The sequence below is a fragment of the Bolinopsis microptera genome, chromosome 6 (assembly GCF_026151205.1).
Source record: "Bolinopsis microptera isolate Bmic1 chromosome 6, MBARI_Bmic_1.0, whole genome shotgun sequence".
NCBI classification, from domain to species: Eukaryota; Metazoa; Ctenophora; class Tentaculata; order Lobata; family Bolinopsidae; genus Bolinopsis; species Bolinopsis microptera.
The window spans coordinates 15,827,856-15,899,509 of record NC_087077.1 but is presented as its reverse complement, the minus strand read 5'-3'; the positions used below and the strand labels follow the sequence as shown (position 1 = coordinate 15,899,509).

Here is a 71,654-nt window from a genome sequence, read left to right as displayed (position 1 = left end):
ATTAAGCGTTAATTGCAATGTTAATGCTTTTAAACGCAATTTGGTACATCATAACGTCAGCTTTAACAATTAATACACAATATGTTGGACAGTAAAATCGAATCTATCTCTTTTGCACCATTGTTAAACTTGTACACAACTAACAGTAACCGTAAATAAACTGATTTAATAACCATAAAGCAAATTTACAAACCAGGAAAGCTGTTTGTAAAATCAAAGGGGATGATAGTTTAAGATTGAGACATGTTACAACCGAAATGGCTGAATTGTAATTGATTATCTATCATTTAAAAACACAGCTTCGCAAAAATAAGTTATTAAAAAACAATATAACAATACAATAGAATATACATACTATTATATGTCCATTATTATACATTATATATCCAGCAGCCAGCTACAGGCTACTTCAATTTCCAATAAGTTTGAGCACCTCCAGTTTATCCAATCGTCCGCTCTTCTGTCTTTCGATCTGAAGGATGATAGTTTGATCTTTACTTTGGATACATTATTAACTAGAAGTACACGTTTGTAGTTTAGTAAGGACAATACTTGGTGGGATACCTTCTTAACTTAAAATTAATATTGTTTTCGATACGTCACGTTAAAATGAATATTCATAAACCATGAAAGCATCAATACTTTAGTAAACTATTCATATCACACACCTGTTTAAAGTTTTTCATCCGAGCACTGATCTTCTTCACCGTCATGGAACATCTTGAAAAACTTGATGAGTCTGTCTGTTATTCTGATGCCCTGAAAGTACTCTGAAATGTTGGTTTTGTTGATAGTGTGAATCCCGATGGCAAATTCGATAAAATGCAGTTGTATATTATGACGCAAAATTCACATATTTACATTTAATTCAACACATTTAACACAAACAACTTGATGAGTACAACTAGATTGTAATCTTATTAACTACAATTCATAGACCAATAAATATACGTTAAATATACATTGAGCGTAACAAAAACACACAATAAAATTACCTAGCTTAGCCACGCTTTTGCGAAGAACTTCAAGTTTTTCTGCAGTAAAGATCCCTCCGAAGTACTCCTCGGAATAGAGCAGATCCCAATGACTGGTCACAGTCGTGTTAGTATGGCCGGTAGTGTTTTCCAGTAACTCTTTAACTTGTTGAAGTTCTGTCAGAGTTTGGTTTAGAGCTGCAGAGGTACTGTTCAGATCCTGAGTTGTGGCGTCTAGTTCTTGTAGGGTTACCTGTTTTTGTGCCTCCGTCCTGTTTAGCTGCTGTTCTTTACTCTTCAGATCAGATTTTATCTGCTCAAGCTCTGCTAAGGTTGTGTTCATCTGCTGTTTTTTTTTCTCAAGTTCTGCTAGGGTTGTGTTCATCTGCTGTTCTTTGTCCTCCAGATCAGATTTAGTCTCCTCAAGCTCTGCTAGGGTTGTGTTCATCTGCCGTTCTTTGTCCTCCAGATCAGATTTACATGCTTTTTCCTCTTTGGCTCGGATTGATTCTACACACCCACTTTCGATCTCAGTAACGTCGCCGTTCCTAGCCTTCAGCAGTATTTGTTCCCACTTTATACTTCTAACCACCCCATACGTCTCCTCTATTTCAGTGCACTTGTCTTTTGCCATCTCTTGGACTTCAGCGCTACTCAGTTCCTTGGAGAATAAGTTGAGCTTATAAAGCTCCCCTCCAAATATTGCGTCCTGGGTCAACGTTCCACCATAACTGTCCTGATCGTTTCCGATTACAAGATAACCGTTAGTACCGAGTTTACGTCCTGAGGGTGTTGATCTGCTTCCAATAAGCTGTCCATTGAGGTACACTCTATGTGTTCGGGATGATATGCTCCAGGTTCCACAGTAATGGTACCAAGTCCCTAATGGGACTGAGCTAATCTTTCTTTTCAAACTCCAACCGCTGCCGAATATAATGTTATAATTTCCATTACTTGATATCAGGATCTCATCGGAACTGCCACTGCTCACTGCGTAGGATAGCCAACTCGGGTTACTACTAGATCTAATACCTCTAACCCACGAGCAAACTGAGAAAGCATTCTGCAGAGGTCCCATGCTCGGCTTGTAGATGATATAGTCCGGAACACTGTAACCAAACTTCAGGGCGTTAAATCGGCGTTGGTCGGCGGTTGAGTCCTCGGTAGTAGAGACAAACTGGAGTAGGGATAGTATTCCAAGGAGAACTGGCTTCATCTTTAGACTAGTCTCAGCTAACATTGATAATATGGTAAAATGGTTACTTGTGAGATACCTAAACATCGAGTGCTTAAATATCATAATAAGTTATTAGTAGTCCTGCATTGTCAAAGTTTTTTATTAGTAGTTTCAGCTGTTGTGAGGAATTTCAAAAAGTTGAAGTTTAATTTTAGAGGCGACGACGGTTGATATTACTTGTTGCAGATAAAATGAAGAATATAGAGTATTTTTGACGAAAATAGAATTTTTCAGATAAAATTAAGTATACTCTCGATGAAGATATTTAAATGTTGCCAATAAATCTAGAAAATTGAATATTCGTAATGAAGATAAAAATGAGCATATAAAATGTAGAATAGAATAATCTTGACAAAGATAAAATCATTAATCACGTGATACCATAGGAATGGGAGGATTTACGAGGTTAAGGGGACATGCACCAAAAAAGTTGGACTTGGAGTTTTGCTAGTACTTTAGTTAGGTTTTTCAAAATTATCCCACAGTCAAACGACGATTTGGCGCCCCCCTAAGATGGCTGATTTTACAGATGGATTTCTCGGAATTCTGAGTTTTTAAGGTGTGAAATCCGGCCTCAACTTTTTGAAATATTCGTGTATAAAAATCCACAAAATTACCGATTTCAGGATTAAAATGCATACAACTTCGAAAGCATCTGTTATTTTGAAATAATTTGTACATGATCGTGATTCGTGATCAGCTTGATGGGACAAAACATTTAGTACCAAATTTATGATAACTGAAGAAAAAATTAAATTGAACACATTTAAAAAATTGTTTCTTCAAATATCATAAATTTGGTACTGAAAGAAATATTGTTTGGCGCTATCGGAAAACAAATTCGAGATGGCGGTGTAAGTAAAATGGCAACAGATATATATTATATTAAAATGGGACTTCTTTAAAAAAAATCATAAAATTTCAGAATCTCTCAGTGATGGAACTATAGAAATAATTCTGAAAATACTAAGTAAAGTAATTGGTGTTATTAGCTCAAGTAAGATTTAGAGAAATAACGCGAAGAATAATGAAAAGGTTGCAAAGTGCACACTTTATAACGCTCAACCTAGGTAGGGCCGGGGTAGGAATGTAGGGCAAGAAATGTTGTGACAACCTTATTGGCATGGGTTTGTAAACATGTTAACGTAAGACTTCTTGTGATGACCACGATTCCATCGTGACCAGTTATTTGGCTGTTTTTTGGTCAGTTACTATGAACATAAATTTAAACCCTCAGAATGCTATTTGTTTCTGTAATGTTCAATTTTCCAAAGGCTTTAAAGATTCCTGTCCAAGGAGTTAAAGTACAAAGCGTTGACACATAGCTATTGCAATTTCGCTTTTGGGTACTAATATTTGATAAATTCCAGCCTTATATGGTGGTTAACTCTTTGCTCCGTGAAGTATGGCATTTACTGTTCAACATGAAGGTGATTTATTTGGATATTTGTTGGGCATTACTTTATTATCGAGACAATACAGTTTTTTACTCGCAGTCTTATTTTATCAAGATTTCTCTTTGCCATAATAAAGTCAACATATTTACAATAAAATCACTGTTACAATAACGTTAAGCCAAGACTCTAAGATAATTGCAGGTTCAAACCTCAGAACCTAGAATTATCTTGGCATGCTTCGAATGAACCCTTGAAATTTACAACGAGAAATAGATTCATCAACAAATAGCATCATCCGAACTTTTTAAGATGAACACTAGTATAATCTGGTTTCCACTGTTACCATCCATAAAATGTGGCCGGTATCTAAGGCATAGATTTGCGAGCTATGTATGTTACCACAACTACATGGTAACCATATTATTTTGTATTTTACATTCTACATCCGGTACGGTTATGCACTATACGATATCTCTCTCTGAAAATGAAGATAGATTATATAAACAAACCTGAAGTACCCTACAAATAGAAGAAAGAAGATAAAAACCCTTTAAATCACGAGGAGAATAGTCCAACTTTTCCGTGGAAATGAACACAGAAGCTGTCATGATCCTGGAAACATCACAAACTTTAATAACTAGCTGTAGAACATTCAGAGCAAATAGTATTCTCTACTTCCCAAAACAGACGTCAGATCCTTAACTCTGAACTGTTTTTATATTTCGTCGCCAATATATGTATATATTGGTTACCTACTTATCACAGATCACTCATCTATAACAATTTTAGATGTAAGCCATTATAATAATGGTATAGACGTTACGTTTATTGATATCCGATTACTTTTAACTCTTTGCATTCTCCAGTACATAACCAGGTATTTGCTGAATTTGTTTCACTTCTAAACGAAAAGCTCTCACACCAACTGTTTCCTCCCAGGTGGACTTTACAACGCTCCTCTCCCAAGATTTCATGATAAAACTAAACTCCCACTTCAAGACAATCCGGGAGACTGGTAGTCTTCTCTCTGACCAGCAGTTCAAGTTTAAGGAGTACATTGATCAGAATGAGGTGGAGCCGTGTTGTCTGGAGGGGAGTTGTTGTCATGGCAACGAGGAGAAGAAGTTCTTGAAGAGTGCTGCTGTAGTTATTTTACAGGTTAGTTGTTGTTTTGGTAGTTTTTGTGTTGTTGTTCCTATGGTTGCGAGTGAACCGTTTTGACATGTTATACCTGAAACGTTGAACATACATGTATATTGTATAATCCTGGATGTGACTTCTGATTTACCTCAATATATATTACTTTGTATGGGTTACACTTAATTTCTTACTATGATTGATTGATTGAGGAGCACTGCCCAGAGGCATTACTCGGCACTAACGCCTTAAAATCTTTAATTACAATCAAATATAAATATATGCACACAATGTATAAAATATGAAAAATGTATAAAATATGATTACGCTATTAGCAAATTTGAATAGTACTACTATTAAGAATTTCTAAATAACTCTTATCTCTTGACATAAATTTAGAACAGCGACACAGGGTCTGAAGAATGCGCGGTGATATTTTTGTTTTGTAAATGACAGTGAAATTGCGCTATAGAAAACGGAGTTCTCTTGGTATTTAGTGTATGCTAGTCAAGCTCTAGTCACGTAGCACGAACGGCAGGGCGTACCGAATAGTAGAAATGAAACGAGTAACTAAAAAGGATCTAATTAAATATAAAGGAAAAGTAATACAAAGTAAACGTCAACAGATAAAAACTTCCAAGTGTTCGCTCCAATCAATTGACGTGACTAATCACAAATGGTAGTGCTCAGTAAGACTGGCTACCGTCAATTTGAATCCCTTAAAATGATTAAGGGGCAACTAAGAAGTGAGCTCTCCACATCCGGCTCTCCGGGTATACTCTCAAAACTTCGTCACGCCACACTGCGTGACGGCACAACGCATCTGCTTGTACCACGTGACACGCCGTCTCGCCAATGAGCACTCCACTAGCAGTCACCCTGTGTCCGCGAGGACCAACCACAGGTCTGGCTGTTAGTCAGGTGCAAAGTGAGCGGACGGCTCGTTACAGACAGTTAGTCTGACAGTAGTTCTGCCAGCCAACCGACTTACACTCAAAATGTGTAACTCCCAAATACGAACATATAAAAACGGGGGTTAATATATACCCGGAAACACATACTAAATTCTACGTCCCGTAAACGTTATACTAAAACTAAGATATCCTAAAAGATATCTCTAAATACCATATTACAACATCTCTACCCAAAAATTTTTTTTCGAATATTTTAAAACAATAAAATAATCGCCCTATTCAAAATTTAAATTTTAATGCTCCCACGCATCAAAAGTCCAAAACTTAAAAATAAGTCAAGTCTCAAAATAAAATACACGGCCCTAACCCTGTGCATTAAATTTAAGTCCTCAAAATCCTAAAGTTAAAACTGAAATTGACTTCCACAAATTTAAAACTTTCCAAAACCTTCAAATACTTCCCTCTTGCACCAAGTTGTAGAGTCTTTGGTGTTGAGTCTTCATCATTAGATAGAGATGTATCGGAATCTCTAAAACGTCCTTGACAAGCAAACAAAGAAGTCAAAATAAATTCGAAAGTTTCTACGTTTCCGCCACTAAAGCAGCCCTGAGCGAGTCGTGTTGCGAGTAAAGATCCTAATATCCCTATCAGTACTGTTCTGAAAGATACACGTGTTATACCTAAGTAAGGTACTAAATCACTGCTAAGTACTAAATGGAAAGTTCTAGCTAAGTGCGTAAGATATTACTGTACTGAGACTAGATTCCAAAGTAAGTGTACTCCCTGTCAGGGCTTCTTCCCGTCTTCTACTGGCTCAAATACCTCAAGAGATCCTTGACCACACTAACTTTCTCGTACCCCAAACGGTCGGGTTGTCTCCGCTCCTCAGGTCTCCTAGTGTTATATCTACGCTCCTCCCTCGGAGGGCCCACCGTGGCCTCCAGATATAGAAAACGGAGTTCTCTTGGTATTTAGTGTATGCTAGTCAAGCTCTAGTCACGTAGCACGAACGGCAGGGCGTACCGAATAGTAGAAATGAAACGAGTAACTAAAAAGGATCTAATTAAATATAAAGGAAAAGTAATACAAAGTGAACGTCAACAGATAAAAACTTCCAAGTGTTCGCTCCAATCAATTGACGTGACTAATCACAAATGGTAGTGCTCAGTAAGACTGGCTACCGTCAATTTGAATCCCTTAAAATGATTAAGGGGCAACTAAGAAGTGAGCTCTCCACATCCGGCTCTCCGGGTATACTCTCAAAACTTCGTCACGCCACACTGCGTGACGGCACAACGCATCTGCTTGTACCACGTGACACGCCGTCTCGCCAATGAGCACTCCACTAGCAGTCACCCTGTGTCCGCGAGGACCAACCACAGGTCTGGCTGTTAGTCAGGTGCAAAGTGAGCGGACGGCTCGTTACAGACAGTTAGTCTGACAGTAGTTCTGCCAGCCAACCGACTTACACTCAAAATGTGTAACTCCCAAATACGAACATATAAAAACATTGGTTAATATATACCCGGAAACACATACTAAATTCTACGTCCCGTAAACGTTATACTAAAACTAAGATATCCTAAAAGATATCTCTAAATACCATATTACAACAGCGCGGTAGCGATAGCATAGCATTGTAGAAAATGCTCGAAGATAGTCACTATTTAAGAGTGCCCCTTTTTAACGAAGTCACTGTACATCGGATCATGTATGTATAGTATAGGATAATGTGGCAACTGCAACTAAAGAAGACTTGTTATCACTTTATAATCTTGTGACAGAGTGTTTCGTAACCACCTTAGTCCTTAAACCTTTCAAAAATGAAACCTAAATTTACATATGAACCACAGACACAGTTCAGTGTACTCATCTCTCAGCTGAACTTTAACCGTATATCAGTTTGATTAAACAGCACATTTGTTTAAACGACTTGCTTCATCATGCATAGCAGATACTTATGACTTATCTCATTGATCCAGAGAGAATGAATATTTACAAGTATTACAAATAATTAGCTTTTTCTTTGATTTTAACATATCGTCGGCTGATTTGCGGCTATTAATACATTCAGAACATGATATACCAAATCAATGGCTCTGTGTCGCAAATAGATATCCAAAGCGATAAGAGATTATGCAAGTCAAGCTGTAATGTCAACTGTCAAATCCAGGAATTAAATTGGGTGGTAATAAATAAATAAATTATAGCTGATGTTTAAAGTAATACACAATAAATAAATTAATGTACCACACATAATATATTAAGTAATAAGACCTTATATACAGTGTTGGTAGAGACTGTGCTTTCTACATCACCCAATTTGATAATCTGTCTCACCCCTGAAACTCGACACTACTTGACTTCTACTTTCTAGAGATTGAAGTAGGCATAAACGTGATGTTCTGTCCACTGGTTACACTATTAAATGTGCAGTACAATTAGTCGATATACATGCTCATTCTTTCAATAACCGTGACGTATCCTAGTTTCCTCTATAATGTATCCTAGACCTGCGCAAAAAGGTCTCAACTTACTCACAGCACTTATGGCGAATGTACTTTTGTTGCTGTAATCATGTACTCTGTGTACTCTGTGTACCATTTGTCTGATCACCCACGTGTCTGTTGACATGATACTATTTGGGTTTCTGGAATCTGGCCTCATTGTGCTAGCAGATTACATTGGTCACGGGCTCAAGCTATTGTACTCAAAACATACAGTAGACTGTATGGAACGCGCAAAGACATTCTTGTGGTGCTGCGCGCGTCTCCGGATGTCCAGTGGCGCCGGCCGCGCCATCGATATCAGATAATTTCTTGACACTTCACCCTTGTGACTAAAGTGACTTGTATCATAAATATTCGAAGCTCACGATTATATAATAATGATACCTCAAAATGGAGACATTTTCTTAATTTCTGATTTCGCCCAAAACAGCCTGAAACTGATCTATCATACAAGTTATCAGTTCTTACATGCCAGGAGCCTGAATCTTGATGTAGCAGCTACACCCGGCTCCTACATTGTAGTTCAGGTAGGCCTACGAACGAATGAGAATGAGACTACTAGGCCGCTCATTTAGCCAGCCGCTCGCGCTAGTGTATCTTTTGTTAATAGTAGGATCTCAAATAGTATGAAACACTGCCATTGCAGTCAAACTTGGAACTTTAGATCGAACTATAATCAAATGCACGTTGATGCCGCTGTTTGGAACAGTAAAACCCTGATTTCTTTAAACCAAAAAAACTAAGATTTTAACATATTATACATGATGAAATATTAAATATAGTAAATTACCCGAGGTAAAATTTCTCTAATAAATGTAACTGTAAGAATACATTTTATTTCGAATTTCGATTCCTCACAAAGTCCCGTGACACATTATTAACAATCACTCTAACAATAGTAAATTATTTCCTGGAAAAGACACGAACACACCTCACCCCTCCAATAGAAGTGATAAGCAACATCTGGCCCGCCTTGTCTATTTTCCTAACTGTTACCATTTCCTGGTCACAAACCTTGCCTTTGACTGTAATGGAGCCGTCCTCATTTGCGGTGGCAGAAGCAACAACCGTCTTCTCGAACATTTCCTCTGAAAACTCGCTTCCGTCCAAGGGAATTATTTTCTCGGTACTTTTTACTGGACTGTCAACAGACACCTTCATGTTGTTGCCTTCAAATGATATCGTTTGGCAAACTTTTATTTGTGCTGCAAGGGCAACTTTTCTCTTCAAAAAACCTATCCCAAATTTCTGTAGCAACTCAGCAAAGTTGGTTTGGCTCGCATATTCCCATTCGCCAGCCATTTTCTGAAGATCTCCCATCTTGTTTTGGTGTAACCTAGTAACATGATTGAGTAAAGGTTATAAAAGGGACATTATAGACAGAAAGCCCAATTTTAATTCTTAGATTGAGATGAACATCAAAAATATAATTTTAATTATAAGTTTGATCCGGCGCAAGTATTAAGAAAATATCTCCAGCCAAATTTCCAAAGGGTCCAACCACGGCCTGAAACTATTAACAATGAAAGAAATCAAGTGTGAAAGCAGTTCTGTTATTCTCATAAGAAAACACGTTGTTAACAATTAACAATGGTACTCAAGATAGCAATTAAACGCTAATCAGCTAACTGTAAACAATATTGTTTTTGTTAATTACACTACCGTGATATGATTGCATGTCGCGCTCTTTTCCACTTAGCAGCAAATTGCTATTTGTATTATTTAACCCAATTTATCAATAACTCAGCGTGTTCTAATATAGGATAAATAAAGGGTATAAATACCAAGGCTCAATCAATGGGGTCTGTTATCGCCGTATTACCATCGCTATGATACATCGCTGTAATATATTATATAATACATCGCTATAATAGGCTGTAGTATAGATTCCAGGAATGAGATTAAGCAACTTAGCACTTCTTATCTTTCCTGAAGACCATGGTGGTATAACACTAACAGAGACAATCTTGGCATGAAATATATTTCTTTTACTCATTTTAAATATCATCTTGGTCCCTTTCGGAAAACTTGATTAGTCGTTAAGTGATACTGAGGAACATATAATAATCAACAGATGGTCAAATTGAGGAAGCACACGTACAAATAAAAACAACACTTTGTTATTATCTATAAGCATTTTGATGGATTGTTCTGCGCAGCTGCTGTAAGAATAATTAGTCTGTCAATTAAAAACAAAAGAGTAACTTCAAAATGCTGATTGCTGATGATGGTCCTGTTTGGGCGTGTCTTAGGGACCTGCAAAGCTTCTTTGTGATCTCGTTCTCTATTGGCCATCTGGTTAAACAGTTTGGAAACTCTAAGATTCATCACTTCACCAATCAGTTAGATCGTACTTTGAAGTTTAGTGAAGTCCTTGTAAGATCTCTTCCAACATGATAACTCTGCTGATGATCACTGTGGTTTTAGTACCATCCCTGCAAACCGAACTGAAAATACTGGATACTCACGATGGTGGTACTGGTCCAGCTCCTTGCTCTCTAACCTGTGTTGGGATCGGGAGACGGAACAGCGGCGGGATCCTCAGATGGATGGACTCCAGTTCAAACCCAGGATATGTGTTCATGATGATAGAAATTGAGAACTGCAATTTCGTGTCCGCTCCAGTTATCACAGTAACTACAGTTACTGCAGGAATGCAGCTGGTGGTGTGTCCCGCGGTCACTGTGTGGCATCTTAGCAAAACAGTGTTTTATGTGTACTCTGTTGGATATACATCAGCTTATAGGATGGAGCAGGATGAGTGTATTGTTCACTGGTCTGCTTTTGGTTACAATTGTTAAAACTTAACACAGTCTGAATCCTGAAGCCATCGTGAATTGTTTGAACTTTGAGATCTTTAGTTTTAAGAAACTTGCAATTCGTCTTTTTCTGATCTCGATCAACGCAATAAAAGTATAAAACCCCAACAACATAACATATTCAAACAATAAATTTAGCTATAATTATATAAAAATTTACATTTATTGTATACACTATACATTTTGTTTTGATACGGACACTAATTATTTGTGACAAAAGATAGATATGGTGATTTTTGACCAATCTAAACGCATATATCACTGTCACGACACGATTTTGGGTAATCAGTGACAGACGACCGATTACCCAAAACTTTTTATTTATTAAGAAACTGTTTACACCATTAAAATATTCAAAACCCCTAAAAGAAATCAAGTCATCCTAAAATGGTGATCAGTACAGATCAAGACAGCTAGAGTTAAAATTTGTTTCTCCAAGCAACTCTATCATCGGCTAATATCTTAAGCTTATTAAGATCATTCAAAGAGTTAAGTTTTAAACCTCTACGGGTCAAATCATTCACAATAATCTTGAACAAATTCTTACGATGCGCACCGACGCGCCCTTTACAGTTTGTTGTGACAGCAAACTTTAACGCTAATGCAGCGGGGGAGTCATCAGCACTACGCAAGATATGACCTAGGAGCTTCCACCTTGCTTTAGGGACACGATCTGATAGCTTTACTGAGTTACATCTTAGGTATAAGTTTGCATTGGATATTGTTCCATGAGGCCAATAAATGTTCAGTAATGATCTAAGGTGTTTTCTATGGCAAATGTCTAGTTTTTCTAGTGACTTTGCAGTAGGACACCAACTACTGCAATTGTACATGATGATTGATACAATTTGAGCTTCGTATACTGCTATCTTTCTGGTAACGGAGATATTCAATAAAACGGAGATATTTCATAAAACTTTTTATGAAAATAAAATATCCTTCATCATTTGGGAGTATTCAAAAAGTAAATCCTCGCAATACTTTTGAAACACCCTGTATTTAACATAGCCCCCTGCTCCCAGGCTACCACTCCACCGAGTATCTGGCTATCTCCACTTCTTACCGAGCTGATGGGGGACGTCCTCTCAAACTATGTGCTCTACCCTCTTATCCTGAAAGTAACAGATAGTTACTATCTTTATTCCTGTATCCTACCTTACATCGCCTCCATGGGTGAGTCTTCTTTTTTAGATTTTACTTGTAGTATTTTTCAGTGTTGAGTTCGATTATATCGGTTGTTAATTAACAACTACTAATGATATGACGTGAGTCTTTTTCACTTTTCAGGTTGCGATCTTTATTCGAAACATTTCTCAGTTCTCACATGAATTAGGTTTGGGCTGTAATTTTTAAATTTTCTTAAAACTATCAGCTGAATTATATCATTTGTAAATTAAGTCGATTATTTTGGGAGAGAATTATTGTGGGGAATGCATTACCGCTTAGCATATCAATGCAGTAATATCAACCTCGTTATCATTGTGATAACTGATAAATCTTACAGTAAACTCTAAATCTGGTTGGGTTCTGTGTCTGGATCTGCGAATAACCTGATAAGAACTAAAACTTTATAGCTCAGAAATCTTAATTACCAGATTATCTCTGGGGCCATTTTTTACTCACTCCAATCTCTTAATGAATCCCCAAATAATTCTAAACTGTTATTAAGTTACTTTCTAAAAATTCGAAACGTGAAGAGACTTCAGGCTTCTAACGTCATGAAACCACCCCACTGATTGAATCAGAACATCAGAACTGGAGTGGACCATGTTAAGGTACTAACAGGGACGAGATTATGTTGATGAATGATAAGTGAAGTCATTAGCTGAGATTTGATTTCTCGTGATCTGGTCGTTAGTTCGTTCTTGAACATTTTCTCGAGAACACCACGTACTTTTTAAGAATCCTCGGTCCAACTCCCTTGATATTTTCATAATCCATCTGTCTGTTATAAATTAGATCCTTTTGAATTTAATATTTTGAATTTATTTATAGTTGTTGTTTTTTTTTTGAGCTTTTGTATAAATCATTATGCTGTTGAAATGTACCCTTATTGCAAATATTTTGACAGAATCATAGCAAGGAACGAAACTTCCATACGGTATAAAGCTGATGCAGTGTAACAGGAAAGTACTCGGAATCCTCACACATGAGTTTCACAATATCCGTTATGCTGATCCTCCTATTGGAATGTTGAGGTTCAGACCGCCAGTAAGGCACTTTGAAGAGGACCCTGAAAATGAGGTTCTAGCAACAGACAGTACGGAGATTAAATGTGTCCAGGCAACGTCTGGCGAAGGAGCGGAAGATTGTCTGTTTTTGACCGTTCGGTCTGGAGATTTGACTGCTTCCAAGCCTGTTCTAGTATGGATACATGGAGGAGGACTTTCTTTTGGTCACGGAACATCGCCGGGTTACAGTTTTGATTCAGAGGTGACTCACAAGGTTGATGCTGTAACTGTTAACATTAACTACAGGTTAGGTTTCCTTGGTTTCAGTTCAGTGAAGGAGTTGTGGGACGAGGACGAGGGTGTCTACGCTAACAATGGTATCAGAGATATGATCGCAGCACTGGATTGGATACAAGATAACATATCAGCGTTCGGTGGAGACCCTGGCTCGGTAACCCTGATCGGTGAGAGTGGAGGTGCTACAGCTGTGCTGGCTCTAACTTGTTCCCCGCTAGCTAACAACAAGTATCATGCTGTCATTTCACAGAGTCCAGCCCCAGAGATGAGATTTACTCACGTAGATGGAGATGTTCACCAAAGGACCATCGTTGATCAACTCGACTGCACCCAGGAAGCGGCTGCTTTCCGTAAACAGTGTCTGTTAGAACTGCCTGCTGACAGGTTTTCAGGGAAATATCTTGACATTATGAGCGGATCGGGTTACTTTACATTCCCCTTACTGTTTGGTGAGAAAGCGGAGGTTGTAGGACTGGTTGTAATTGATCCAGTTGTGGTGACTGTGTCTCCTAGGAACTTAAGCTCAGCTGATTTTACTCCGTCCTCTCCGTTACCCATAATAGTTTCGAACTTAGCAGAAGAAAACTGGCAGAGTGATTGGGAGCTCAATCCACCGTTTACTTCCAAGGCTGATTTGAGGACAAAACTGAACCCGATGTTTAAAAACTTGTCAGACGAACCAAATGTGACGGACGAAGTGATAGCCCTGTACCCTAACCAAGACCCGGTTTCTATTTGGAGTCTTATGACTTGTGACATGAGGTCCACTTGTCCGACTAACAGTGTAGCTGAGGCCATGTCCGCTGCTCCCAACAGGGACATTTACAGACTGTACATCACCCACCGTTCTAGTCTAGGGGTTCCTGCCTTCCATGGTTATGATTCCATCGTGTTTTTCGGGTACAAAAGTGAAATGTTTGTTGCAAGAGAATTAGATATCAAATTTGAGAAACATTATATTGATATGGTCAAAAAGATGGCAAAGGAAAAGACATTTGAGGATGGGTGGATGACGTTTCCCGGGAAATCTATGATATACGAGAACTCTGATGAGATTTCTAAAATTAGCAGTAGTAAACCTCAGCAGATCGTGTGTGAGAAACTGAGTGAACTGAATTTGGTTAAATATGGCTGGCAAAATAAGTAGCTTTATTGACAGGGCAAAAATAAATATGAGGTTTTACAACTGACTATGAAAATTACTATACTGTACCGTGGTTCATGATATTTTCTTATAGCTTTATAAACGATTTCAAATGTATAATACAACTATACAATAGTACGTAATGTATTTATTTTGTATAAATAACGACGGATAAAGGCATGTCCATTTATTCCTCAATTTTTGGTCAAACGGGCATCGATGAGCATTACTGTTTTTAATCTTTAAAAACATCTAAAACTTGAGTTGTGATGAAAATAAACATCACCTATAACCTCACAAAGCATTAAAGGGGATTTTAAATAAGCCAATCCGTTCATAATATCAAGATATTTCCCTGAAAACTTGTCAGCCGATAGGTATAGCAGAGACTGTTTACCAGGGACAAAAGGGGGGTGATGCAACGACCATTAATGTCAGTATTTGGGATTTTTCCGAAACTGACATTGTCATTAATGGTCATTAATGGTCATTAATGGTCATTAATGGTCATTAATGGTCATTAATGGTCATTAATGGTCATTAATGGTCATTAATGGTCATTAATGGTCATATGCATAAGATATCTCAAATTTTGAAATATCTGGCAGTAGCCTTGACTAATTGAGGGGAGAAATCATGTTTCGTACTTTTTTGTACGTGTATGGTTCCCTATTTTTTCGGATTACTTTTTTTTCGGATCACTTTTTTGAAGTCCCAAAGGACCCCAGAAAGTGGGGCTTTTTTGGGCCCTAGAAATAACTTTTGAAGTTTTACGATTCTCCTTGCCGTGAAAATCATTCCGTTACACTGTTGTTAAATAGCTGAGTAAATTTTTAGAATTTGGTGTTACGATGAAATGTGTTTGTCTTAAATTGTGTATTCCACGTTATACTTTCAAAACTGAAGTTATCGGTTATCTTTATCAGAATAATTTTTAGATGTTCTTCACTCTGTGGGGAGAACACTCGAAGAAATTCAATACCAGCGAGAACTTCATAACTAGAGAAAGCTTAAAAGACTTAATAACCGCAGCTAACGGACTTGTCTTGTATTTTGTCGACTTGATTTGTAATCACCCCAAAGCACCAGTAGTACCGTGGTTTTTATCGTCTGATCATAATGAACAACTCTTCGCTCGAATTAGGGTTGGACGTCACTCCGGTAGACGCACACAAATCGACTCTACAAGAGTCCCTGAAGCCATGGGTCGTTACAACCGACTATTAGAGGTGGAGAATACGCTTGATGTTGAATATGGTACAAGTGTTCATAAAACCGCTCATACCCGGGGGAAGACACTCTTTCGTTCTGAGTGGAGCAAACATCCAGAGAAAAAGATTGCTGTTGATTTTGGAGGTTCGGTCAAGATGAGTAACCTTATCCAAAGCTTAAAAAGAGGATCCAAGATTGGAGAGGAACTCTTTGTTTCCTCTTCTAGTTATGGAAGTTCGTATCTTTCAGGTGATAATGGAAATGTTATTTCTGAAAGACGGCGGAGTCTCCAATTTCCACTCTCATATGGTAGTGAACAACAATCAGATGATGAATCAGACCATGAGAGTGAAGACAATTTTTCTGATTATGAGGACGAAGAGCTGGTTGATAGCTCCACTAAGGTCAGAAATCGGGGGAAAGAGATAGACTATCGGTCTGCCGTGACCAAATATTGTAACCAAGGCAAGACCAACTTTGGTGCGAAAAGCCGAAGGAAAAGATTTTTTGGTCTTGCCTTGGATACAAGTATTGGGTTGTATCGCCCAGTCTGTAAAGGTTTAGCAGAACCAGAGCTATGCAACGCTCAAGAGGTGCAACTTGCAAGTTGGTGGAACAATAACTGGTATACTCATAACAGGCAAGGATGAAAAAAGAAGGCGCACGGTTGTGCAGGGCAAAGTGCTTTCTATATCTGTTAAGACATCTAAAGCATCACAAAGAAAAGGAAATGCTCGATCGGGAGAGAGAAGACCTGCGGTGGCGATCTGTATTGAGCACGATATGTCTTCCCAGTGTTGGGTGAAGACCCAGGATGGTTCAATAATAAGTTTAGATTGGGAGAACATTCATCGGAATTAAATCTTGCTCGGTACCTTGATGCATGATGTTATCATTGGTATAATTCTCTTTCTTAAATAGGGCTTAAATAGCGATCTTCATTAATTGTTATGGTATAATTGGGTTAGTTGTAATATGTGGTAATATCAGTGTTTGAGAAAGTTGTAAAATTAACTTTTTATCCCCGTCCAAGACGTAAAGTACCGTCTACTTATTGTTAGTTAACTTTAGGTAGGTTCTAAGTGGTCCTTGTGTCCGTCCTTCTTGTTCCAGGAAGTGCGGAAAAAAACATGACCATTAATGTCAGTATTTGAAATTTTGGCAAAACTGACATTGTCATTAATGGTCATTAATGGTCATTAATGGTCATTAATGGTCATTAATGGTCATTAATGGTCATTAATGGTCGTTGCATCACCCCCGACAAAAGGAAATCGCGGCATGTACGGAATCGCGATTTTTCCCATTATTTGCGACAAATTTTATGTATAGTTTAATATACCGCGAAATTTAATTCGCGGTATCGCGATTTTTGGCCAAAATAACCGCGAAATCCTTTTGTCCCTGAGTCTGTTTACGGCCAGTAGTTGTTTCCTGCAATCAATCATTATTCCGAATTTTTCTCAGGCTCACCGATGAAGGACAGAAAGTTTTTCACACAAGCAAAAACGTACGAAGATTTCATCAAGAAGATCAACAAGGAGGCTGATTTAAGCAAACTACGCCAGCTAAGGTTATTTTAGAGGGGTCAACATTTTAGGGGTGCATGCCGCCGCCGGACGCCGCCGCACTGTTAGATTTGTACACACCGCAAGGTTTCAAGCCGGCCTGCACCCTTGCAACATAACTCAAAACACTTCATACATTACATAAATGTTTTTTATTGATGGTAAACAAATCTTCAGATACAAAGTCATAGCAGAGATTATGCAAGCTATGACGGTTGAGAACTTGAAACAAGAACAAGATTTTGATGGACTTTTATCCCAGATAAATAGTAAAAGTTACCGCCTATCCACCCGAAATCTAGCGAGATACATCAACCAGGTTAAAATACAAGACATACCTGTTTATCTAATATTATTCCGCCACGCTATTAAAAAAAACTATCGCTAGCTCAAACATTTGAGAAGTAAAATTTGTAACCTATTAAAGTTTAAAGTGTTCCAATGAATCTTTTTATTGCAGTGCAAAGTTGCGAAGGTAACGTGCGAGAAGCGAATATACGATATCACGTGCTTACAGAAGCGTACCCCGCACTATGCAGATATGAGGTTCCGGGAGGCTGAGACCAAGTTATTGGAACTGGACGAGATCATGTACAGTCCGTACGTCCTGCCCTTCTTCGTACAGGTACTTGGTGTGTGGTTTAGAATGGTATATTGTCGTAGTTGCAACAATCTGATTTATTTGCTGAAACTTGAATGTAATGACTCATGTACAATTTAGATCATATTTGTTGTTCGTGATATTAGCCACTTACATGATCTTGCTGAAAACAATAACCTCGTTCTTCAATATATTTCTATTTTGCTTTATATCATATATCTATCAGTTCCTAGAAAAGCAGAAGGACTACGGGCCTCTTAAACTCTGGTTGCTGATAGAACAGTGCAGAACTCTGGAAAAGCGGCCAGAGGAGTTGTATCCGCTGATAAAACAGGGCTATTTGGACCATCTCACTGTCACGTCCCCTCTGAGGGCTCATCAGGCAAGTAGATAAAGATCTATCAAGTATATCTTCGCACCCAATTCCTCTCATATTTTGTCACATCACAAATGTTTTGATTTTTTGACTTATCCTTTCGTATCCGCAGGTTTCCCGTCATCTGATCCGAATGGCAGAAGCGTACGTGGAGCATAAGAGCGGGTACTGGCAGTTTATATACGAGATACAGGAGGAGATCTACACTATGATCAGTGAGCAGCATTACAAGCCTTTCCTCATCAGGTGACAGAACACGTGATAGTAACAGCACATCACGTGATAGTCACATCACGTCACGTGATAGTCACAACACGTGATAGTCACATCACGTGATAGTCACAGCACATCACGTGATAGTTACAGCACATCACGTGATAGTCACAACACAACACGTGATATTCACAACACATCACGTGATAGTCACAGCACATCACGTGATAGTCACAACACATGATAGTCACATCACGTGATAGTCACAGCACATCACGTGATAGTCACAGCACATCACGTGATAGTCACATCACGTGATAGTCACAACACGTGATAGTCACAGCACATCACGTGATAGTCACAACACGTCACGTGATAGTCACAACACGTGATAGTCACAGCACATCACGTGATAGTCACAGCACATCACGTGATAGTCACAACACGTGATAGTCACAGCACATCACGTGATAGTCACAACACGTGATAGTCACATCACGTGATAGTCACATCACGTGATAGTCACATCACGTGATAGTCACATCACGTGATAGTCACAGCACATCACGTGAGCCTCACGGTTGCCGTTACGTTCTTAAAAACCTCAACATAACTGTTGCCGTCGAAGAAGAAATGCTTTAGAAAATTCAATAACAATTTAGTTTGTTTTATGTGAGAGTGTAGTACTCTATAGCTAATACAAATAACTAATGCCGATATTTGGGGAGCCGTAAAATGACCCAATAGTCAAAATACTACTGTAAACATGTTAAAATACCCATGAGATGCCAATTATCACGTGATATTTAAACCCTGACAAACTGACCCTACCATAAACATAATATTTGTAAAGACCATTTACCGAAAAATATTTTATTTACAAAACATCTGTATGTCAAAGTCAAAATGCTACGATAAATTATACTCTTAACCAAAACTTCACTGTATCCCGACAAAAATATTCTAACCACCTATAAAGAAGACCGAAACAATTAATTATATTGAAATTAAATAATCCCTTTACGTAAAAACGTTATAGTAATATAAATTTAAATGTCCAAGATGCTTCCAAACAATTGTTTACAAAAATTGTAAATCAATTGATATTTTCTTCTATGTATCCCTCAAGTTTTTAATAAAAATTCACGAAAGTGAAAGTCATTTATGCCTCCATGAACATCAAAATAAAATGTCCATTACCATATCGAAATCTGTTCGCAGTATTTGCCGTCATCTCCACCCTGTCAGCCGTCATCTTCACCGTTTCTTTTGTCTGAAAATAATTTGTTTGATTTTCGAATGACTTGATCGCATCTTGAAGCAAGATTGCAGTGGTGGTCGGTGGAATGGTTGCGACATGGAGGATTTGGCGATAAAAACATAATACTAAAATTGAAAATAGTTAATTAAATAATGATTACTTAATACTTTACATCGACCAGTCTGCAAAGTCAGCCCCCATCTCCACTGTGCTGGCTGTGTGTCTAAACCGAGTCAGCCACTAAATCCTGGAAATTTTTAAACGTTTTAAAAATTTTCATTGGTACACTAAACCGAGATATATCAATAGCATTCCAGATTTATAACTATTGATGCTAAATATTTAAACTAGTTGATCATGGCACTTATCTGATACCTCCCGCCGCAGCTCACAGTACATGCAGTATGTGTGCACAACGGAGGGGAGAAGGGGAGTCCTGCAGACAGACTCCGGGTCTGCCTCCTCGTCACGTGACCGAGCCGAGTCCGTCGGGTCAGACTCTCTTTCTGACGACTTCAGTAAGGTATGTACCAGCTGAGGTTTCAGTTTAGTGAGGAATTTAGGTATACATTTTTTAAAGTTTGAAATATATATTACTAAAGTAAGTATATTTTGATAGTCTCGGCACCGTCTAATATTTATAGAAATAATACCATTTACTCATTTAGTATTTACCAACAAAAAAAAATTTACCTGATTTCATCGATCTCGTTCGAAGCCTTTAAATCGTATTGTTATCAAAATTGATTTACGATGTCGGGTAAAAATATTGTACCTCGAATTTCGAGGGATACTCACTACTCAGTCCCGGAGAAAAATATAGTCTGATCCAATCAGTGATGTGTACAAATACTCAATAGCAAATACATTTATAAATATATTCCCTGCACTCTGCTGTTTGATATCTAAGATAAGGTTGTTATTTAAACGGATTGAGGGGATGGGAGACTGGAGACTGAAGAGGGAGGGAGGGAGGGAGGGCGTGACTGGAGAGGGGAGAAGGAGAGAGGGAGGGGGAAAGGGAGAGGGAGAGTTTGGGTTTTAAAGTGTACAGTTTAAAAGGCTCTAAAATTATACTCACTTAAGTCTTGATGAACTTCCACTTCAATAAGTGATACAATTTCTTTGCCGCCTTGAATCTGAACGCTCGATCCTTTTTGATATAGATAGGAAAAGATATAAAGATTTTGTCCCTCTTCGAATTCAATTGTGCGGACTTTAACCGCGCGTTCGTAGTCTCCTCCGGTCAAACCAATACCAACCCAAACTGTCACTCCATCTATTCTGTTGGAATCAGATCCCTCTCTGTTGTATACCTTGTGGACGTATGCCGTGAGATGTATATATGCGGCGAATTCTTTTGCAGGCCTATGACATGGGATTGATATGAATTTTATATTGATCGCCTACCTATTTTATTATTTTAGTTCATTTTTACCTTGATCTCACGTATAATGATTTCGCTCGGTAGTGTTAGTAGCCACCACGCATCTTTTCCTTTCGTGATTGTTCCTGCCCGTGAATCTCTGTGAAATATTATTTTGTGAAATGGTATAACGTAGTGCTAGTACAAACTTTTTTTGTCGCGTACCATCGTTGCACGATGTAAAAGGAAATAGGATATGTATTGAGGGAGGGCTAAATTGGAGTCCACATGGCTCACGGAAGCCAAGTGGACAGAAGTTTGCTAATTCTGGGACGGATTAACATTAGATCTGTCGAATTAACTGGCAAACATCTGAGTGTTACAAAATACCATTTAGTATTTACCTGCTTCCATCGATCGCGTTCGAAGCTTCAACTTCAGGGGAAGTTCCATCGATTTGCTCAGCAGTTCCGCGACGAGCTATGTTCTTGGGATCTGTCACGCCAACTTTACCTGATTTGATACATTCTTTTAAATCCTAATATATACATGTTATCTTGTTACAGCAGAAAAAGCAAAATGGAAAGCTCCATAATATTAATCATATCTACTATAAGTTGAACCCGATCGGTTTTCCTATCCTTTTTGCCAATCAATTTTCTCATGATAACATTGGAGTATGATAATTTAGCCAATGTTCTAGCATTTTTTTGAATATTTTCACATTCTTGCAAAATAAAGAGCCGTATTCGTTAATCAGTGGAATTAAAGTCAGTTAAATCACTATAAACTGCCATATCACTGGTATTATTAGCTCTTGTGCATTGACCGCCAGACGGAACCATGTTTTAAAGTCATGATGAAACGTAGAAGATAAGTTTGACTCTAGTGCTAACCGGTACCTTTAGTGTTGGAGTTTGTGAATATTAAAGACGATAGATACCAACCTTTGCAAACAGGTGGTGAGACCGGAGGTGAATTTCCAGAGGTGCCGTAGACTTCAATCTCCGCTAAATGCCACGGATGTTCTACCCTTCCATCCTGACTTATCTCTATCCTATTTCCGTCTCCTCTGCAGTCGAACGTGTAGGAATCTTTTGCACTGTCGAACTTACCGCAATCTGCTACATACTCATCTCCTGTCTTTATGAAGAGTGAAGCTCCAATTATCCGTTGTTGAGACGAGTCTCTGTTATAGACGATCACCTTGGTGACAGAGGAGCACTTCGCCAGATTAACCCTTATCCACAAACCGTGATCTTCAGGTTGTTCGAGAGTGTGTGCAGGGCTTCCTTTGTTTCCATCAATAAGCTTTGAGGCAGGCCACCCATCCTTAATGCTCTTCATCTCTGCACTTGCCAGGTCCAACTTATTTTCTTCTGAAACAGATTTTTGTTGTTAGAAAAGCGGAATTGCTTTTTGAATATTGAATAGGCGCGATTTATATCTCCGCAAAAAATCATACATATGCTCTCAAATTGGAGCCATTGCAATAACATCTTACAGATTTCATGAATTGGAGACAAGCCCACTTTTAATTCATCAGTACGGTTCTTTTTTATTGGTTCAGTTGAACATATCAAAACATTCAATATTCATCATTATGTACTAGGTATATTTACCCTCGGCCTCGGAGAGATTTGAGATCGTCCCAAACAGGATCAGGAAAAACAGCATATATTTCTGATGCTATAAGGTAATGGTTGATGAGTTTTAAAGAACAAGTCATGCTATTAGAAAATATCTCGTACATTAAAAAAAGTGTTCGACCCTAGAGGGCTAGCACGGTTCTTATTGTCTTGTTAATTTAATAGCTAACGAAACCTACAGAACGATACTCTGGAGTGTTGAATGTGCAGTAGGAGAGTGAGAGAAACAGGCTCACGAGATCTGTCGAATTGGCTATATTTTTTAATCGTTTCCTAGTAGCGCAGTATTTTACCCATTGTTTTAGAGGATTAAAGTGATTACAAGGAGTGAAACTGAAAGAGGATATTTGCGTGTAGCTCGGAAAATAAAACGTTACTTATCAAGGTGCTTGGCATCGTGGCTAGGAAGTTTCACTTTGGGAGAGATGGCAATTAACTCATAATTGGAGTCGTTATGATGTAGGAAACTCTGAGGTGAATCATTGTTACTCCAAAAATAGGAACGACCGAGTCGACTTCCTCAAGCCGGCAATAACAATGAAAATGAGCAAGTAAACAGAATAAGAAAGGGATTGTATGCTGATGTAAATTCGACCTGTATTGCTTCAACTAATTTGAACTTCTAATAAATTATGGACAAAATTAATGTCGATATATTTCTTTCAGAGACCTTAATCAAATAGAAATGAAATAAAAGTTCTAACTTCTTACATTGGCCAAGGTGCAAAACCGCATAGAATGTCAAGGTCAAAATGATAAAAAGATTTACATTATAGCTGAAAAGATGGTCGATAGAACTTTGAGTACCTCAATCGTGTCTTGTGCCTTCCTCAGTGACCTTGTAGCTGGTCATTAAAGAAAAATTCAGTCAAAACAATGAAATCTGGGTCGCAAAAAGCTGAAACTCGAAGTAAGATGGTCATTGAAGATGGTCATTGAAGAAAAACTCAGTCAAAACAGTGAAATTTGGGTCGCAGAAAGTTCTGAAATTCGAACATGTCCTACCGGTAGGACATACTCAAAATGTTCATTGCATCAAAGTTTTCTCCGAATATACTGCTTCGAGTACCTTGATGGCGACTTGTGTCACTCTAACCGAACTCACTGATTGGTCACTGGTCAAAATTTCAGCCAAAACCGCGAAAATGTGGTCAAGGGGACGGCAGAAAAGCTCCTCTTTAAAAATCTTCCAAAACGTCTTTTTATATTCTGATGATTTTCCGTTCATCAAAGCTGTCTTTGGGAATAGAAGTTTGAGTACCTCAATTGTGTCTTGTGCCATCCACAGTGACCTTGTAAGATAGTCAATGAAAAAAATTCAGTCAACATAGTAAAATTTCGGTCGTGGAAAGCTGAAATTCGAATATGTCCTACCAGTAGGACATATCCCTAATTTGATTCCATTCTCTCACTGGATGGCAAAGCTGAGAAGGTATTTATTAACAGTGGTTAACTCTACCCTACTGAAATTACACAGCATGTTTTCTAGAAGTAGGCCATCATTGTAATGGAGAGGGGTTACTGCTCGGTCAAAGAGAAACATTTTGTAAAACGTTTCCATGGAATTCATTAGCTTAGTCAACAGTTGAATCAGGCGAGTCATGAGATTCAAGATTAAAGTCAGACTAAACTAAAACACAAAGGGGCTCCACTCTCCAGGCTCCTAATTGCACACTGCATTATATCAACACCTGTCTCGTAAGGTGTCCTAGAGAGGGTGAAAGGATTTGTTGACTAGGTTTATTTTCGGATAGTGGCTGATGACGGTAAAAACCTCGAATATTTTATTGAAGAAAACATAAAAAGTCAGCAAAAACAGAGAGGTTACTCCTCAGCTGGAATGGATGCTCCAAAATGATGCCATATTCTGTGATAAGTGTAAAAGATGCACCCTGCAAATAACGTCATGTCCAGTGATGGGTCTAGAACAGTTAAAGTCCCTACTTCCTAATTGCTATGAAAAGTTATGCTGGAGAGGGGCTATTGATCAGACAAAGAGAAACAATTTGTAAAACGTTTTGAGATTCATGGGATTCATAAGCTTAGTGAACAGTCGAATCAGGCGAGTCATGAGATTCAAGGTCAAAGTCAAATTAAACTGAACCACAAAGCGGCTCCAGTCTCCTAAATTCTAATTGCACACTCCATGATATCAACACTGTTACACACTGCTTACACCTGTGCCATGTCTCACAAGTGTGTTCTAGAGCGAGTGAAAGGATTTGTTGAAGGTTGAATCAGGGGAGGTTCAAGATCGAATTGTCAGACTAAACATAACGATAAAGTGGGGGGGACTCTGGGGTTCCTAAATGCAACTCGCACATTGCGTCATGTGGTAGTTTCACTGCATGATATCAACACTGCTTACACCTGTCTCACAAGTATGTTCTATAAGAGAGGGAGGATGATAATTGTTGTCTAGGTTTATTTTCAGATAGTGGCTGATGATACGTTCACTAAGTTTTTGCGATGACGGTAAAAACCTCGAATATTTGATTGAAGAAAACATAAAAAGTCAGCAAAAACAGAGAGTTGACTCCTCAGCTGGAATAGATGCTCCAAAATGATGCCATATTCTGTGATAAGTGTAAAAGATGCACCCTGCAAATAACTTCCCGTCTATGGATGGGTCTAGAACAGTTAAAGCCCCTACTTTCTAATTGCTATGAAAAGTTATGCTGATAACTGGTATGGAGCCTGGAGATTGGAGTATATCATTAGATGAGGACAATGCAACGTGGGTTCGGTCGATTATTAGTCTATTTTCGTGGAATTAGCATTTTATTGTAATTGGTATCGACTATCGAGTCGTTGGTGTTAATTATTATGATAATCTAACGACTCCAAAGGCTCTCCCCTTGACGAGAGCATGAATAATTTAACTACAAAACTATATGTTGTTGGTTAGTGGTTACAGGCTATTACTAATCAGCGTGTCTATCCCAACGTTACAAATTTATAACCCAATTTTTCACGTGCGTCGTGCGGCCACATACGGAAATGACTAATGAGCATATATTAACTAAAAATAGGGGTATCATTAGTTTATCTAACGGTATAATCATACCCATACACTAATGACTTAATGAGCCCCTGCTATCTCTATTAATCCTTGTTAATATGACCACTTGAATATAAAATATTAGTAGGTTAGAATATTATCCCAGCACGTTCGACTTAATGGCAGATAAAAAACTTTTAAAAATTTATAATTCTGTTGGTTGCTGGCCAAGTTGCAGTGGGAAGACAAACTTTATGCTACATAATGGGAAAAGAAATGAAGGGAAGGAGCCCATAGTATTCTGTGATACGTAGTCAGTTTTGAAAATTCAAGTAATATCAAGAAATAGAACCGAAATTTGGTCTCCAACCAAAAGTACTGAAAATTAAAGTTATTTCTTATTTGATCTTTTGCCGTTTGCAAAATGATGGTGGGGAAAACAGAGTCAAAGTTGAGAAACGGGAGATGGGAGCTGCATAGCTTTTAAGCTTTTGGGGACACGTTCATTTTAAGTTGAGTATATTGGTACAAATAATAAATTGCGTTTTTGAATCAAAGAACAGCTCCTACATTGGCCAATATAGGAACAAGGAACAAAACTACATTGAATGAAGTCCTCAGCTAATAAATAAAAAGACAGATTTATAATTTTCCTGAACAGATGGTAATTTTCGGGAAATTACAAATACAACTGAAAACGAAGTGCTTTAGAATAACTGAGCTAACTAGTTCTCGGTATTCATCGACCAGTTGTTCTAACTAGAAGTATACCATCATTGTAATGGCGAGGGGCTACTCAGAGCTACTGCTAGCAAAACCTTTTGTTCTGAGATTCATGCGATCCATGAGCTTAGTTGAAGGTTCAATCAGGGGAGATTAAAGATGGCCATAGGTAAAGATCCAAGAAGACTTCTAGTCCCTCCTTCCTAATTGTTATAGACATCTATACTGGTTAAACTGGAGTATATCATTAGATGTGGACAATGGAACGATCATGAGTTTGTCTGATTAGGGGTCTACTTCGCTGAGTTAGGAAGTTACGATGACTGGTAACGTCTCCAAAGACTCCGCCCTTGATGAGAGCATGAATAATTTAACTACAAAACTGTATGTTGTTAGTTACAGGCTAGTATTAATCTCAACGATACAATTTATGCAAATTTATAACTTAGTTTGCACGTGCAGTCACATACGAAGGGAAGGAGCTCATCATACTCTGTGATAGTCAGTTTTACTGATTCAGGCAATATCGATCACAACGGAGGATTATTAGCCGATTACAATATAATTAGCATACAACAAAAAAAACAAAATAGATCATTATGCCGCACCAATTGTCTTTGCACGAGCACTCACCATTTTTACAGATCCAAAAGAACTCATTACTGCCAAAGATACCGCCATATAAGATCATAATGCTGCCCTGATAATTTTTGCACGTGCACACAGTGCACTTGCACTAATTATCATCCAGTTTGCACCTACGGCCACTCACAGACATATCTCAAATATAACGGAGTCTGCAGAGTACATAATTATACAATTGGACTTGGAACTAATAAAATGTAAGCACAGCCACATCAGTAAGGTATATGTACTGAGGTTAAGTGGGGTAAATGGGTAGACATTTATTATATTTTGAAACTTTTGTTATCTTGATAGTCTCGGCTGCTGTAAGAATAATAGATATCAAACATTTTCCCGAATTGTTTAATTAAGGATAGGCGGACGAAGCTAAACGGGTTATTTTAGCTGAATTATATTTTAGCTACATGGTCCGTGACTGCGTGTGCGTGTTTGTGTCTGTCTGTCTGTAATTTACGAGGTTTAATCAAAAAACGGTAACAGATATGGGACTGGTTTTTTCGGTATAGTGCCGACAAATCTCTGACGAAGCCAAATTTAACGGGTGATACTCGTAAAATATCTGTTCCATATATTGGACCGTCGAAGAGTCCAACTCGGCGAGCGTCCTGGTAGGTTGTAAACCTACAAAGCCAAATGATTAAGATTTTTCAAATCTGTTGGTGGTAAGTGGTTTAATTGATGATTTTGTACCAGAAATGTGACATAAAATCAAAAATGGCTCTCTTTTTCTCCCTCCTCGCTCTCTCTCCCATTACATAGCGTTGGTACATGAATCATAATTAGGTTAGCCACCAGATAATACTATTAGCTTATTAGGGGGAGTGCACTCGTTGCGGTCTGTTTGGACTGTAGAGAGATTTCATACTTTCATACGACAATGTTATGCGTGTTTTCAAATTATATACGGGTTTATACTTTTGCATTCCCACTGCGATAGTGAAGTCCCGGCCGTAGGCACGGGTTACACTCATAATTACATGATATTAACAGTCATATGATGATGGAGGTCATACGATTCATATTTTAATAACTCTGATGATATCATTTCGTCATTGATTTGGTCAAATTTCCAGGTCACAGTGCTGGCAAGCACGACCGTTGCATTTATTGTGGGTATACTATGTACCCCATTTACTATTATACCCCCTTTACTATTACACCCCCTTTACTATTATACCCCCTTTACTATTATACCCCCTTTGGTACACGTTACAAGCCTCTTTTGTGCACGCGAAGCGTGCACTCCGGCCGCCTCCGGCAGGAGTTTTTCAGGCATTAAGACTCATCGGAAGTCGTTCAGCAGATTTATTTTTAGTTAAAAACATTCTAATTTGATGTCAAAGATAACAGGAATAAAAAATAGTAATGTTGAGATTTTTAAGAAATTTGCATAAAATACTCGCCAGTCTAGTCGCCAGCACTGTTATACGAAATTCGGTAAAAAACCCAAAATCGCCATATTCAGGTGCCTTAAAAACCATGTTAAAATTGTGTTAGAGATCTGAAATTTTTCAGGGCGTCTAGACGTTGACTAAATCGACTGCAAAAATAGTTTCAGGTTTCAGGATCATCGGGAAATGGGTTTTCTAGAACCCCTGTTTTACGATAGATTGTCGTGATACATACATATATATACAGAAAAGCGTCTATCCCTGAATATATATATATTAATTTGATTGACCGTTCTCAAATGCAAAATGATACCGAGAATGAAATCGGTCGCTCGCTTTTTCCATTCATTCACGGCTTACGAATTGTAATAAATTTCGATGGGTCCGGGACTCTAGGGCGTAAGACTCTAGGGCGTGAGACTTTAGGGCGGCGCCCTAACCCTAACCATCACCCTAACCCTAACCCTAACCCTCATCCTAACCCTAACCCTAACCCTAACCCAAACCCAAACCCAAACCCTAACCCTAACCCTAACCCTAACCCTAACCCTAAGACCCTAGAGTCTTACGCCCTAGAGTCTTACGCCCTAGAGTCCGGACCCCAATTTCGATTGATTACATCAATCCGATGCTGTAAAAATCTCTTTGGGTTGCGTTCGGGTCGATACCTAGTATTTCGGGGTAAGGGTGGTAGTTATCACTTATTGCATTAGCTGAAGTTTATTGAATCTTTATTGCCGAGTACAGCTGCCTTTGGGTAGTTCTTCTTAATCTATTACAATTGTAAATGAATGGGAAAAGCGAGCGACCGATTTCATTCTCGGTATCATTTTGCATTTGAGAACGGTCAATCAAATTAATATCATTTCCTTTTGTTTGGGAAAGAGAGACACTGGCAGCGGTCCACTCTACCCATGATTATCGGTTTTGGTAAAATATCATCTCTTTTTGATTATAATGTCAGGGTACTTTATAAAGTCGAAATATAAACTGATATCTTCATTATAATAAGGAGGAAGTTTCAACGATTTCGAAATTTTTCCTTTAAAAACATTTCCTTGTGTTTAGGTAAGCATATCGGTCCATCACTGACTGAATATACCACTTAATACTCATTCAAGTTGACATTAAATTCATATATAATGACATTAAACTGTCGTGGCAAAGCAGAATTTGTTGGAAATCACGAATGAGCAAAATTCTCACCTTTCGCACGTGCAAACTTTGAGCGGACGTTGCGTGCGCATCCAATATTGAATCGCCCTAAATTTTTGCATGTAATTGTTTTATATATAGCTTGATAAGCATGCAAAGTTTCAAAGTATTTCAAGAAGAACTGTAATCACAACGGCACTCTAAAGTTGACAGAAAATGACGAAAACAGCAATTTTCAGTGATTTTAGCAATTTTCTATCAATTTGGGCGTGTCCCCACGTGTGCAACTTTTCGATTTTCTACTTTAAAACTAGCCTAATGCACAATTTATACCTATAGGAAGCAGAACTGAGCTCCACAACCCAAGGCATGGCCCAACACCAAAGAATACTAAATCGCAAAATTGACGTTTTTATAAAATAATTCTTCAAAAAAGCACAAACTTCAATGACAAATATCTTTATGAAGGAGCAAGCTAGAAAAACTTTCCGGTAGATTTTCAGAATGCTTGAACAATTATCTAAGATAAAAATTTCCTCAGATTTTTAATAAAATTACTCCTTAATGGGTTAAAATTAATTTTAAAAGTTATTACTTTGTCAAAAATCAAGTTTTAAAAACGGTTAACTTGATGACGTCATCAAGGGGTGTTTATGACGTCAAATAAATTTTTTATACAATGTAAACTAAAGTGTAAACAATTATTTGCAAGACCTGTGGTCGGAAATGTCCCGACAATCTGTCGTAAAACAGGGGTTCTAGAAAACCCATTTCCCGATGCTCCTGAAACCTGAAACTTTTTTTGCAGTCAATTTGGTCAACGTCTAGACGCCCTGAAAAATTTCAGATCTCTAACTCAATTTTAACATGGTTTTTAGGACACCTGAATATGGCGATTTTGGGTTTTTTACCGAATTTCGTATAACAGTGCTGGCGAGTATTTTATGCAAATTTCTTAAAAATCTGAACATAACTATTTTTTATTCCTGTCATCTTTGACATCAAATTAGAATGTTTTGAACTAAAAATAAATCTGCTGAACGACTTCCGATGAGTCTTAATGCCTGGAAAACTCCTGCCGAAGGCCGCCGCCTCCGGCCGGAGTGCACGCTTCGCGTGCACAAAAGAGGCTTGTAACGTGTACCAAAGGGGGTATAATAGTAAAGGGGGTATAATAGTAAATGGGGAACATAGTATACCCACAATAAATGCAACGGTCGTGCTTGCCAGCACTGTGATATACATACATATTATATATATTCAGGGATAGACGCTTTGCCAGTCAATTGTAGCCTGTATTTAATTGTCCATAGATTCAAAAGTATAAAAGATACAGCCATTTCCGACCACAGGTCTTGAAAATAATTGTTTACACTTTAGTTTACATTGTATAAACAAATTATTTGACGTCATGAACACCCCTTGATGACGTCATCAAGTTAACCGTTTTTAAAACTTGATTTTTGACAAAGTAATAACTTTTAAAAATGATTTTACACCATTAAAAAGTAATTGTATTCAAAATCTGAGGAAATTTTCACCTTAGATAATTGTTCAAGCATTCTGAAAATCTACCGGAAAGTTTTTCTAGCTTGCTCCTTCATAAAGATATTCATCATTGAAGTTTGTGCTTTTTTGAAGAATTATTTTATAAAAACGTCAATTTTGCGATTTAGTATTCTTTGGTGTTGGGCCATGCCTTGGGTTGTGGAGCTCAGTTCTGCTTCCTATAGGTATAAATTGTGCATTAGGCTAGTTTTAAAGTAGAAAATCGAAAAGTTGCACACGTGGGGACACGCCCAAATTGATAGAAAATTGCTAAAATCACTGAAAATTGCTGTTTTCGTCATTTTCTGTCAACTTTAGAGTGCCGTTGTGATTACAGTTCTTCTTGAAATACTTTGAAACTTTGCATGCTTATCAAGCTATATATAAAACAATTACATGCAAAAATTTAGGGCGATTCAATATTGGATGCGCACGCAACGTCCGCTCAAAGTTTGCACGTGCGAAAGGTGAGAATTTTGCTCATTCGTGATTTCCAACAAATTCTGCTTTGCCACGACAGTTTAATGTCATTATATATGAATTTAATGCCAACTTGAATGAGTATTAAGTGGCATATTCAGTCAGTGATCGACCGATATGCTTACCTAAACACAAGGAAATGTTTTTAAAGGAAAAATTTCGAAATTGTTGAAACTTCCTCCTTATTAATGATGATATCAGTTTATATTTCGACTTTATAAGGTACCCTGACATTATAATCAAAAAGAGATGATATTTGACCAAAACCCATAATCATGGGTAGAGTGGACCGCTGCCAGTGTCTCTCTTTCCCCAACAAAAGGAAATGATATTAATTTGATTGACCGTTCTCAAATGCAAAATGATACCGAGAATGAAATCGGTCGCTCGCTTTTTCCATTCATTTACATTTTACAATTGTAATAGATTAAGAAGAACTACCCAAAGGCAGCTGTACTCGGCAATAAAGATTCAATAAACTTCAGCTAATTCAATAAGTAATAACTACCACCCTTACCCCGAAATACTAGGTATCGACCCGAACGCAACCCAAAGAGATTTTTACAGCATCGGATTGATGTAATCAATCGTAACTTATTACAATTCGTAAGCCGTGAATGAATGGGAAAAGCGAGCGACCGATTTCATTCCCGGTATCATTTTGCATTTGAGAACGGTCAATCAAATTAATATCATTTCCTTTTGTTGGGGAAAGAGAGACACTGGCAGCGGTCCACTCTACCCATGATTATGGGTTTTGGTCAAATAACTGATAAGAAATTCATGCACTTCCATAGTCCTAGTATAATAAGCCGATACATCACTGCTTGGAGTGTAATAACATTATTTTCACAACTTTGAGTTGTGAAAACAGTTTTATCCAACGAGTTTGACGAGCTGGATCAAACGAGGTACATAACGAGTTTGACGAGTTATGTAACTCATGTTATCATACGACAAGCAGTGATGTAAATGCATTCTCCGATGATCTACGAAATGATGCTAGCAAACGCAGCATTTACATCGGAAAATTATGACCGATAATATTGCTACATATAATATTCCAGAGTCAAACTTTCTAGAGGACGCATCCTTATCTTGTTTCGATAAGGAACTATATTACTGCAGTGAGAACTTCGTTTAATCAAATGTGCTTTGGTTATAATCATTTAGCTGTGGTTTTACTGCGCTTGCATCGATAACTGTTTTTTCGCGATAAATGCTGATGTGACATCCTAAAGCTTGCAGTTTATTAATTATTTAGTTCATTTAGTAACCATGAATGAAATTAATCTGCTTTTCTGTATAGTTCATTGCTTCGTTAGATATCATACCTAGGTTAGTCCTATTAACAACATTCATTCGGCATTAAACATTTGTTAACACCAGTGGGAGATTAGGAGTTATCACACTACCTGTTTATCACAGCCTAAATGTAGGACCCATGAGAGAACATAGTTATCTCATGGGTAAGTTACATTATATTACATTGTATTAGCGTAAACAAGAGTGAGAGCACAACTTTTACATGACGGACATTTATACCATGATCATATTATGAGAATAATATATACCTTTAACCTTATAATCTGCTTATCATTATCAAGTTATCCCTACACATGTTGCTCAGACATGAAGGATCAGGTCTTAAGATGTTAAGATGTACCAACACTCAATACTCAATACTCAATAGGAATATATATGTACATTTTATAAAGATTTACAAGTATTCACTTGTCCGATATCTATGATAAGGTTTTGCCAACTGTTTGAGTTTTTGGGGAACTGGGAAAATAGTTCAAGGTTTAAGGCTAGTTTGGGTAGAAGGAGAGTGAGGGAGTTGGGGAGTTTGAGATTTAAACTTTATTGTGTAAAGTTAAAGAAACACGCGAATTCAACTTACCTAAGTCTTGATAAACTTCTACCTCTGCCATTTGTAAAGCATGACTGCCACCCTGTATCTGTACACTTGATCCTTTTAAATGTAGGCTTGAAAAGATATATAGATGTTGTCCCATCACGTACTCAATTGTCCCGACTTTGACTGCTCCCTCATAGTTTCCTCCAATCAAACCGAAACCAACCCAAACTGTCGCTCCGTCTATTCTTTCGGGAAGATTTTTCCTGTTGTATACCTGTGTTTGGTTATTTGCATTAGTTACAATTTATTTGATATTATTCTGCTATGATATAGGATCAGTTTAAAGGAGTCTCTTGTTCTTGCCAGCTCGATTTAAAAGTATTTGATTGATCATTATATTAACCAAATAATCTATCTACTGGACCGAATTTTTATTTTTCAATACAGAGGAAATGTGAAACTGTTAGCAGATGTGTGAGCTGTCTGGCTACAACAACTCTGACCATAACCTCAAACTAACAAATTATAACCTAATGTAAAAGAATTATCTAGTTCAATGTTGTACCCTTATTTCAAGAATTGTGATTTCTCTTGGTAGGGTCAGCAACCACCATGCATCTTTTCCTTTCGTGTTTGTACGGGTGAAGTCATATTCGCCAGTACTATTTAAAAATAATGGTTAAACTGGATACATTTATTTACGGCTATAGCTATACAATTGACATGGGACACCTTGTAACTCTATAGATGTGAACGTAACTTAAATTTACAATAATAAGATACATTTTAAATTTTTAAAGATTATGCAGATTATTAAGATTCTTTGTACTATTGTTATCATATCTTAGTAAGTACTGACCGTCCATGAGAGATCCATCAATTGCCTTGGAAGCAACTAATTCTACACCTTCAAATGTAATGGAATCAATCTGTGTGGCAGTACCTTCACGCGCTTTGTTTCTCAAACCATCCGCTTCTTTGCTTCCTGAATAAATATTATACATTTCAAGGAAAGAAAAAGTTAAAAAAGGCATTTTTTACCCCAACGGCAAAAAATTTTTTTTTTTAAAAACATCAAAAATTTTTCCGGGGGTTCCCCCCATTGAACGGCAAAAACCCCCAACAAGTTTTAAACCCCCTTTAACCCTAAAAACCAAAAAAAAATTCTTCGTCTTTTTTTCCAATCACATTTCTTTCGATCCCTAGCGCCTTGTGAAGAGCAAAATATGAAATCCCCTTTTTTTAAAAACCTCCGTTCCTTTTAAGAACCCAAGACAAAAGAACCCATAAAAAAAAAATTTTCAATTAAAAACCCCCCCTTTAAAAAGAAAAACAAGGTATAACCACCCCAAAACTAAAAAAACCCCTAAAATTAAAACCCCCCCTACTTTCCCGACCCCTTCTTAAAAAGTTTCCCCCCCATTTTGGGCCCAAAGTCATTTAAACCCCCCATAAACCCCCCACCCCCCCAAATAAAACCCCCCCCCCCCCCCCCCCAAAAATTCCCCCCCCCCCATCCCCCCCCCCCCCCCAATTTTTCCCCCCCCAAGCCCCCCCCCCCCCCCCCAACACCCCAAACCGTACAAAAAATTTTGATTTAAAAAACCCCTTTGCCAAAATACCCTCCCCACCCCAAAAATTTTGTCCCGTGCCAGTTTCCGGTTTTTCTAGAAATAAAAACCCAAATGATCTCTTTTTTTGGCCCAGTATAGATTAATCCCCCCCCCCAAAAAATCTAAAAAAAAGTCGTTCGACTGGGGAGCATACACTTTTGTTATGGTAAATTTTCCCCGCCAATTTTTTCAACTGCAAACGTGGATTTTTCCCGACGAAGATTATTATGCTAAATTTTAGGCCAGGTGCCCGCACCGCGGGATTATCGGGAGGGGCGATAATCCCCCCTGTGTAGGAAAAAAAATCTAAAAATATGCCCAAAATTTTCCCAAAGAATCCCCATCTTAATGTTGGGAATCTAGTATTCAAATTTATGTAAACACGTGTTTCGTAAAAACTGACACGATACTCTTAAAAATAGAAAAAACGACCTTTTAGCCCCCGGACCCCAAAAGCCCCAATGTGAAAAATCCTCCAAATTTAGGGTTTTGGGAAACCGAGGGGTTTTAAGGTTCAAAACCCAGCCGTTGCCCCCAAAAAGGGTTTTTTTTAAGGGGAAGGGCTGGGTTTCTAAAGGATAAATGTTACAAAACCCTTCCTTTTTTTCCCAACTCCATTCGTCCCTAAAAAAAACCCCAAACCCCCCCCCCCACCCCCCCCTAATTTGGGGAAAAAAAATAATTTGCACCCGTTGGGCCCCCCCCCCCCCAACCCCTAACCCCCCCCCCCCTGAATTTTTTCTCACCCCTGGATGCTAAAGCAGCAATTTTAAATTCAGACAAAATAAAATTATTTTTCAAAATTTTTTAAAGGGCAGGCTTCTAAAACCCTTTTTAAACTCCAAAAAAAAGTAAAATTTTCGGTCATTTTGATCGCCTATTCACGACCGTATACGACTTTCCAAAGCAGATTTAAACGCATTTTAAAAATTTTCAGCTAACGGGTGCCGAAAAAAATTCTGTTCTGGGGGTTTATGCCAGGACATTTTACAAAATTTATGTTTTTTGTTTGTAGTTTTGGAGCCCCATGAAAAACATGGGCCCATTTTGGGCCCTTTGGGGTTTAAAATTATTGCACGCTACCTAAAGGGGGTTTAATTTTCCCCTTAAAATATTTTTGCATCCATTTTTTGGGGGTTCGGGTGTTCAACGAGCCAAAAACAGCCAGAAATTTTTTACCAACATTTTCCCCTTTCGTATCTTACCAAACCCGGAAAACTCTTTTCTAATTTTATCTATCGCGAGCCCAAAACGCTCTAGCAGCGAATTCTAAAGTTAAAAAATCAAACGGGAAAAACAGAATAATGTCCCAAATTTGTAAATGTGTACTAGGAGGTTGGAAGGTCCAGAGGAAAAGGTTTGTGTAGGCTCCGAAAAATATGACCAAAAATGCTTAATTTTCAATGAGGGGCCCTTAATTAGTGATTACCGACACGGGTTCAGTGAATAAATTAGGCCCATAACAAGGGTTTAACCAGCCGCCGCTAAAAGGTTCGGGTTTATGAAAATTTCGACTTTTTATTTTTCCCTACCCAATTCTATTTAAAAATTTTTGGTTTATGACCTTTTTATCTAGAAACCCGGGCCAGTATCTTGGTTCATTTTTGAAGTTTGTCCAATACCAACTCCGCACCGATGAAAAAAAACTTGAACAGTACAACCTATACGTGACAAAATGGTCCCCCATTTTAAACCCATCTTCTGCCTTTAAACAAACTCCCAAAGTGTTAGGCATTTTTAGTTAATGGCTAGCCTTTTGTTTTTTTTTCCCCTTTTCCCCCCCCCTTTCCCCCCCCCCCCCCCCTCCCTCCCTCCCCCCCTCCCTCCCCCCCCTCCCCCCTCCCCCCCCCCTTCCCCCCCTTTTCCCCCTCCCTCCCTCCCCCCCCTCCCCTCCCTCCCCCCTCCCCCCCTCCCTCCCCCCCCCTCCCTCCCTCCCTCCCCCCTCCTCCCCCTCCCCCCCCTTTCCCCCCCTCCACACTTTTTTTTGGGCATTTGCATTCCACAAAAATAAAAAATCTTTTTGATCTTTACATGGAGTGCTTAAAAAAAAGGTAATTAAAAATAAGAGATTAATAGGGAAAAATTAAATTTTTTCATACCCAAAAACAAAATCTCGCCATTTTAAAATTAGAAAGGGAAAAGGGGCTTTCCGTTGGGATTTGAATTTCCCCCCCCCAAATTCCCCCAACCCCCCCCCCCCCCCCCCCCCGGAATATGGATTTTAAGACCCCTAGAACAAAATTAGACTTGTTCCCAATTTTGTGTCTCAACAAAACCCACCTTTTTTACCCTTTTTACCCCCTTTTGTACCACCTGTCGGTTTTCCAAATACCCTTTGTTGTGAACGCTTTTAAAAGGGCGGGAAAACCCCCTGAATGTTTACCCTTACCCAAGGAAAAAATTTTTGTGTAAAAAAATTTTTACTTTGGGAAACAATCAGCTAAGGGGAAAAATTACCAAATATTTAATCCCCAAAAAAAAGTAAAAAATTTTTTTTTTTGGGCCCCTTTCAAAATTTTTAAAATCTTTTGGGAAACAGGGGAAAAAAAATTGTATTTTTTAAAAACTTCAAAAAATTTTTACTTAAAAATTTTTTTCGAGACTGAAAAAAGGGTTTTTAAAAAAGAAAAAATTTTTTTTTCCCCCAAAAGTGGGCAATCATCGATTTGGGAGGAAAAAGTGGAAAAAAAATGCTTTTTCAGAAAAATTCGAAGTTTTTTTGATTTGGGGGAAAACTAAAAAAACATCAATATTTAAGTTGGAGTTCAGTAAATCCGCCTATTTTTAGTAAATTTGGAACTCTTGGGGGAAAGGGGAAGAACCGAAAAAGGTTTTTTCCCCAAAAATATTTGAGTTTTATAAATAATTAAAACAGCTTTTTTCAAAATTTCCCCATAAAAAAAACCCCAAAGGGCCATTTAAGACGAACCGTTTTTCCCGCTTACTATCATTTTTTTTTTTTGATTTCAAAGAAACAAAAAACCCCTGTACCGTCAATCTTTCCCAAACTATACCGGGTTATCTGAATGTACCGGACCTCTTATTTACCTCTATAATTGACCCCGTTGTGCAAGAAATGCGATTTTTTCACAGGGGTTTCTTTTAACTGTGCACTTTTTGCACTCCCGCCCAAAACCCCCAAGAGGCCCGGTAAAATTTGGGGGGGGTTTTAGGAAGCGAGTGTAAATATACCCCTTTCCCCCCTTTCCCTGTGGCTTTTTTGTATTTGGGGGAAAGCGCTTGGCGCTTTGTTTTTGCTATTTCCAATACCCCGAAAACCCCCCCATGTCATTGCCGGGGTCGGGATAGAGCTGGAGATAGCATTGAAAGTTCTAGAAATAGCTAGATTTAAAAGTTTAAAATGGTGGTAGCTGGGTGGTGCTAGCTGGTTTTAAAAGAACGTAGCTACAGGGTTTTTATTGGAAATTGGTTATTTTAAAGGCCAAAGAGTGCCCAAATAAAATTACTTAAGATTGCAAATTGGGGGAAATGTAAACCAAATTTTAAATCAGGGCCCCAGAGCACCTTTTCAGGAGTTTCTGGCAAATGGAAAAGAACAGTTTCAAGGATACAGTATCAACAGTTTTAAAAAGCCAAAAAGGGATAAGGGGTTGTTTTGGGGGAGGGGAAAAGGGGAGGACTGGAACCTGATTTTGTTTTTGGGTTTAAAGAAAAGTAGGAAGAAAAGTTTCCCGCTCTGGTAACTGCATTTTGGGAAAAAAGGGGGGGTGGAACCCATTTTCAAGCGACAAGGGTGGGGGGAAACAACCAGGTACAGTTTTCCGAAACCCATTAAGATTCCCCCGCCTGAAACTTAACAGCCTTTCATCAAATCTGAAAGAAAACAGAGAGACTGACCCACCCTTTTTTTGATCCCCCGAACCCTTTATATTTAAAACGACTTTTTCCCCCATGAAAAACTTTTATGGTATCTTTTTATCAAGGCTACAGACCTTGCCGAACCGGGTTGATTTAAACAAAGTAGTTCTTTAGCCCTCTTCTTTTTTAGAGCTTTAGGGTTTGTTTCACACTTTCCCCACTCCCCTCTTCACTGGAAACTATCAGGACAGGGTTCACATCTTTTTAGGTCCCCAAAAACCAGCCTTAGTTTTCCGGTTTTCATCATGTAGTACGTTCTGCTACCTCCATTTTAGCAAACCCCCCAGTTCCATCAGTTTTTAAATCTAAGTCTAAACTTCGTCGGCGTTTTTTTAATGTTGCATACTTTAACACTTGCACTGTTCCTTTTTCACTTGCAGTAAATCCTGCACTGTAGCTCTGGGTCCCCTCCCACAAACCCTGGGTTTTCACTGCCCCCAACTGCAATCTTAAGTAACTTTGTTCCGGCACTTTTCCATTTAAAAAAACCCCAAATCCCAAAGAAACCCCGTGTAGCTACGTTTTGCTACAACCTCTAGCACCACCCCGCCTCCCCCAGTTTTTCTCTAAAACTAGCTATTTCTAGCCAAATTTAATGCTATCTCCCGCTCTAACCCCCACCCTGGCAAAGACCCATGGGGGTTTTTCGAGGTATCTGGCATAGCAAACGAAAACCCGGGATTTCGCATTAAAAATACAAAAACCCCCGTGGATGTGGAAGGTATATTTACACTCCTTCCAAAACCCCCCTATAATACCGGGGGCCCCTTTTCGAGTTGCGAGGGGTGACAAAAAGTGCACAGTTAAAAAAAAACCCCTGTGAGAAAAAACGCTTTCTTTCCAACTGGGGCTAATTTTTGAGGGAAAAAGAGGTCCGGTACAATTTAGAACCCGGTTTTTAGTTTTGGGAAGATTGACGGTTAAAAGAGGTTTTGATCATTGAAATCAAAAAAAAGAAAGTACAGCAGGGTTTAAAAACGGTTCGATTTTTAAATGGTCCCTTTTTTGCTGGTTTCTTTATGTGGAATTTGATTTAAAACTGTATTGTAAAATTTGTTTTGAAACCCTAATATTGTGTGGTTTTAAAAGGGCCAGTTAACTGAAAAATTTTTAGTCTCCAATTTTGGGTAAGATTTAGATCACTGTGAAAAAAACCCGGGAAAGGGAAACGAAACGCCGAAAGAACCCCCAAATCCAAACGTCCTGTAACGCGTGTTTTTTGCAATAATAAGTGTGGCCTTTGTGGCCCTCATAAAGTCCCCCAGTGCGCGCTTTGGGGGTAGCGTAAAACTTGCAAATGTTTATCGTTTTCCAAAAAAAACCCTTAAAATCACTAAATTTTGAATTAGACTATTTCCAGTTTCCCCCAAAATCATTTTAAATTTTGGCTATCTCCAAAATAAAGGAATAGCTGATTGGATGTACAGTGCTCACTTTGATTTTAAAAAAGTGATATTGGTTCCTTTAACAAATGGGGGGTTTAAAAAACGGTTTTGAAAGTTTTTGCTTTTCAAAATTATATTTCATATTTGATAATTTTGGGGTTGTTTTCATTGCTAGTTACACAAGCAGGGAGACTGAAACCCGATTATTTTTCCCCAGCCATGAAACTCTAACGAATTTAGAAAGGATCAGATAAGTGGGAGTTTGTTTCAATTCCGAGAGCAATTATATATTTATAGCAAGCGAATTTCTAACTTTAGTCCGCATGGCATGTGTCAGCCAGTATAGGAGACAAGAAGTCTGGGGTACTTTACGGCCGTTCCTCTGGGACCGATTAGTAGAAGTAGCGTTCTATCAGAACAGTGCCATGGGAACAGAATTCCGCCAAAATACCCCGGTCTACCAAATAGTAATACTGATTTGAGTGTACGCGTGTGCGGTGTGTTTTGAATAGACTTACGGCTACCTAGTTGTTATCCTAATTGCATTATCATCGGTACATAACATAAATAAACTACTGGTAAGTTTAAATACCAAGTGCAAACGGGTTCAGGTCAATCGACCCACTGAACAACTATAGAATTTCCAAGACCCTATTATTCTTTGGCCATATACATTACGGCACGATCGATTGTTAGATGGCTGAACGACCAACGTTAATCTATACAATCCTGAAACTATGAGCTAGCACTTTATCTGAAAATACACTTTTTATATTACTCCTGATTTTTACATTTCACGTAAAACATTGTCGCCATAGGTTGATCATGGACACTAACAGCTTAATTTGAGATAAATGACTTATGAGTTTCTCTAAAGTTAACTCTAAAGTTGTGTAGTCCAGTCATTTATGGACATTTAGGAAATGAACCCGCAAATGTTCAGATACTCACGAAACTTTGCACAGACCTTCCCGAAGGTATGAATAAACGATTTTCGTTTGAGATATTTTTTGACCGTGGAGAAAACCCAGGAGGGCCACGCCCATATTGACCCAATAACTAATAAAACAAATATTAATAAAACAAATATTTATTTTTACGGCACAATCAAACAATATCAACTAATAAATAAATCAGGGAGGTTTGGAAGAGGTTTCAAGTGCCGAAGGCCACTGCTTATCTTTAGGATTTGAGAGTGACCGAGCTTGAAACCCCCTCAACCACCACTACGTCAAAAAAAAAACTTATTATACAAATATAGAAAAATATAAAAATCTAAGCTAAAATTGCTTATTTGTCTAGTTTGGTGAATAGGGAAAACCCCGTTGAGTTTTTTGTTTAGGTTTTTTTTAAATCATAGTTTGAAAGGTTAGCCATGTTTCGTGGCAGAAGAGAATCATGTGTGCAAGGGGCCTACCAGAGTAAAAATTGAGATATAAATAGATTATTACCAAATATTTGGGTCACCTCGCAGTCGTGATTTTGTTGTGATGAGTGGACATATGATACAGTTTGGTATGGTGCAGTGTGGTTTGTCGTGTGGTCGTGATGAAACATTAGATCTCTGAGAGTTTCTTTACTTGTGTTGAATATGAATTTGTTGCAATAATGCGAGAGTATGTTGAAACGTTTGTAGGGTACTATCCACACAATTACGTCATACACATGTCAATAATACTAAACTCACGATACCTATTTTTACTAACATCTCACACCTATTGGGAAGCCAGTTGCGGGCTCATGAAGTTGGGGTCTGTTTTGGAGCTGGTAGAGCGTCCAGAGGCGGTTTACCCGTCTTTATTGATGAGGTCTGGGTACTCTATCCATACAGCTGCAGACTGGATATCCTCAATTTGGACAAACGCTGCAGAGAGGCGAAATTCATGGGGACCTTATTGAAGCTTTTAAGTAACACTTGTGGTTTAGGACCTGTATATGGATCGGGTTTGTTCAGACATGAGTCAAGTTGACATGTCTTAATCGGTTTCAACTCCAATTAGGTGTAATAAGAGTGTAAACTAAAGTTAAGAATCTCCAGTCTTCTTTTCGCCGGAGGAGTCCATTCCTATACTGGAACAAACTCCCTTAAAGAATGTCATAGAAACTGCTCGACAGTTTTAAAGCTTTAAAAGTTAGATTGGATGGATCTAAGAAAGAAATGTTTTCTAAAAAACAGTGTATTGTTTTTATTTTTGGAATTGTTCGAATGATGTTTTAGGGAAAATGAAGGACCCAGTTATTTAAGCAATAAGGAGACACATAATGAATTTCTTTGGTTTCTCCTTTTGTGGCAAAGAAGCGTTAATAAATCTTTATTCCTGGGAAAGTATTAATGTATTAATTACTTATAGTTAATGTATTTGATTTTATTAATTAATTAAATTTTAATTTGATAAATTATTTATTGTTGATGGAAAAATATATTTATTTAATTATTTTTTTATTAGTGCTAATGAAATTTTGTAGACATTGTGATGATGTTATGTCATAATCTTTTCTTACTTACTTACTTACTCCTAATGTAGTAGGTAAGGTATATGATCCTCCATAGCATTATATTTACTCTATAAAAATGCCATATGTAGGTGTATGCGGATTGGTGATATTTTGAAGGAAGACATTTTTCTATACGTACATTTCTTATTCACCTCCTAACATACCCATGTAGACAGAATATTGATACTCAGTAGTAATATCCACTAGACGTTACAGCTCGGTAGATGTAAGGAGTGTCCTAGTAAAAAGCGATAGAAATCATCAATAAGAATCCATTATGACTTCATCTTGCATTATTTCTCCCTTATTGTCGTGGTTGTTGATAAACAGTTTTAATTTTGGACTTATTCCAGAGGTGTAGCTTAAAAAGTATGAAGGACCCTGCTACTGATATTTTTTATCAGGTATTATAATATATTTGATGAGGCACCGAAAATATTGATCCTAAAGTCGTCCTTTTACCAGTTACTTAGTAATTATTAGGACGGGTCGCTAACTTCAAGATCAAAAGAGCGGTCAGTTGTTTATCTGGTACAATTGTTGTCGTACCGCTTCAGTTCCGCTCTAAAAGTAATGTTGGTAGGGTTTAAGACCTCATAAAGTCTTAAGAACAGCTGACAGATGATTAGTTGGAGTTTTTATAATAAGTGTTGATTTCGTCAAATGTTAATGTTAACAGTTTGAACACAGCTTAAAATCCAAAGGATTTTAGTCATTATATGTAAATCGTTATTCATCTTATAAATGTTTTCGTCATATTTAGTCAGTACAGTGTAATACAGTCACTAAAGAATAATATTAGTGATAGTTATTAGTAACAGCTGATAACAGTATATTAGTAATGTTAAATATTACAGCTAATGTTGATTACAGATGATTACAGACGATTACAGGGCCCAATGGACAAAAGGTTACAGTGTACCATGCACTTAATTAAAACTTCAATAGTAGATAAAACAGTAGTTGTTGTTTCAGTCCTCTCGCAATTTTCAGTGGTCATCTTGTTCCTCTGTGGTGTTGTTTTTGTATGCTTCACCTAGTCCCACTGTAACGTTAACCCAATGAAATCCTATGAAATGTTATAAGTTTGTCAGGTCAACAGTGGTATGAGCTTTTTTGGTTCACGTTGTTATTAAATAATGATAATATGAAACAATTATGCAATTATACCAACAATTATACATTTCATGGAAAAGTTAAAAAAGTAAGAAAGATTTACCCATCTTTACCCAGTGGTCAGTTGATTGTAGAGCTGCCGTGTAAAGAGCTTTTCAGGTAAGGAGGGAGTGAACAAGAACGTCCCATCTACTAAACAGTTTCCTAGATTCTAGCCTCCATCAAAAAAGAGTTCATAAGAGTTTCAGGTCACTTCTGTGTTTCTGTTACGGTTTTCTGTTAAGCTTGGTATTACTTTTTCTGGAACACATTCTTTGATTCCCTTTTACTATGCTTTGGTCCATTCAGTTCTGTTAAGTGTCCGTAAGATTTTCTGTCACTTTCCTGTAGTTTCCGTTCGGTTCTATTAAGCTTGTTTCTTTTTCCTGGAGCACTAATCTTGTTTTCCATACACTTGCTTTTGGTCCCATTTAGTCTCTTGTGTTAGTTCCTAGTTAGTTCGTTTGGATAGCGTGTCGTTAAGAGTTGTAGTCCTTTCATGTAGTTCCGATAGAGTTTCGTTTTTTAGAGTTTACAGTTATTTCTGTTGTTTCTGTTCGGTTTGTTAAGCTTGGTTTCTTTTTCCCTGGAGCACAAATACTTGGATTCCCTTAACTCTTGCCTTTGGTCCCATTCAGTTTTTTAGAGTGTCGTTTAGAGTTTCAAGTTACTTTCTGTAAGGTTATCTGTTCGGTTCTATTAATGCTTGGATTCTTTTTTTGGAGCACAATCTTTGGATTCCCTACACTCTGCCTTGGTCCCATTAAGTTATGTATAGAGTGTGTTTAAGAGTTTCAGTCACTTCCTGTAGTTTCTGTTCGGTTTATTAAGCTTGGTTTCTTTTTCCTGGGAGCACAATCTTTGATTCCCTTACACTTGCTTTGGTCCCATTCAGTTCTGTTAGAGGTGTGTTTAAGAGTTTCAGTCACTTCCTGTAGTTTCCGTTCGGTTAGTTCTATTAGCTTGGTTTATTTTTCCTGAGCAAATCTTTGATTCCCTACACTCTGTTTTGGTTCCCATTTAGTTCTGTGTTCAGTTTACTGTTAGTTCGGATAGAGTGTCGTAACGTTAGAGTTGTAGTCCTTTCATGTAGTTCCGATAGAGTTTCGTTTAGAGTTTCAGTCACTTCTTAGTTTTCCGTTCGGTTTATTAAGGGGCTTGTTCATTTTTTCTTGGAGGACACAATCTTTGATTCCCTAACACTTGCTTTTGTCCCATTCAGTTCTGTTAAGTGTCGTTAGGTTTCAGTCACTTCCTGTTGTTTCCGTTCGGTTCTATTAAGCTTGGTTTCTTTTTCCTGGAGCACAATCTTTGATTTCCTTACCACTCTGGCCTTGGTCCCATTTCAGTTCTGTTAGAGGTGTCGTTTAGAGTTTCAGTCACTTCCTGTAGTTTCCGTTCGGTTCTATTAAGCTTGGTTTCTTTTTCCTGGAGCACAATCTTTGATTCCTACACTCATGCCATTGGTCCTATGGCAGTTTCGAGATAGCCCGATCACGGTCCGCGACCCACGGTCCGCGACCACTGTCATACCAGATCATATACTGTATAATAACAGTATCCCCTGATCAAGGCAACAGGTGAATAGTTGATTGGTTTAACCAGGATCATATGAATTGTATGATTGGTATCTTGGGCTGACAATTTAGTCGACTAGCATTAATTAATTGTAGCGTAGTAAATATAATGGATCCAAACTATTGATTACGATTCAAAATGTGGTCTCTCGGTTATAAATTAGTTACGAATAATATTGAGTACTGATATATGGATATTATCCGGTTGTGATAGTGAGACAAGGACAAGTGAAGACAAGGATGTTAGGAGTAAGGGCTAAATTTTTCGGCGTCACGCCATCCTTCAGGCACTAAAATTGTTATAATTGTTGTATAGAATTATAGGCTTTCTTCATACTAGTTTAATTGCTAAATTTAAAATTACACACACCTGAATTCAGGTTACATTCAAATGGTATTGTATACATTAATTGAAAAATAGTGATGTACACGTTTTTACACTCTGCAAGTACAATAATATCTACTGATAACAAGCAGGTTCGTGATGCTATTTGTTTATAATTTGTCTTTGTATCTGTTGTAAAAGAAAATCCCTTAAGTTCTCGCACTTTCTTGTTATGATATAGGTTTAAATAAATTATATGTAGTAAGTTCTGGTCACTTTAGTATAATGGTGCTATATAAGTTAATTTCTAAAATATCGGAAGGAAATATCTGGTTCTATGTTATCGTGTAAACTCTGAATAAGAGCAGACAACGCCATTATCGGATAGGTTTAAAGGCCTGTTGACTGATCTTCCGATGCTTCTGGAAAATCTATCGTGTGGCTGTTCTACTCGTTCCCCTATTTAGCTCTTGACATTAATTTAAACGTAACTTTGTTTAGGACACATTTTGTTTGCATGTCGTGATTTGTTGAAAGTGGCATGTTAACATTTTATCTGTAAAGTGTAAAGATAACATTTACATTATATTGATATGAATACCAATAATTAACATTTCTTTATAACTGATCAGTTGTTTATAGCCAAGATATTTAACTAAATCTAATAATTGTTCAGTCTATGATAGAAGATTTGCAAGTGTTAAGTAAACAGATATACAGCCAGAGATGTTCGGCACATGCTTCCGCTTTCTTACAAACCCAACTTGTAGAAGAGGAAATGAAAGAGATTTCATCTGATAAAAACAAGGTATGTAAATGTCTATAGACGTTGTTCCTGCCATCAAGAGCAAGAAAGTAGCATTGATTGCATCGTAAAAATTTAAATCTATCGATCATTCCAAATAATTGACTTTTTTTACCTGCTACTTTGCGGCCTGGCGAGATTGTAGCTTAATGTTGACATTCTCTTAAAATATTCATCCACAGATGCTGGCCGACAGTTTGGAAGAATTTAAAATATTAAAGAACGAGAGCGATTTACCCACGATAGCCACGCTACCTCCAGATTTCCAGCCTATACCTTGCAAACCCACTTTCTTTGATATCTCGCTCAATCATATAGGTAACCAGTATTTTGTTTTGAGTTTGTTATTCATTTCCATTGTGATTTGTGAGTCAAAATATCAGTAGTTATTTTAAACTCCATTTTATGACTTTTCATCATCCCACATTTCAGAATTCCCGGATCTCGAAGAGAGGGTCGAAAAGGAATCTTCGGGTATTTTAGGCTTCACCAAATGGATCTGGGGGAAATAGAGGATTGGAAATATATTTGGGACACTTAATTCGTTTTATCTTGAGCTATAATATTGTATATGATTAAATGGTTGACCAATTTTACTAATCTTGACAGGCGATCTGTTTTATTATCAAAGTTCATGATCTCATTTTCGGGCGGTACTACAGTCAGCCCGTTTATCCCGTAAGGCGCTAAGACGATGGTGTATTGAAAATCTTTATCCTCATTTCAGTCGATTTCGCAAATCGTGCGCGCCGCGCGCTTGGCTGATATTGTTCATCCTGATGAAATACGACGTATCATATTCTCTAATAATATCCTGATTAACGAACTTGATTTAAATAATGTGTCTGTGTAATAGATTAAACATTATTTCCCTCTAGCACCAGTAGATGTCAGTTAACACTGCATCTAATGGACCCGGAAGACTTCTACTCATGCCTGGCGAAAGGTAGGTTTCATTTCGAATCAAACTTGGGATGTAACTGTTTCGCTGTCACCAAACTGTAGCCAACACTGAGTAATGTTTTACAATGTTAAAATTTGGTCCACTGTTGGCTATAGGTCGGTAACAGACAAACTTATGTCAGAACGACCCATGGCGTGAACACTAAAGTCTAAATGCACCATCCTGCCAAAGTCCACATAATTGACATAATTTATAGTTGGTTCAATCTGTTACATGTTGTGATCGTTGCGTTAACTCTACAAGCTCACAAGAGGGTAACTCAAGTAAAGCAATTCTACACCGCACTTTAACAATTTCCTTTTAAACTGAATTTGCAGGGTTGTGAGTCGGACCAAGTCTGTAGAATTTCATCTGGATGGCAACAACCTCCCTCCCAAGCTAGTTAAGAGTGCTGCTGGGGAGATCTACCTAACCAACCGACGGGTTATATTCCTTTCTAAGGATTCCAAAAACTTGCACTCTTTTTCCGCTGACTTTGGGTCCATTTCCAATGTAGAGGTAATAATCTGAAGAATTTTTCCACATCGTTCTTTATTTATTTTGTAAAGCATGTGACCAGCCACAGAAAAACAAGACGATTGACTGTATGATCTGATCTTTGATTCGCTTGCTCGATGCTCTTAAAACTGCCAACTTTTAAGCTGGAACAACCTCTGTTCGGAGCGAACAACGTAAAAAGTATCGTGCGAGCCGAACCAGGCGGAGGCTGGGATGGTACCGCAAAACTTAAGTTAATTTTCAGTTCTGGTGGCGCTATACAGTTTGGGAAACATCTTCGTCACATGCAACAAGGTGGGTCATCGGCGCCATTTTGACCATTTAACCGTGGTTTTGTTTGATTGAGATATTCTACTTTAATGAAGTCCTAAGTCACAGGTCCCAACTAAAAAAGTAAACTTCGTTTATTTTCGATCCACTGAGATCAGATTATTTACAATATCCCTCACGTTATTATATCAGGCGGAGCAGCCCCCACAGAACTACCACCAACATACGATTCATTTGACTACAACCCAACTCCAGCTCCCTACAACGAAAATGGAAACGCACCTCCATACGGGTTAGTTTGTTAATTAATTATCTTACACTTATTTCTGATCTGTTTATTATTGTGCTTTGAAACCCCCAAGATTAAAATTTTTATGCAAAATCTGAGACTCAGATTTACAAGAGTGGACTTGTTAAAGTAAAGTTTGACTTCTTCTCAGGTACGCTCCACAACCTGGACCAGGATACGCTCAACCTGGACCAGGATACGCTCCACAACCTGGACCAGGGTACGCTCCACAACCTGGACCAGGTTACGCTGTACCTCCAGGAGCGTATCCTCCCCCTCCCCCTCCTCCCGGATACGACAGTTCCGCTCCTCCCCCATCCAACTACACCGCCCCTCCCAGCTACATGGTCAGTTGTTTGCTAATTTTAACCTCGAATATCTCAGCCATTATATTATGTACTACCACCTCGACCTTCGTGCATTGAAATATAATTTAATCTCTGCTTATTAAATATAAGCAAGTATTCCCATCTTTGTTTAAAGTTTGTATTTATTATCATTTACTCTTGTGTCAGTATGATGCGGGACCCTCAACTGCTGCTCCGCCGTATAACCCAACTTACGGAGCACCCGGACCATCATATAACGCAGGTACAAATACCTCTATTTAATTAGTTCTCATATAATTTACTAAAACTATACTCAATGATTTTATACTGAAGCTGATTTGATTGAAATTTATACCTGATTATAAAAAGTATGTAAAATTCCTAAACAGTATGATTTTCAGCCGCTGGACAGGCTATGTATGCTGACAACTCGAACACAGTCTACGTGAACAATCCTAATGTTAGTAACTTATTAATTAAATAACTCATTAACTCATTAATTAACTCATTAACTTATCAAATAATCAACTTATCAAATAGTTAACTTATTAATTAGTTAACTTATTAAATCATTAAATAATCAACTGACTAAATCATTAACTTATTAACTTATTAACTTATTAACTTATTAACTTATTAACTTATTGACTTATTAACTTATTAACTTATTAACTTATTAACTTATTAACTTATTAACTTATTAATAATTAATTAACATCGTTCAGCGTAGCATTCCAATCTATAATATTTCTCTTTACTTCTTTACTTTGAGCAGTATGCACAATCCTAACTCTGATAACATGGTTTCAGTCTCAGCCGAGCAGTAGCAGTAGTCAAGCCTCAGCTCCTCCGGGACCCTCCGAAGACAAGAAGACTAGATAGACACGTGACAGGCTAGTCACGTGACCTTCGGGTCATCTTCCACCGCATCGTATGTCATTGTTTGTGATCACCAGAGACTTGATTAATGATTTTGAGACTTAAAATTGATTGATAGAAATTTATAAGTTTTTTTCCATTTTACGGATGTATTGAGAGCTGATCAATTCGTATATTTATTTGTGTAATATTTCCTGATTTTGTTGAATTCTTTCGGGATTGTGAAACGAAAAATCGTAAAAATTTCATGGGCAAATATACTACTAATTAAGGTTTTGAAATTCAGAAGTTTTGAATTATCGATTTATTTTTGAAAGGGAAGATTTACCTTTACTGTTTACTTGTTGTGAAGCAAATAATCTGAAATTCTTTGGTATCTTTTCAATGATTCAGTGCTGTGATTCATCCGAAGATGAATATTTTGAATGACCGAAAAAGGAGAAGCTCAAGAGTTATTACAATAAAAATTATATCTTTACAGAGCTAAATTATGATTGTTAAACGGTTTTCATCGAAGTTTTGATAGTTGACATTTTCAACGACATATCAATGATATGTCGTTGAAAATGTCTAAAAAAAATGGATTGTTTGAATCAATTGTTCTACATCTGTAAAATTTGTTAAATGAAATTACTTGTCCATGAACTTGGACCACCTTCATATTGCCGTGTATCTTTTAACATTTAAAGGGTCACCCACATAATATTAATACGTAGTCACTGGGGGGAGGGAGGGGTTTCTAAATGATTAGTATAATTTTAACACAATAGTTGTAAAACTTATTACGGAGGGGGTTAAGAATTTAGCGTTTATTTTGATATCCATTCAAAATTATGTTCGGTCAAATTACGTCCGATAAGTTTTGTACTTGTAGTAGGTTAATATAATCTACCAAGACGCCGAGCTAGTTGGACTCGATCGTGCGGAACTGGACGGTTTAAAAACAAATGCATACACTGTATCTCGACAACCCGGCCTATATCGGGCCGCGCCATTCAATTGGATTTTGACCAGGGAAATCCTGAAATAATACTAATAGCACAATAATAATATAGATCTATTTTGTATGTGCAGCTATACTAGTTTTATAAATTAAAATACTGATATGCCAACGAAATGAACCCCAAACTTGCTTAAATTTAAAAACATTGTTTTAAGGCCTATTTTTTACCGAAATTAGATTTAACCGGGTAAATTCAGTCTAGTTTAATCATTCATATCAGGACCACTTTTAATGAATTCTACGGTCAAAAATACGGAGTAGTATCTGGGGTCCCTAGCGTATCGAATTCGAGTAGGCATTCTACCAAATGGCAATATATTGCCATTTATATAACATGCGTGACGATATACAGTGTATGTTGTAATACTAATATGTCGAGATACAGTGTGCAAATCGAAACTTTGAATTTTGGCTTGCTAATTAATGTTGCAATACACGCGACGTCACCAGTTCGTTAGTGTTACGAATTACTTAGTTAGTGATACTCGTAACGAGTCCAACTATACTGTCTACTACTAGACTAGCTCGGCGCGCGTCTTGGTCATTGGTAACTTATAAACCTACAACAAGTTACTCGTATTACTAATACTATCCAGTTCCTCATAATCTTGTCATTAAATAAAAACGCTTGGTTGATTTGAAGTGGCTTCTTTAAGCGGGACACAAATTTAAATTTGATTCCATCAATAACTCAATTTAGTCATAATCAATATTACAATCAAAATATCCCACGAAATGCTTGCTTATGCTGAAAATGATATAATCTCAAAGTAAAACCGTTACCATTAAATTACCAACATTGGCTGAAGTCAGTTAATAGTAATACGTACGTGTCTGCAACAGTAAAGTCAAAGAATCGTCCACGAATTAAACAAAGTCAAAAGCCGAATATTAGCTATTTTAAATAACAAATTGAAATTTTTAATTGCACTGAAATCATACAACCATACTATCAACCATACAAAATAATATTAATAAAGTGGCAATTCGGTAGTGTGGCAACACGGTTAAGGCACAGTTAAAGCACGGTTAAGGCACAAGGGTTACATAAGGCACGGTTCTTAAGGCACGGTTAACGCACGTTTAACGCACGGTTAACGCACAAACTGCCCAAAAGCAACCATTAATATTATGGTCGCTTAAGGCACGGTTATTGTTAACACACGGTTAACGCACGGTTGGGTAAATATAACATATAAACATACAAGTGGTTAACTAAGGCACGGTTAAGGCACGGCTAGGGAACAAGTGTTACATAAGGCACGGTTGAGGCCGTAAGGTCACTTAAGGCACAAACTGCCCAAAAGCTTATGGTCGCTTAAGGCACGGTTAACGCACGGTTGGGGAAATATAACATATAAACATACAAGTGGTTAACTAAGGAACATGATCTGAATGTGACGCGGATCTCTAAATTTTACAGTGCGATTCCCGCTATGAGTAAATTTTCTAATTCTAAAGCAACAGCCATGCGTTTGACCGTTCTGATGGAGAGGGTGAGCACAGCTCCAGCACAGGACCAATAGAATCCATCTCGAAACATGGCAGGGGAACAGGGCTTCAGCTCCATGTAGTTCTGACAATCTTCACAGAATTGGTGAGGTCGTAGAAGTTCAACATCGAGGCAGTACTGGCACTGCAGCGCACGATCTTCTGAGGACAGTACTCCAGTTCTCACAAGGTCTTCATAAGAGAGGAAAGCCATGATGGAAGTGATGATGCCCATTATTGATTATTCGCATTTCCCTTTATACTTCAGTGATCATTTGCAAAAAAACGAAGATATTTTGATTTCTTGGTAACGCGTCACCAAGAATTCCAAAATTTCCTCGAGTTACCATGGTGAGTAAAGTAGTAGTACTAGTATTTTTAAGAATAGACAATTTAAAGATGGGATGATTGTGTTGAATAAAGCTGCGTTTATATACAACTGTGATAGAGTGACAGAGCTTGTTTATTTCGGGATATGATCCATGTCAGCTGATAATCGAGATCAAAAGTTTGCATGTATTGATAAGTGTGCGGGTGGTGTCAGCACGCAGCAAGCCACAAGGAAATGTTATATTTCCCCAACCGTGCGTTAACCGTGTGTTAACCGTGCCTTAAGCGACCATAATGGTTGCTTTTGGGCAGTTTGTGCCTTAACCGTGCGTTAACCGTGCGTTAACCGTGCCTTAAGAACAGTGCCTAATGTAACCCTTGTGCCTTAACCGTGCCTTAACTGTGCCTTAACCGTGCCTTAACTGTGCTTTAACCGTGCCTTAACCGTGCGTTAACCGTGTTATGCCACACTACCGAATTTTAATAAACCCAACTACCAGTATACCACTGGCACACCATCTAGCTTGCTCTATGAACTCTGAATACTAGTACTAGTAGTAGTAGTGGCCTTAACATTCAACCTAGGCCAAAATAGCTGAAAGACAAAACATTTCATACTCTAAGCTCAGAAATATTATCTATATAGCCTCTTACCTAAAATTAAAACAATCGTCAGATAACATGGCAATTAGAATTTTATGTGTTGTGCAAAATAAAAATAATTTCCTAAAACTAGTAACTACTAAACAAATTTTCCGGTAAACTTTACCCTTTATGCTTTACGTGTTTCTTAACCAATGTCATTTCGTCGAACAAGTTAACACTAACAGTATAAACTGCACCATAGTTATAAACAACTGAGCTTCTATACTTAAAAATATTCAAATGAAGCGGTTAATATATATTGACCACATAACAAAATAATTTCCGAAGTTTAGGGTACATGCTTCATAGCGGGGCATTTGCAGACATGTACAGTCGTAGGACCCTAGACTGCATAGTTATCCACCTTGCGTGGCTGAGTGGATCAATTCGTGCTTTGGCCAGTTCCGGACTCATTACCCCTGAAATTGTTTATATAAGTTGCATTTAAAAAGTGGAGATTGTAAGGTATTGGTATTAATATTGATGTGTACCGTATGTAAATGTAAATTAATCCACAAATACAATTCTTTATGGGTTAATGCGAATAAGTAAAACCAAAATGTCGAGGTAAAACTCCAATTGAAGGACACTCACCGTACCACTGGTGACAGCAACAGCAAGACAGTCTAATAGTAGTAGAAGACTTGCTAATCCCAACCCAGCTTCTTCACGTTGTCCTTATCCAGGGGCTTGAATGCGTGTCCCTGGAGAGGACGGAATTTCCTTGTTGATCGAACTGCTGTCCCGAGGAGAGTTCCTATAACGCCGGTGAATGAGTTGGGGTCAGAAGTGTGAGAAATCACTCCATGCATCCAATTGAATGACTAAATGTCTAAATGCAGAAGCTTTATCCTATCCTAGGCAGCAGACGGGAGTTGCAAAGATTTAGGCAGCAAATGAATCTTTGCAGCTCCCGTCCGAGTTTTCTCTCAAGGAGGGCTATATTACCATTGAGGCATCCTGTGTTTGTATTATATAAGTACCCGTGGACAGCCACAAGATGTAAGTGGCGTGGTGTCGATACCAAGCTCCTCACAGTGCTGTATCATCTATAGCCTCCAATGTGTCAGCAGCTGAAAAGGAAAAACTGAGCAAACATGAGCAATTATTTGAAATAATTTTCCAACAATTTCTCAAACACAGTTATTTACAATACTAAAATTTTGGCAGTATCGAGATAGCCCGACCACTGGTCCGCGGACCACTGTCTGCGGACCACTGTCTGCGGACCACTGTCTGCGGACCACTGTCTGCGGACCACTGTCTGCGGACCACTGTCTGCGGACCACTGTCTACCAGATCATATTACTGTATAATAACAGTATCCCCTGAATCAAGCAACAGGTGTTTGTGAATAGTTGATTGGTTACCAGATCATATGAATGGTATGTATGGTATCTTGGATGCAATTAGTTACGACTAGCATAATTAATTGTAGCGTAGTAAATTACTGGATCAAACTATTGATTACGATTCAAATGTGGTCTCTCGGATATAATTAGTTACGAATAATATTGATTGCTCAACGAAAGAAATGATTACGATTAAAATGTGGTATATAAGTCGTTCGTTTTTGGTGAAGTATTATCAGTTGCCATAAAATTCCTAAACAGTATGATTTTCAGCCGCTGGACAGGCTATGTATGCTGATAACTCGAATACAGTCTACGTGAACAATCCTAATGTTAGTAACTTATTAATTAAATAACTTATTAACTCATTAATTAACTCATTAACTTATCAACTGATCAAATAGTTAACTTATTAATTAGTTAACTTATTAAATCATTAAATAATCAACTGACTAAATCATTAATTTATTAACTTATTCACTTATTAATTTATTAACTTATTAACTTATTAACTTATTAACTTATTAACTTATTAACTTATTAACTTATTAACTTATTAACTTATTAACTTATTAACTTATTAACTTATTAACTTATTAACTTATTAACTTATTAACTTATTAATAATTAATTAACATCGTTCAGCGTAGCATTCCAATCTATAATATTTCTCTTTACTTCTTTACTTTGAGCAGTTGACACAATCCTAACTCTGATAACATGGTTTCAGTCTCAGCCGAGCAGTAGCAGTAGCCAAGCCTCAGCTCCTCCGGGACCCTCCGAAGACAAGAAGACTAGATAGACACGTGACAGGCTAGTCACGTGACCTTCGGGTCATCTTCCACCGCATCGTATGTCATTGTTTGTGATCACCAGAGACTTGATTCATGATTTTGAGACTTAAAATTGATTGATAGAAATTTATAAGTTTTTTCCCATTTTACGGATGTATTGAGAGCTGATCAATTCGTATATTTATTTGTGTAATATTTCCTGATTTTTTTGAATTCTTTCGGGATTCTGAAACGAAAAATCGTAAAAATTTCATGGGCAAATATACTACTAATTAAGGTTTTGAAATTCAGAAGTTTTGAATTATCGATTTATTTTTGAAAGGGAAGATTCACCTTTACTTGTTGTGAAGCCAATAATCTGAAATACCTTGGTACTTTTTCAATGATTCAGTGCTGTGATTCATCCGAAGATGAATTTTTGAATGACCGAAAAAGGAGAAGCTCAGGAGTTATTACAATAAAAATTATATCTTTACAGAGCTAAATTGTGATTGTTAAACGGTTTTCATCGAAGTTTTGATAGTTGATATGACGTTGAAAATTTCTCAAAAAAAATGGATTGTTTGAATCAATTGTTCTACATCTGTAAAATTTGTTAAATGAAATTACTTGTCCATGAACTTGGACCACCTTCATATTGCCGTGTATCTTTTAACATTTAAAGGGTCACCCACATAATATTAATACGTAGTCACTGGGGGGAGGGAGGGGTTTCTAAATGATTTGTATAATTTTAACACAATAGTTGTAAAACTTATTACGGAGGGGGTTAAGAATTTAGCGTTTATTTTGATATCCATTCAAAATTATGTTCGGTCAAATTACGTCCGATAAGTTTTGTACTTATTGTAGTAGGTTAATATAATCTACCAAGACGCCGAGCTAGTTGGACTCGATCGTGCGGAACTGGACGGTTTAAAAACAAATGCATACACTGTATCTCGACAACCCGGCCTATATCGGGCCGCGCCATTCAATTGGATTTTGACCAGGGAAATCCTGAAATAATACTAATAGCACAATAATAATATAGATCTATTTTGTATGTGCAGCTATACTAGTTTTATAAATTAAAATACATTTTTATACAAATTTTGCTGCACTGATATGCCAACGAAATGAACCCCAAACTTGCTTAAATTTAAAAACATTGTTTTAAGGCCTATTTTTTACCGAAATTAGATTTAACCGGGTAAATTCAGTCTAGTTTAATCATTCATATCAGGACCACTTTTAATGAATTCTACGGTCAAAAATACGGAGTAGTATCTGGGGTCCCTAGCGTATCGAATTCGAGTAGGCATTCTACCAAATGGCAATATATTGCCATTTATATAACATGCGTGACGATATACAGTGTATGTTGTAATACTAATATGTCGAGATACAGTGTGCAAATCGAAACTTTGAATTTTGGCTTGCTAATTAATGTTGCAATACACGCGTCGTCACCAGTTCGTTAGTGTTACGAATTACTTAGTTAGTGATACTCGTAACGAGTCCAACTATACTGTCTACTACTAGACTAGCTCGGCGCGCGTCTTGGTCATTGGTAACTTATAAACCTACAACAAGTTACTCGTATTACTAATACTATCCAGTTCCTCATAATCTTGTCATTAAATAAAAACGCTTGGTTGATTTGAAGTGGCTTCTTTAAGCGGGACACAAATTTAAATTTGATTCCATCAATAACTCAATTTAGTCATAATCAATATTACAATCAAAATATCCCACGAAATGCTTGCTTATGCTGAAAATGATATAATCTCAAAGTAAAACCGTTACCATTAAATTACCAACATTGGCTGAAGTCAGTTAATAGTAATACGTACGTGTCTGCAACAGTAAAGTCAAAGAATCGTCCACGAATTAAACAAAGTCAAAAGCCGAATATTAGCTATTTTAAATAACAAATTGAAATTTTTAATTGCACTGAAATCATACAACCATACTATCAACCATACAAAATAATATTAATAAAGTGGCAATTCGGTAGTGTGGCAACACGGTTAAGGCACAGTTAAAGCACGGTTAAGGCACAAGGGTTACATAAGGCACGGTTCTTAAGGCACGGTTAACGCACGTTTAACGCACGGTAAAGGCACGGTTAACGCACAAACTGCCCAAAAGCAACCATTAATATTATGGTCGCTTAAGGCACGGTTATTGTTAACACACGGTTAACGCACGGTTGGGTAAATATAACATATAAACATACAAGTGGTTAACTAAGGCACGGTTAAGGCACGGCTAGGGAACAAGTGTTACATAAGGCACGGTTGAGGCCGTAAGGTCACTTAAGGCACAAACTGCCCAAAAGCTTATGGTCGCTTAAGGCACGGTTAACGCACGGTTGGGGAAATATAACATATAAACATACAAGTGGTTAACTAAGGAACATGATCTGAATGTGACGCGGATCTCTAAATTTTACAGTGCGATTCCCGCTATGAGTAAATTTTCTAATTCTAAAGCAACAGCCATGCGTTTGACCGTTCTGATGGAGAGGGTGAGCACAGCTCCAGCACAGGACCAATAGAATCCATCTCGAAACATGGCAGGGGAACAGGGCTTCAGCTCCATGTAGTTCTGACAATCTTCACAGAATTGGTGAGGTCGTAGAAGTTCAACATCGAGGCAGTACTGGCACTGCAGCGCACGATCTTCTGAGGACAGTACTCCAGTTCTCACAAGGTCTTCATAAGAGAGGAAAGCCATGATGGAAGTGATGATGCCCATTATTGATTATTCGCATTTCCCTTTATACTTCAGTGATCATTTGCAAAAAAACGAAGATATTTTGATTTCTTGGTAACGCGTCACCAAGAATTCCAAAATTTCCTCGAGTTACCATGGTGAGTAAAGTAGTAGTACTAGTATTTTTAAGAATAGACAATGAAAAGATGGGATGATTGTGTTGAATAAAGCTGCGTTTATATACAACTGTGATAGAGTGACAGAGCTTGTTTATTTCGGGATATGATCCATGTCAGCTGATAATCGAGATCAAAAGTTTGCATGTATTGATAAGTGTGCGGGTGGTGTCAGCACGCAGCAAGCCACAAGGAAATGTTATATTTCCCCAACCGTGCGTTAACCGTGTGTTAACCGTGCCTTAAGCGACCATAATGGTTGCTTTTGGGCAGTTTGTGCCTTAACCGTGCGTTAACCGTGCGTTAACCGTGCCTTAAGAACAGTGCCTAATGTAACCCTTGTGCCTTAACCGTGCCTTAACTGTGCCTTAACCGTGCCTTAACTGTGCTTTAACCGTGCCTTAACCGTGCGTTAACCGTGTTATGCCACACTACCGAATTTTAATAAACCCAACTACCAGTATACCACTGGCACACCATCTAGCTTGCTCTATGAACTCTGAATACTAGTACTAGTAGTAGTAGTGGCCTTAACATTCAACCTAGGCCAAAATAGCTGAAAGACAAAACATTTCATACTCTAAGCTCAGAAATATTATCTATATAGCCTCTTACCTAAAATTAAAACAATCGTCAGATAACATGGCAATTAGAATTTTATGTGTTGTGCAAAATAAAAATAATTTCCTAAAACTAGTAACTACTAAACAAATTTTCCGGTAAACTTTACCCTTTATGCTTTACGTGTTTCTTAACCAATGTCATTTCGTCGAACAAGTTAACACTAACAGTATAAACTGCACCATAGTTATAAACAACTGAGCTTCTATACTTAAAAATATTCAAATGAAGCGGTTAATATATATTGACCACATAACAAAATAATTTCCGAAGTTTAGGGTACATGCTTCATAGCGGGGCATTTGCAGACATGTACAGTCGTAGGACCCTAGACTGCATAGTTATCCACCTTGCGTGGCTGAGTGGATCAATTCGTGCTTTGGCCAGTTCCGGACTCATTACCCCTGAAATTGTTTATATAAGTTGCATTTAAAAAGTGGAGATTGTAAGGTATTGGTATTAATATTGATGTGTACCGTATGTAAATGTAAATTAATCCACAAATACAATTCTTTATGGGTTAATGCGAATAAGTAAAACCAAAATGTCGAGGTAAAACTCCAATTGAAGGACACTCACCGTACCACTGGTGACAGCAACAGCAAGACAGTCTAATAGTAGTAGAAGACTTGCTAATCCCAACCCAGCTTCTTCACGTTGTCCTTATCCAGGGGCTTGAATGCGTGTCCCTGGAGAGGACGGAATTTCCTTGTTGATCGAACTGCTGTCCCGAGGAGAGTTCCTATAACGCCGGTGAATGAGTTGGGGTCAGAAGTGTGAGAAATCACTCCATGCATCCAATTGAATGACTAAATGTCTAAATGCAGAAGCTTTATCCTATCCTAGGCAGCAGACGGGAGTTGCAAAGATTTAGGCAGCAAATGAATCTTTGCAGCTCCCGTCCGAGTTTTCTCTCAAGGAGGGCTATATTACCATTGAGGCATCCTGTGTTTGTATTATATAAGTACCCGTGGACAGCCACAAGATGTAAGTGGCGTGGTGTCGATACCAAGCTCCTCACAGTGCTGTATCATCTATAGCCTCCAATGTGTCAGCAGCTGAAAAGGAAAAACTGAGCAAACATGAGCAATTATTTGAAATAATTTTCCAACAATTTCTCAAACACAGTTATTTACAATACTAAAATTTTGGCAGTATCGAGATAGCCCGACCACTGGTCCGCGGACCACTGTCTGCGGACCACTGTCTGCGGACCACTGTCTGCGGACCACTGTCTGCGGACCACTGTCTGCGGACCAAGCTGTCTGCGGACCACTGTCTACCAGATCATATTACTGTATAATAACAGTATCCCCTGAATCAAGCAACAGGTGTTTGCGAATAGTTGATTGGTTACCAGATCATATGAATGGTATGTATGGTATCTTGGATGCAATTAGTTACGACTAGCATAATTAATTGTAGCGTAGTAAATTACTGGATCAAACTATTGATTACGATTCAAATGTGGTCTCTCGGATATAATTAGTTACGAATAATATTGATTGCTCAACGAAAGAAATGATTACGATTAAAATGTGGTATATAAGTCGTTCGTTTTTGGTGAAGTATTATCAGTTGCCATCATCAACAACAACAACTATTCCAATTCCTGACATGGTACTCTTCTGTCTAATGGACGAAATTAATGGACCCACCGCCTCCCTAGAGAATGCTAGAGACTTCCTATTCCAGAAAAACCTCCTAAAGAGCTCCATGTCCTGTCCTGGGTGTAATGCATCTATGTCCCTGGTTCCCTGCTCGTCCTCGAATACTGTTATTATACAGTAATATGATCTGGTAGACAGTGGTCCGCCGACCAGTGGTCGGGCTATCTCGATACTGCCAAAATTTTTTAGTACACTCGCTGAACTATAATCACATTTAAAAGATAATCTTGATTTAATTGACTTCATCGTTGATAATTGTTCAATTGATGATGGAAAACTTACAAGTTTCCGGTGCTGCGAGGTAGCAACCAGATGACTGAGAAACAAGGGCTCCTCCACAGTCCACATCCTTGTTCGGATCCAAAACGAAAGTACCTGGTTAGATTGCCTAACAGGCAATTTGGTAATCTAGCTAGTCACACTTGGGGCACACCTGGGGTATAAAATTGAATTTCCTGGGGCAAAAATGACTTGAAGTAAACTAAACACACTTGGGGCACATCTGGGGCAAAAATTTACTAATTAGGGCAGTACACTTGGGGCAAAAAATGACTAAGGTTAACAATCTTCTGGTGTTATAATTATATTAACTTTAAGTGACAAACATATACCGATACGTAATTTTTAATTTAATTAAAATTTAAAATTAACCTAATTCCAATACATTACACTAGTTTAGTTATATTTTCGATTGGACGATATTTCTATGACAGTTAGAGGTCGTTCACATATTACGTATATCAATATTTTGGCAATTTTTACCCCTCCCCCTCCGTAATCAACCATAATCAAGACCGAACCCCCCCCCCTATATTACGTAATCAAGGTTTGACCCCCTCTCCCCCCCCCCCCCCCCCCCCCCCGTAATCAAGACCCAACCCCCCTCCTATATTACGTAATCAAGATTAGACACCCCCCCCCCACGGATTAATGAATGAAATAATCGCAAAGCATTTACTAAACGAAAATTTTGATTACATAATTAATGAAAATTGTCCAATTGGTAAAACAATTTCGATTACGTAATCAACGACCAACCCCCCCCCCCCCCCCCCCCACGTAATCAACCGTAAGCATTTGAAACCCCCCCCCCTCGGCTGATTAAGTAATATGTGAACGACCCCTCATACATTTTACTTAAATGAAATTATTTGCTTTGATAGTATTCTAAAAGTTAAGAGAGAATAAATAAAATCAGCCTTTCCGTGATCTTTTGGTCTGTAAGTCCTTGGTATGATTAGTACACTGGACGAGACTGCGGAAACCATTATGCCATTGTTCTGCAACGTTTGAAGAGCGAGGGAGTCCAGCTAGACAGCAATCATACTCATGGTTCCAGGAGAGTTGATCAAAGCGGGCAGGTCTGTTCGATGTAACCATCCACGTGGATTGAAAGTAGAGTGTGAACTAAGGTGTGAAGTTCGTACGGTACGAACCTTTAAATTAGCTGTACGGTACGTACTTAATAAAGTAGGCTGAAAGGTACAAATCCAGTTGATAGCAATGGAAACAAAAACTGGACGGTCAAACTATATTATGGACAAGCGTAGATTAAGGTTGCGACCTGAGCTAGCTGAAAAGCTGGTGTAATTGTAAGCTAATTGTTCTGATTCCTAATTCTGATACCGATACTGTCTGAGATAAAATCTAACTTAAGCACTGTTCTGTTATCCTCCCTATTTCGATTACTTATACTACTACAACATATGTTGGAATAATTTCTGGGTGTTAGGTACCCGTTTCTAGTCATGAGACGGTCTAAAATGCTGAATGAATGTTCTCTCTCCTGAGGTCCTGACGAGATCTTGTCCGCTTCTTTGTAAAGGTTGATCACAGTGTTAGTCTTCACAGGTTTAAATGAGGTTCTTATTTCTTCATAACTCGTCACTGATAGGATCAGCATCGATGAGATCCAATAATTCCTTCATAGCTCGTCACTGACAGGGTCACCGATCACTTTTAATAAGATCTGATGATTTCTTCGTGACAAACGAGGTCCAGTAATCTCTTATCGATACGTCATACATACATGCTACATGAAGAGGTCTCCTCCTAGTCGTTGGAGTGGCCTGCATCACACACATCTCTTCTACGGCGTAACATGTTCCTCTATTCCACTCGCTTTAGAGCTAACTGTTTTACTGCATCTCTGCTGATGTTATCAACACCTGTAAATTCAGCCGCATCCTCGAGTACACAGGCCATCCAGCCTTTGCGGGTTCGTCCTCTCAGTCTCTTTCCATAGTTTGGTTTCCAATCCAGTAAGAAACTGGGAAACCGCGTCTCTGGCATTGTGACAACATGTCCGTACCACCTTAGTCTAGCCGCACCGATGAAAGTTTCGGTAGACTTAATTCCAGCACGCCTGAGAACTTCTTCATTGGAGACATGGAAGAACCACTTTATCTTCAAGATTCTTCTCAGGGAGGTCAGATGGAAGACCTCAGACTGTTTCATCTGCTTCTTTGTTGTGTTCCAGACTTCAGCTCCATATAACAGAATGGTAATAACAGCAGCCTCGTAGATACGAATCTTGGTGGGCGTTCTTATAGTTCGACTGTTTCATATCTTCCAAAGCTGATGGAACGCACCATTAGCACGCTGGATCCTGATGTAAAGATCTCGGTCAATGGTACCATCCCCACTGATGTTGGCACCAAGATAAACAAAGTTGCTGATCTGTTCAACAGGTTCTCCCTCCACTGTTAGCTTTATACTGTCTCTTTCGGTGTAAGGTCGCTGGGACGCACACTTGCTGATCGCCATGCATTGTGTCTTTTTAGCGTTGATCTTTAACCCAGCATAAAAGGTGTAATAAGGGATAATATCAGTGGCTCTTCAGTATTGTCCATCACTGCCAGATCATCAGCGTAGTCACTATCCATGATAACATTTTCATCTGCACCCTTTAGTTCCTTTTGCAGTACAGCACCATGACTGATTGCCTTGTGAACCTTGGCCAAAAAGATTCCAAAGTTCAGCCAAAAATTAAATACAGGAGGGCCCTGGATATCACCCTGTCCAGTGCCCGAATTAACAGAGAACCAATCAGACATTTCACCATTAACCCTGACAGCACTCATGGTTCCGTTGAAGAATGCCTGAAAGATTCTAACATATTTCTCAGGAAGTCCGTAGTGTCTCATGCTTGACCAAATAAACTCTCTTCTGATGAAATCAAACGCTGCCTTAAAATCAATGAAATTAACATAAAATGGAATGTTAAACTCAATGCAGTTGGCCAACAACAGCAATTCCACCATACTTAAGTTGCTCATTAGTTATCTCATCAACCCCCGCACTTTTGCAGTTCTTCAGTTTCTAGTCCGTAGCTCTTCCGGTGAGATTCGACCGCTTGGACTAGTTCCTGGAAGGACTCCTCATTTCTCGTCATATGTGAGTTAAGTCTTGTTGCTAAGGCAAGTGCCCGTTCTGAGGAGTCGTTCAGAGGAGTAAGTTTCTGAAGTAAACTACGTGCTTTACTGTAGGAAGACGTAGAGATCCAATCTTCAGCATCCAAGAATGAGTGTGGTACTTCAAGTAGACTGAAGAGCAAGGTGGAGCGACGGCCAACGAAATTTATCAGGGAGGATTCCTTGGCGAGGGCGGGAAGAGTAGGTTTTCTGATATCAGGGAGGACTGATGGCGAGCGTGGTGGTCTGCACCAGGTCTCGTCAGGTGAAAGGTGTACCCCTTCTTTCTCTCTATGGAACCTCCGAGGATCAGCTTAGCGAGTTCCAGAAGCTCTTTGTAGTCGCCTCTTCAAAGGGTTTCGACGTTCTCCGGCTGAAGATGGGTGTTTATCCAGGCTAGAAGCTCCTCGGTGTCCGCTCTGTACAGTGAAGGTAGTTGGAGGTCATCAAGGTCTAAGGTGTCCCAGGACTTCTTCAGAACTTTGAATAGCGTGACTTCAGGACTGGTTGTAGGCTTCGATGGGCGGTAACTCAGTTTCATCAAAGACTTCGAAGGATGTGATGTACGAATAGGGATAGACACCTTTTCTTGAAGAAAATGGGGCAGGACTGAGATTAATTTATGAAAACTACTTAATTATTACAGTAAGACGTCTTTTAACAGACCGTTTGGGGAGGAAAACGGATTTTGTCGTTTTGTCGATTTCCCGATGCTGATGGAACAGGGGTTCAGTCGCCGTCTTTTCACAGACCGTTTCACGCGGGAAAATGGATTCCTTCGTTTTCTTGAAGAAAATTGGGGGTCGAGGCTCCGTCGCTGGAAGAAGCTGTGAAGGGGTTGGTTGCGTTAGGTAGGCTGGTGGCGAATGAGTTGGTTGAGCGATGTAGGTTGCTGGTGAAGGAGTTGGTTGATGGAGGTAGTTTTCTGTTGAATGAGTTGGTTGAGGGATGAAGGTTGCGGGTGCATGAGTTGGTTGAGCGAGGTAGGTTGCTGGTGAAGGGGTTGGTTGAGTGAGGTAGGCTGCTGGTGAATGAGTAGGTTGGACGAAGGCTTTTTCAGTTCCGCTTTACATCGCTCGAATAGGGATTCCTGATTCCCGGCTTGATCGTCTAAACTTTACTTCAAGATGTCTGACATGTTCCTAATGTTCAGCAGCGAATGCGTCTTATGTGCTATTGATCCAGGAAGTTCCATCCAGCTTTATTATCTATAAACGTTTAAAACATGTCAATATCATGCGATACATGTTATGAGAATATTAGCATTGAAGGAAGGACTTGCCTGAAGCACTGTTTCCATAGATTCTGCTACTCATGTATAATTCTAAGATTGCGTATGAGGAACAGTTGCCCTATTTGCAAGCGTAGGATCTCTAGCCTGCATATGATTAATCTAGTGACAGGAGAAGATCTTTCCCGTTGTGAATCGGTTTACAGCCCTATTACAGACGGTCAGTGTACTCCAGACTCCTCCTATGGAGGATCTAGAAGATTCTTGGTCTCCTATACTGGCAGTAACCCCGTCCGTTATAGATGCGGAATTGCAAGCGTAAGTTAATTTGATTTTAAGTATGACCGTCTCATTTCACTATGCAATTATAATTAGCCAAGAAGATGTGTATGTTTATTTATTTCATATCTTTTTAGGCTGCTATCTTTGAAAGATGGTTTATATTGGATACAACAGACGAGGATGATGTGGCATCATCCACGATGCAGCTACCGGAGACCGAAGAGGACTTAAGTTCTCTCCTAACCAGTACCATGATCGTGCCCGAGCCAGTCGCTAAAGAGGCTTTAGATCAAGACATGGAAGGATATGAAGCTATGGAAGCACAGTTTCATTTCGGATTCAAAGAGGACTCCTCTAATGAAAGCTTGCCTAGATTTTCAATTGATTTAGCAGTTGTGAGTGTTGATGGCATCAACCTATCATCGAGGTTCATTCTCAAAGAAATGTCAATCAGATTGGAGGACGAGAACTCCTATAGACATTTTGTGTTCAACAAACCCGCGGATCTGGAGATGACAGCCAAGGACAAAAAGACGGAAAGCTTTGCAAAGAAGATTCTAGGAGCAGCTGGTATTAACTATTAACGACTTTGCAGCTGGTTCCCTAGATTATTACTCGCATATACCTAGGAATCCTTTACTCACTGGCAGATTTTAGAATATATTGTGCTGGACATGTGGCACATAAGTTCCTGACAAATATCCTCCCATATGCAGATATTTATGATATCCAGGAGATATCAACCCATACGTTCCCGAAAGAACTACCCACAGCCTGGTGTGGAATCTCTCACAACCCTCGATACTGTAGTTTAGCAAAGTTGTGGAACATAGTGCACTTTGTGCATAACGTGTTGGAGAAGTAGACACTTTAATTATGATATTTTATTGGTTATTTTATGATATTGTATATTTTGATTTAGTTATTTACCTTACATGTTTGTATTTCTTGTCACACAATAAAACAACAATGTCAGAAACTGTTGTTAAAAGAAACAGCTTAGAAAACTCCTAATTAATAAGCGGCCTTTATGCACTTTAAAATTTAATCTGAAATGATATTAAAACATTACAAATGATGTAAAAAGTATCATATTCATAAAATAAACTGATGCAGTTTAAGTTATAATTAACTGAAATAACATAGAAATTATAAAATAATTAGAATTTTATGAAATCTTAGAATAGTTAATTCCATGCGAAATATTATAAGCCTCTTAGCACAGTTTTAAGTTCCTGTGAACAGATGTGAACAGATACGAACAGATGTAAACAGATGTGAACAAAAAAGGATCATATTCATAAGATAAACTGATGCAGTTTAAAAACCCCCATAATCTAACTGAAATGACATACAAATTATAAATGAATACAGTTATGAAATCTTAGAATAATTAATTCCATGTGAAATATTATAAGTTCTCGTAAACAGATGCGAACAAAAATAAAATATTATAAGTTCCTGTGAACAGATGCGAACAAAAGTAAAATAATATAAGTTCCTGTGAACAGATGAGAACAAAAGTGCAGTTCCCTAAGAATAATTTAAACCATATCAATATCACAATGCATCTCATACTGGTTAAGGTGGTGCCCCAAAGCTCTTGTGCTAACTAAATCAGATAGGATATATCTCTTTTTGTCAATGGCAGAAAGTGCACATTTATTCTGTTGAATAGCGGAGCTCCCGATTCCGAGCTCGTATTGCGAAGGGGAGGTCTGCCTTCCGAGATCGTATATGGAAGTTGACCAGACATATAAAACTTGACCAGACGACATGAAGTTGACCAGTAGACATATATCTGGTTCTGGTTCTGGTTCTTTTGCTGCAGGCATTCCGGTTTCAGAGGCAATTTTTCGGTGTCTTTTTCTAATCCTAGAGTGTTGTATGCGAAGTGTGTTGTCGACAGTTACTCCAAGCTCTGTTGCCAGAGCTCTAACAGGTTTCGTGATATCGGCGGAGTAAGTGACGTGAAGCCGATGTCTTTTCCTATGTTTCTCTAGACTGCTAGAGCTTCTGTCCGGATGGTTGTTGGGCCCGTTAAAACTTAGAAGAAGACTTCTGTTCTTGTCTGTAGTAACGGTATCAGGACAACTTCCATTCCTCGCGTGGTATAGGTTACATCTGTTATCTGTAACTAATGTTGTTTTTCTGTTCCTCCGATCGTTGCTGAAATAAGTTGTCTTCGTGAACAATCATGGGCTTCCTCCGGGATGTGGTTAGAACTTTTAAAAGGTTCGTGCCGGGGTAAGGATGTCGTCCAGGTTGATGTAAGCTTCAAGGGGTAGAGGTTGGATACTAGATGTGGATAGACTAGGTAGGGATATGGGAATTGGATTGAAGAGATCGTAGAATTCGGCCATTGCTATAGACATAGTTGTGAAGTGTAGATGGTCGAATGATGGTGTCTCCTGTCGTCTGTTGAAAGTGGTAAAGCATAATTTAATGTCACTATATTTAACCTTGAGAACATCATACCAGAATCTGACTTGACTGACTTAAGTCGGCTTCTTGGTCCGAGCAGCTACAATTCCTCGCCACATGTCGCGGTCAAGCATAACAGATCTTATCTCTTCAACACAGGAAAGGCTGGTGTCCTTCTTTAGCATGTCCAGAAACGTAAGGTGGGGCCTCCCCGGTCTCCTGTATCCATGCTGAGGGTCCCAGAACAGAAGTTGGTTTGCCCGAAGGTCGTCATGCCTGGCTACATGTCCAGACAGTCTCATTCTTCTGGAGGCTATCATCGCTGATGGCTTGGGGATGTTGCCGTATAAATCACTGTTGTTGATGATTTGTGGCCAACGTATGTTCAAGGCCATCCGGAGCATTTTAGTGTAGCATCCATTGATCCGCTTAGTCATGGACTGGCTTATCGTCCAAGCTTCAGAGCCGTACAAGAGTACGGACTCAACCGTTGCTCTAAAGACACGGATCTTTAAGTCCCTGCGCATTCCAGACTTCCAGGTTGTCTTTAACTGATGACAGGCCCCCCATGCCTTTGCTTTCCTAACATCAAAGTCCTTCTCCGCACTCATTATTCTGCTTCCAAGGTAGACAAAGTCATCTACTTGCTCTATCTCCTGCCCATTTCCAGTCCAACTAACTCTGGTGAAAATATCGTGAACCTCTTGAATCCAGGTTTGCTAGTCTGGAACCATGATGCTGCTTTCCGTTCTGTACCAATCTAATGTTGACCCTCTTCCTAACAGATTCCATAATCTTGCCGAAGAACGAGTTGTTGAGTAGTTTGTAGAAGTCTTTTCCGAACTGTGAAGTAGCAGCCTGTCGTTTAGCGGTGTTAAAACCAATATATTTCTTTAACCAATCCGTCTGTTCAAACTCTAGTACCCTATGAATATTATCGCAGACACCACCAATAGACAATGTAAAGCGGCAATGTGAATCTTATGCTTTAACTTCGGAAACAAATTAGGTGCAAGCTTCTTTTGAGGAGCAGCAAATTTAAACCCTCTTCTATTCATTGCTTTACGAGTAGCATTCGATACCATACCGTCCTCTATCAGATTCAGGGAAAGGAGGGAGATCATTGAATCTGTCATGGTCTTCAGGATTCGTATGAACGTCACACTCGATGAAGGTTCTCTTATCCCTGTTGGGGTTCCAGGCCATGATGTCGCTGACCGTGAGAAGTTTATCCTGCCACTTGAACTTCGAAGTAGGAAGTTTCTGACACATTGCCCATCCGTAGAGGTTGTTTGCATCAATGTATCCGAGGTAGCTTTCTGGTAATTCAGGATTGTAATCTGGGAGATGATGGTTATTTGCCTTTGCATACCGATGCGTGATTGTACTGATTCCTCCTCGAATAGCCTGCTCAATGAAAGTATACATATCAGGATCACTGAATAATTCTAACTCAACTTTAGTATATTTTAAGCCTGCATCCCACGTAAGACTTGGAGCGGTATAATAATGAACAGGATCTAAATTATAAGATGATAAACGTTCTGTCCTATACTGCTGCAGCATCGAATCCAGGAGAACAACTTCAGAGGAAATGTAGAGGTGAACCATTTCATTGAGACTCTTCAGATCGAACTCCTTCCAGACTTTCTGTGCGTGAACGTAGTCCTCCTCTGTAGTTTGCAAGATCTAGGGTAGAGGAGGAGGATTGTGATTGTACTGATTCCTCCTCGAATAGCCTGCTCAATGAAAGTATACATATCAGGATCACTGAATAATTCTAACTCAACTTTAGTATATTTTAAGCCTGCATCCCACGTAAGACTTGGAGCGGTATAATAATGAACAGGATCTAAATTATAAGATGATAAACGTTCTGTCCTATACTGCTGCAGCATCGAATCCAGGAGAACAACTTCAGAGGAAATGTAGAGGTGAACCATTTCATTGAGACTCTTCAGATCGAACTCCTTCCAGACTTTCTGTGCGTGAACGTAGTCCTCCTCTGTAGTTTGCAAGATCTAGGGTAGAGGAGGAGGATTGTGATTGTACTGATTCCTCCTCGAATAGCCTGCTCAATGAAAGTATACATATCAGGATCACTGAATAATTCTAACTCAACTTTAGTATATTTTAAGCCTGCATCCCACGTAAGACTTGGAGCGGTATAATAATGAACAGGATCTAAATTATAAGATGATAAACATTCTGTCCTAATCCTATACTGCTGCAGCACCGAATCCAGGAGAACAACTTCAGAGGAAATGTAGAGGTGAACCATTTCATTGAGACTCTTCAGATCGAACTCCTTCCAGACTTTCTGTGCGTGAACGTAGTCCTCCTCTGTAGTTTGCAAGATCTAGGGTAGAGGAGGAGGAAGTGTCGTTAACGATATCGTTCTCCGAAAGAAGGATGTTGTATTCGTAATCTGTTAAAGGGGTGCAGGTATGAGGAGTCGCGTCTATAACTTCGTACGTTGAGGGGGTAGTTTTGATTGAGCCTTTACACTTCCTCGAAGAGCATCTCCATATAGTGGATGTTTTCTGATCTTATTTCTTTGTGAAGGTGTCGTTCTGGAAGTAGAGCTTAGTTTTGGATTTCTGAGTAACGAAAGGAACAGCTGCCAAGCACATGGACTGAGGGAGGCTGTTAGGTTCAACTTCACTGGAGCTAGTAGTGGTACTAGGATTGTCTTGAGAGGAGTTGTAGCGCGTTGGCTTTATAGTGGGCTTAATGGATCTTGGATCAAATGGTTCACAAGTACTGACGTTCAATGCCAACAAGCGTGTCACATAGACGCGATCACTCTATCAAGAGGCGTCTTCAAATAACTGTTTCCTGATCTCTACCAGATCAAGTCACTGTTCTCAGATAACTGAATCTCAATATAGGTTCAATAATGGTCTTAGTAAAGAACTACACCCTCAGTAACACATAAACAGACCTTTTTTTGATAAGAGCGGCGGTTATACGTTTAGAATTTCCAAAGTCCTTGAGAAAATTCTTAGTTCTGAACATACAATTTAAACGGTGCTCCTCTCTATCAAGGTCCATTGCTGGACATTTCTTGACAAACACAACTTTAAAATTCATAAGCCTCATGGATTCCGGGTGTTCATTAAAACAATCCAGGACTGCTTTGACCGTCTCTGCTTCCACCTTCCCAGTTGAGGATTCAGTCCTAGTTATGCTGAGGATCTTGTTCTCCGGATGCTGAATCAGGACAACAGCTTGTCTGTTCACCTTCCCAAAACCGTACAAGTTGGGTAGGAGCTTCCCGTCAAAGTTTATCTGACCGACGTCACAGGTGAAGTTCTCCTTGATCGTAGCAGCAACCTCCTTCCTCGCAGTAGCACGATGTCGTCTTGCTGTTGATTTACTGAGAGATATGTTGTTAATGTCCCCACC

The 71,654-nt window shown here is 38.5% G+C and overlaps 6 protein-coding genes and 1 long non-coding RNA gene across 9 annotated transcripts in view; 3 read left to right on the top strand and 4 right to left on the bottom strand.

Moving 5' to 3' along the window:
* Positions 1-20,369, top strand: part of LOC134817438 (sorting nexin-25-like) — a 22,217-nt gene extending 1,848 nt beyond the window's left edge. Inside the window, exons 4-11 of the mRNA XM_063826579.1 lie at positions 4,548-4,766; positions 12,011-12,161; positions 17,280-17,385; positions 17,558-17,699; positions 17,841-18,005; positions 18,208-18,363; positions 18,470-18,603; positions 20,219-20,369. Coding sequence (XP_063682649.1) covers positions 4,548-4,766; positions 12,011-12,161; positions 17,280-17,385; positions 17,558-17,699; positions 17,841-18,005; positions 18,208-18,363; positions 18,470-18,603; positions 20,219-20,369 — 1,224 coding nt within the window. The remainder of the gene's footprint in view (positions 1-4,547; positions 4,767-12,010; positions 12,162-17,279; positions 17,386-17,557; positions 17,700-17,840; positions 18,006-18,207; positions 18,364-18,469; positions 18,604-20,218) is intronic.
* On the bottom strand, positions 328-2,209 carry LOC134817097 (uncharacterized). Of its 2 annotated transcripts, none has more exons than XM_063826203.1 (3): positions 996-2,209; positions 669-770; positions 328-472 (listed from the first exon to the last, which is right to left on the bottom strand). In XM_063826203.1, the coding sequence occupies exons 1-2, from the start codon at positions 2,188-2,190 to the stop codon at positions 673-675; spliced, it is 1,293 nt and encodes a 430-aa protein (XP_063682273.1). In that variant the 5' UTR covers positions 2,191-2,209; the 3' UTR covers positions 328-472; positions 669-672. The 2 variants fall into 2 exon arrangements, with proteins under 2 accessions (XP_063682273.1, XP_063682274.1); XM_063826204.1 differs by having other exon boundaries at positions 669-759.
* On the bottom strand, positions 19,293-22,882 carry LOC134817153 (uncharacterized). Its single transcript, XM_063826283.1, has 6 exons — positions 22,820-22,882; positions 22,145-22,576; positions 21,602-21,710; positions 21,270-21,357; positions 19,992-21,147; positions 19,293-19,843 (listed from the first exon to the last, which is right to left on the bottom strand). Exons 1-5 carry the CDS (start codon positions 22,872-22,874, stop codon positions 20,887-20,889), a joined length of 945 nt encoding a protein of 314 aa, XP_063682353.1. The 5' UTR covers positions 22,875-22,882; the 3' UTR covers positions 19,293-19,843; positions 19,992-20,886.
* Positions 22,883-35,939: 13,057 nt separating this feature from the next.
* Positions 35,940-56,362, top strand: LOC134816747 (WW domain-binding protein 2-like). 2 transcript variants are annotated; one of them, XM_063825737.1, is made up of 9 exons: positions 35,940-35,949; positions 47,762-47,831; positions 48,167-48,347; positions 48,491-48,641; positions 48,810-48,909; positions 49,058-49,253; positions 49,422-49,497; positions 55,209-55,267; positions 55,666-56,362. In XM_063825737.1, the coding sequence occupies exons 2-9, from the start codon at positions 47,773-47,775 to the stop codon at positions 55,735-55,737; spliced, it is 894 nt and encodes a 297-aa protein (XP_063681807.1). In that variant the 5' UTR covers positions 35,940-35,949; positions 47,762-47,772; the 3' UTR covers positions 55,738-56,362. The 2 variants fall into 2 exon arrangements, with proteins under 2 accessions (XP_063681807.1, XP_063681808.1); XM_063825738.1 differs by lacking the exons at positions 55,209-55,267; positions 55,666-56,362 and adding exons at positions 49,637-49,695; positions 50,046-50,435.
* Positions 46,759-47,495, top strand: LOC134817542 (uncharacterized). The gene is made up of 3 exons (XR_010160530.1): positions 46,759-46,888; positions 47,068-47,203; positions 47,318-47,495. It is a non-coding gene; the product is annotated as an uncharacterized LOC134817542 (long non-coding RNA).
* Positions 56,363-63,005: 6,643 nt separating the features above from the next.
* On the bottom strand, positions 63,006-63,662 carry LOC134817437 (uncharacterized). Its single transcript, XM_063826578.1, has 2 exons — positions 63,488-63,662; positions 63,006-63,382 (listed from the first exon to the last, which is right to left on the bottom strand). The coding sequence occupies exons 1-2, from the start codon at positions 63,660-63,662 to the stop codon at positions 63,006-63,008; spliced, it is 552 nt and encodes a 183-aa protein (XP_063682648.1).
* A 26-nt stretch (positions 63,663-63,688) lies between these two features.
* On the bottom strand, positions 63,689-64,159 carry LOC134817436 (uncharacterized). Its single transcript, XM_063826577.1, has one exon. The coding sequence runs from the start codon at positions 64,157-64,159 to the stop codon at positions 63,689-63,691; it is 471 nt and encodes a 156-aa protein (XP_063682647.1).
* Positions 64,160-71,654: the final 7,495 nt, after the last annotated feature.

Coding starts and splice junctions, on each gene's coding strand:
- LOC134817097 (XM_063826203.1), bottom strand. CDS start 2,190: ATGAAGCCAGTTCTCCTTGGAATACTATCCCTACTCCAGTTTGTCTCT. Junction 771..995: donor CAAAAGCGTGGCTAAGCTAG/GTAATTTTATTG, acceptor CCAACATTTCAG/AGTACTTTCAGGGCATCAGA.
- LOC134817153 (XM_063826283.1), bottom strand. CDS start 22,874: ATGCTGTTTTTCCTGATCCTGTTTGGGACGATCTCAAATCTCTCCGAG. Junction 21,358..21,601: donor AACGCGATCGATGGAAGCAG/GTAAATACTAAA, acceptor AATATTTCACAG/AGATTCACGGGCAGGAACAA. Junction 21,148..21,269: donor TCATTATACGTGAGATCAAG/GTAAAAATGAAC, acceptor TACGTCCACAAG/GTATACAACAGAGAGGGATC.
- LOC134816747 (XM_063825737.1), top strand. CDS start 47,773: ATGTCAGTTAACACTGCATCTAATGGACCCGGAAGACTTCTACTCATG. Junction 49,254..49,421: donor CCGCCCCTCCCAGCTACATG/GTCAGTTGTTTG, acceptor CTCTTGTGTCAG/TATGATGCGGGACCCTCAAC. Junction 49,498..55,208: donor CGGACCATCATATAACGCAG/GTACAAATACCT, acceptor TATGATTTTCAG/CCGCTGGACAGGCTATGTAT.
- LOC134817437 (XM_063826578.1), bottom strand. CDS start 63,662: ATGGCGATCAGCAAGTGTGCGTCCCAGCGACCTTACACCGAAAGAGAC. Junction 63,383..63,487: donor CAGGATCCAGCGTGCTAATG/GTGCGTTCCATC, acceptor TGTTATATGGAG/CTGAAGTCTGGAACACAACA.
- LOC134817436 (XM_063826577.1), bottom strand. CDS start 64,159: ATGGTGGAATTGCTGTTGTTGGCCAACTGCATTGAGTTTAACATTCCA.